This window comes from Sycon ciliatum, chromosome 4 (genome assembly GCF_964019385.1).
Source record: "Sycon ciliatum chromosome 4, ocSycCili1.1, whole genome shotgun sequence".
NCBI classification, from domain to species: Eukaryota; Metazoa; Porifera; class Calcarea; order Leucosolenida; family Sycettidae; genus Sycon; species Sycon ciliatum.
The window spans coordinates 26,640,036-26,712,124 of NC_088646.1; the positions used below are offsets into that span (position 1 = coordinate 26,640,036).

General features: G+C 47.6%; 3 protein-coding genes across 3 annotated transcripts in view; 2 read left to right on the forward strand and 1 right to left on the reverse strand.

Annotated features, from left to right (window-relative positions):
* Positions 1-17,434: 17,434 nt before the first annotated feature.
* LOC135813491 (uncharacterized) lies at positions 17,435-51,404 on the forward strand. The gene is made up of 30 exons (XM_065326583.1): positions 17,435-18,048; positions 19,361-19,575; positions 21,121-21,282; positions 23,060-23,308; positions 23,582-23,596; positions 23,779-23,857; positions 24,628-24,743; positions 25,064-25,225; positions 26,358-26,606; positions 27,810-27,824; positions 28,118-28,196; positions 34,454-34,569; positions 34,878-35,039; positions 35,655-35,906; positions 36,228-36,242; positions 36,668-36,749; positions 37,884-37,999; positions 38,309-38,470; positions 39,064-39,315; positions 39,625-39,639; positions 40,073-40,154; positions 41,091-41,281; positions 42,473-42,631; positions 43,843-44,097; positions 44,646-44,660; positions 45,015-45,093; positions 45,920-45,957; positions 46,409-46,606; positions 50,173-50,299; positions 51,049-51,404. Exons 1-29 carry the CDS (start codon positions 17,730-17,732, stop codon positions 50,290-50,292), a joined length of 3,969 nt encoding a protein of 1,322 aa, XP_065182655.1. The 5' UTR covers positions 17,435-17,729; the 3' UTR covers positions 50,293-50,299; positions 51,049-51,404.
* A 10,357-nt stretch (positions 51,405-61,761) lies between these two features.
* On the forward strand, positions 61,762-67,471 carry LOC135815342 (nucleoporin Nup43-like). Its single transcript, XM_065328623.1, has 7 exons — positions 61,762-61,970; positions 63,268-63,405; positions 64,368-64,445; positions 64,607-64,775; positions 65,072-65,207; positions 65,541-65,692; positions 66,333-67,471. The coding sequence occupies exons 1-7, from the start codon at positions 61,839-61,841 to the stop codon at positions 66,674-66,676; spliced, it is 1,149 nt and encodes a 382-aa protein (XP_065184695.1). The 5' UTR covers positions 61,762-61,838; the 3' UTR covers positions 66,677-67,471.
* Positions 67,472-68,049: 578 nt separating this feature from the next.
* LOC135815341 (mastermind-like domain-containing protein 1) overlaps positions 68,050-72,089 on the reverse strand; it is a 6,216-nt gene continuing 2,176 nt past the window's right edge. Inside the window, exons 2-3 of the mRNA XM_065328622.1 lie at positions 71,569-71,795; positions 68,050-71,187 (exon numbers count right to left, since the gene is read on the reverse strand). Of these exons, the coding sequence (XP_065184694.1) occupies positions 68,664-71,187; positions 71,569-71,795 (2,751 nt within the window). The 3' untranslated portion in view covers positions 68,050-68,663. The remainder of the gene's footprint in view (positions 71,188-71,568; positions 71,796-72,089) is intronic.

Sequence of the window (72,089 nt, forward strand, 5' to 3'; positions counted from 1 at the left end):
ATACAGGAAGCGACACATCTTTCATCTTCTACGATCAACAAGTGCTTCAAATACATCTCCCATCTATTTTTCCCTGTCCCGAAATGAATGAACCCGTCCCTAAACGTTTTGCTTCCGTGACCGATGCCGATGTAGACTCCGTGGTAGCGGGTCGTACGCCGAAGAGTACAAAGAACAGTACGAAAATCTGGGTGTTTGTGTTAGAAACATTCTGTTTTCTGATGATCGCTTAGTGCGTGAAACTCTGAGTAAAAACACTTCCTCTGTCCCCCTATTGTTTGTTAGAAACATTCATGAAGAAATCTAGTTTGGCGCTGGACCTAAAAAGATGCTCCAAAGATGACCTCTGCCATGTGCTTTGTAAGTGTTACGTCAGAATGAGGACGAACAAGGGTGACCTATCATAATTTCCAGTTCATGGTGAAATAAATATAACCAGCCACTTTGAACTTGATCTTTCCTGGACCGAGCGCTGTTGTTCGTCGGTTGTGCCGTAGGTGAATTGCCGAGTGAAGTAACAAAAAGTTAGTTGTTCGGGAGGTGGGCCATGTACATGATGTATGAACCACGATCCTACACAGTTGCGTCGGGCATGCCGCTCTGATCTTGACCTCGGTCTTGCGAGTGATCTTGCCCGAGGTCGAGACACCCAAGTGGCGCCCAAGCTCAAGGGGCGCAGCCCCAGCATCTCAGCTGACCGAGTCGGTTGCGCATGGTGAAAGTAAAGTAAGTTACCGTATTTCCTCGAGTAATAGAACCGGTCTTTTGTTTTTTGAAGAGGGTTGGACCCCCGGTCTCTTATTTGGGCATGGTCCATTATTTGAGCACGGTCCACTATATTTTCATCGGCACATTGCTGGAAATGGTGGGTATAATATATAAATTCTATATTATGACGTGTTAAAAACCCACCATTTCCAGCGATGTGCCGATGAAAATATAGTGGACCGTGCTCAAATAATGAAAGAAAGCACTCTGTCTGTACTAGCCACTACAAAAATTACAGTTGCGCAACCTAAAATCGCGTCCTTTTTGATCCACCACGTGCTTTCTTTTATGTGGATGCGCAAAGCGATGAACTCAAATAAGAGACCGGGTCTCTTATTCGGGCATGGTCTACTATTTTTCCGTGAGGCCTCTAGGAGGGTCTACTATTTGAGCATGGTCTATGATTCGAGCATGGTCCATTAATCGAGGAAATACGGTAGTTTGTTGGTCTTTGTAAATAATTGTTCATGCCCGGACGCCATTACGAACTGAATTACAGCATGTACTGTTGTAGGTGAGAGGGTCTTTCGCTAACTAGCAGTAGCACCATACATACCAGGAGAAAATAAGGTCCCAGGAGCTTTTTTTCTCTTGGTAGCATACGCGTGCACGCGTCGCTAGGCTCAGCCGGTAGATCTACTGAGTAGTCTGTACATGTCGTAGACCTAGCTAAGCCTAAGGTCCGATACACGTATCGATCAAACATCTACAGACTGTCTGACATGACAGTCAACATACTTTAAAAGTACACGCGACAGTCAGTGATTTACAAGCAAGAAAGAAAGAAAAACCCCAGACGTAGACCTACCTAGCCCGACTACGAGATTAGAACTCGTCCACAATCGATTAGATTCAAGAAGGGAAAAAAGGTCGGTTTGCGTCAGAGTGAACGGGGTTGCGCACCGTGTGGCGTTCATGCCACACAGCACACACGTGCTTTGTCGGAAAACTGAAATCGAAGTACACTCTCAACTGAGCCGACCCACGTTTGGCTGTGCAGACGGCGATTTTATCCTGCACTACATGTATCCAGACTACACTGATTATGACAGGTACTTCTTTTCAGACATGGACCTACGAGTCTTAGTGAGTCTTACGAGGCCGAGGCTACGTTAGTACGTAGATCTATGTAGATCTGCGCTGCTACAAGTTTGTAGAAATGTAGATTGTAGTGCAAGTAGACAGTGCCGACCGACCGGTCGACCCCAGTTCTTTTTTTCCGAAAACGACAAACATTGTGTAGATCTACACCTCCCATACAAATCAATAATTAAATATCCATGATTGTAAGAGTTTGTGCTTTCCTGGCCATAGCACGCAAGTGGTGCTCGCAGTTTTTCATTTCTTGTCTGTCTATCACATAGTCATTTTTTTGATCCCAAGTAGATCTACTAGTAGCTAAGTGAGCGATACGTTTTCAAGCGGTTACCGAAGAGATTGTGATGTATCGAGACTGGATTCCGGCGAATGCTCGTAAAGATCACACCACACTCGGATCATTATGTATAACAACGAGGTGAAGGCGCTGAATTATCTGCGAGGATGGCTGAAAGAGCGATTACACAATTGTGTAGATGATCTGCTGGATAGACTTATCAGCAATGGAGTTTTCACTGGCGGAGATGCGGCCGTGTCCGAAATCAGAAGTGAGAAAGATGGACACAAGCAAGTGGACATATTGTTACGTCGGTTAGTCGCTATCCGTGGCAAGAAGGGTGTCGGTGTTTTCCCCAAACTCTGTGAAGTGCTTCGAGATATAGGGCGAAAAAACACTGCTGACAGAGTGGAGACTGAAGCCAGGACATATGAGAAAGTTGGAGGGAAATTTGCAGATCTGGGAAATTGCCAGCTTTACCTGGAAGGGTTAAGTTTGTCGGAGCAAGTCCATCAAGTGGTGGTGGAATATGAGAGACGACTGGGTACGAAACAGAAGAAGCTGGAACAGTGCCTGAACCGCTTGGATGAACAATTGCACAGTACATGTGTACGAGTTAGCGAGAGAGCAGACAATGTGTCTCTGCAAAACCTTGTCACTGACACCAGGACGTGCTTCATACCCATGCAAGCTGTGAGCCAACAAGAAGCTCTACGTTCACCAATTCACAGACACCATCGCATTGACAGCAACACCAAGGTGCTTCAAGGACGAGAAGTGGAGAAACGCGGGAAGACATTTTGTCTAGAGCACCCGATGCAACTGCTAATGAAAAGCTACAGTGGTGCTATCAGCAAAGAAAGTGCAAATAGTGGAGACACTGCCTCCGCAGCAACTAGCACGGATAGTGCAGAAGACGTGCTGGTAAAGAGATGTATGCTGATTGGTGGAGCAGGCCAAGGCAAAACCACAGTCTGCCGTAAAATACTCTCTGAGTTTCTGGAGAAAGAGAGGACAGAGCTACGGCAGTTCAAGTATGTGTTCTACATCCCATGTCGCAGTGTGGAGCGAGTGACAACTGAAGACTGGATTGTCCTGTTGGGATTAAAAAGCTTCGCAGCGGATGAGAGTCATCTGGTGATGGAATACCTGGCCACTCATTCAGCAGAGGTGCTGGTTATCTTTGATGGCGTTGATGAAGCAGGTCCTGGATTTCATGCATCTTCAGCCGCACTGGCACTGATTAAAAACAACAGCGATGATGATAGCAGCAACGCAATGCCGAGTCGCCTCCCTGATGCTACCGTCATAGTAACAAGTCGGCCATGCCAGCTAGCTTACGACCTTGTCCCATTGTGTACGTTATACTTCCGACTCACCGGTTTCAGCCAAACACAACTGAAAGAGTTCTGCTTCAAGCACCTCGACCGAGACCAGGCAAAGAACTGTGTTCAGCAGCTGGCAGAAACATCCAGCCTGGCTTTGAAGAAAGCAATCCAAAGCACTCCTCTCCTGGCAGCACTACTCTGTCAGCAGTTCTCCGACACATTGTCTCTTCCACGCAGTGTTACGTCGTTCTACACTGAGTTCCTTTCCTCTTCAGTTGTCAAGCTAGAGGAGAGAAGGAAGAAGAAATTTGGCAACGTATCTCTAGCTGAAGATGTCTACAGCCAGTTACATGGTGGCAGGCCTTTCCGTCGTGGGGAGAAAGTCAGCATCAGGAGCGTCTTGAAGTATCAGCTGGAAAAGCATGTAGCCGATGTGGCAGTTGATGGCTGTGATCCACATGCTGTCCGGTTGATCCAAATATTGCAGGAGCTATATGACCTCTGCCTCGATGGCCTGTGTGCGAATGAGCTGTCGTTTGCACATTCATCTCTATCTGATCATGCACTGTCGGTGTGTGTGGAGCTAGGTCTTGTGACAAGCGCTAGCATCGAGCCTGTATGCGCCGAACTCATCGACCGCTTCTCCTTGATCCATGCTACCGTACAAGAATGGTGTGCAGCTCGATCAGCCAGCGTCAATCTTGAGTTTGTCAGTGTCGTTGCCGGGTGTGTGGAATGTATCGGTGTTGATGAAGACTCCTGGCCCTTCTGGAAGTTCCTGTGTGGCTCGGTGAGGTATGAACATTTGTACACGATTTTGAGAATGGTTTGGTCAGCAACACCACGCACCAACACCCACCAACGCCAAAAGAAACTTCATCTGTTCCTGATGCAGTGTTTGCTGGAGAATGAACTCACTCTTCTAGAAGGCGAAACAATCACAACCAGTGACAACTGCTTATCTGCCGATGATCTGCGTACAGCTTGTTACGTGGCGGCGGCATCTTGCCTGACTTCGGATGGCATTGACTTGGATGGTGAACACCTCGACTCAGTGGATGTGATGGCAATCTGTGTTACAATGCAGCTTGTCCATGATGTGAAGAATCTTGTGCTGTCACATTGCAATCTCTCTCACGATCACTTTGTCAAGCTGGCTCAAATCCTAGACCGTGCGGTGGAAGTGAACATCACTGGGAATGATGTGGGAGGCTCATCACTTGAGGTCATTGCCTCAGAACTATCTCAATCAACACGGAACAACCCAGTGCTGCTGGATATGCGGAACGCCAGGCTGACTCACGGTCGACGTGATGGCGCCTCTTTGTCACGATGCCTGCAGCACGCCAGCATCAAGCGACTGTACATACATGGCTGCGACCTGGGTAACGCCGGCCTTGCTGCTTTCGCAAGCACGCTGAAGACATGCGAACACCTCCATGGGCTGAGTATCAGCCAATGCAGTTTGGCAGCAGGGTCTGGAGAAGACCTAGTGTCTCTCGTTGCACAGCTGCCGAATTTGGTCAACTTCTGGGTCAATGACAATTTGTTACCGAACAACGAAGTAGAGATGCTTCTCTCTGCACTGCGTGGCTGCCATAAAATGGAGTTTCTGAGCTTGCTAAACAACCAACTGGACCCAGATATTGCCAGTGGCTTCCAACAGTTATTCCGAGGACGACGGGAGTATGGAAACCAGTGTTCAGCCGACCCTAACAGCTCGGCATGTCAGTCTTTATACATCTCGTTGAGCGGAAAGGACATTGGCCGGCAATTTCTCATCGATCTCGAGAAATCAGTACCAATGGGAAAGGACGTCATAGACATCTGCAGTTATCATGTGTACGCGGGCAACGTGCGAGAAGGGCGCATTTCAAGTGCGATAGAACAGACCGGAGGATTTCTACTTGGCTATGCGCACGAGGAGGTATTACCACAACTAGCCGAGTATCTTGCCAGTGGCCAGGATCTTCCCTATCTCAACGTGACGCAAAACAGAATGACTGATGTTGGAGTGACATTGCTTTCCAGAGAGGGTCTTGCCCGCAACTCCAGCCTTCAGTACATCAATCTGTCCCGCAATCTAATTAAGATTGCCGGTGTCACTGCAGTGTTGCAGGCAATGGCCATGCCCCAGTCTGCTGTGCGGGCGTTAATCATCGAAGTCAACCCTGTCTTTACAGATATCGACCGTCACAGCCCTGAATTCCAGGAGTTCTGCAGGCTCTTGCCAAAGTGCCGCAATCTGCGCTTCCTCTCGTTCGCCAACACCGGCATGACAGATGAGATTGGCTCGGATGTGCTGGAGTCGCTGCGTCATCACACAAGCCTGAAGTGGATCAACCTAGCTGGTAATCGGATAGCAGATGGCACTGTTGCTACTTTCGTTGATGTGCTGAAGGACATCCCCACACTGAAGCGCATCACACTGGCAAACAATCAGATTACGGATCACGGTGTAAGGCTGCTGCTGGCATCACCAGATGTATCTGACATGGAAGCTTTGTGGCTGAAATTCAACGAGTGTAATGACAGCTTGTTTGAACCGCCCCTGTTTAATCTGTCATCTCGCTACTCTGACGACTACAGCGGTGCTGGACACAACAACATCATACTGGACTACATTCGCTCTGATTGAGCTCTGCCGTGGACTGCTGTGGACTGCCGTGGACTACTGTGGACTGCATTGGATTGCCGTGGACTGCTGTGGATTGCTGTGGACTGCTGTGGATTACTGTGGATTGCCATGGACTGCTGTGGACTGCATTGGATTGCCGTGGATTACTGTGGATTGCTGTGGATTGCTGTGGACTGCTGTGGATTGCTGTGGACTGCCGTGGATTGCTGTGGATTACTGTGGACTGCATTGGATTGCCATGCGGACTACTGTGGATTGCTGTGGAGCCTACGGTGCTCTGGTCTGCCGTGGACTGCTAGAAGTTCTTGTGTAACTATGGTAATGCATTGGCATTGCGGTGGTAGCAGAGTGCCAGGCTTTCTCTCTCTCTTTCGTGTTTTATCAGAAATTTTCTTCTTTTCGTCTTTCTTTCAGATATAGCCACATGTATGTTTACTATACTATGTAACATGCTACCATTCAGTGCCATTTTCATTATCCATTACATACTTAGCAGCCTTTCTTGATCACTCACAAAGTAGGAATTAGAAATCTCAACTATTTTCTTCCACTGTAGTACTAGTAGTGAAAGATGCTTTCAAGTCGGTGGGGTATACTCTATAATAGTTTTGACTGCCGGAGGTAAAGTCTTCCGTTTGTAGTTTCCCTGAGTATGAAACGCAACTGCCATCCCGATGGCCGGGTTGGAACCATGCAGGCTACAGAAGTCGCAGTGTGGTGTGGCATCTTCACAAAATAACTCCTAGATGCAGCGTGTGTGGAGAGCTGCAGTTCGATGGTCATACAAGTACTTGTACAGGTACACAAACAATTGTGATTCTGATCATCGTGCTCAACAACTATAGCGTGCCATGTTTGTACTCTCCTTGATGTGTTTCTGGCGCGACTTCATTTTGAGGTTGTATTTTGCTCTTCAAAATGTATTGTTGCTGCGCAGGTGGGAGCCGCATTGTGAGATGATCTTATTTGGTTGAGAATTTGAGCTGTATTTGAGCTGCATTTCTGTCTATTAGTGTAATACCACGATATTTTACTCATTTTAGTCACTCAGCTATGCTACGGTAATGCATTGCCAATGCCCGAAACTGTTTTTCTCCAGATTTGCTGGAAATGTAATATAAACGTACTACGATATGCTGTAGTATATCTAACACAGCCATGGTCCAGCGTCCATTACTGCATATGTGTCTGAAGTGTGCATATGTGTGTGCTTGCACGTGTGTACTTGTACATGTGTGTGTGTATGCGTGTGTGTGTGTGTGTGTGTGTGTGTCGCTATCATTGCTACGGCAATGGGCGTTCAAGGTTCAAGGTGTGTGTGTGTGTGTGTGAAAAAAAAATGGAAAAATGAAAAATAGGGATTCACTGGCCAGAAAAAGTCACTTCAATCAGCTGTGTGGTGGATACCAGGCTAAAAATAGTGGCGGTCAATTCATCAGCCTTGCAAGCTGTTGAATGGTGTAATCCCAGCACAAGTTGCTATGTCTAACATAGCTGTTCGCTATCATCGCTTCCGCGATGGGCAAGTCTGAGGTCTGAGGTCTGAGGTGTGTGTGTGTGTGTGTGTGTGTGTGTGTGTGCCTTCAGTGTGCCTTCAGTGTGCCTTCAGCCTTGCAAGCTGTTGAATGGTGTAATCCCAGCACAAGTTGCTATGGCTTCTGCCGTAGCATTGCTATCATCGCCTCCGGCGATGGGCGTCAAAGGTCAAAGGTCAAAGGTGTGTGTGTGTGTGTGTGTGTGTGTGTGTGTGTGTGTGTGTGTGTGGGTGCGCGTGTGCGTGTGAATGGTGAGGGAGGGGGGGGGGGGGAGGGGGATTGTTTGCCTTTACCACATGACCAAGTGATAAAGCGTGAGCTGCCACAGATGTTGTGTATACAGCCTACTATACACAGTGAGGCGTTCACTGTATGTATAGCATGCATGCACTATAATTGTTGGCGATACGTATAGATTATAGACCGGTTAGGAGGTCTATACAGGATATATAGACCGAGTAAAAGACCGAGGTCCCCCGAGTTCTTTTACGAGGTCTATATACAGTATCCTATATAGACCAACTATGAGGTCCATAATCTATTTCATTGTATTCTCCCTGCAATATTATCTCTTCATATACGACATATCCTTGTATTTTTAGTATTATACTAGAGCCTATACCGCATTGCAGGATCAAGGTCATTGTTTAAACTAGGTTCAGCATCAGTAGCACAGTAGCTGGGTGGTAAGGAAGAGTACATGGTTGTGGTGTCGAACTGGAGTCCCCTCTTATGTGATTCTGCTTTGTTCAAATTTTTCTTTTTCTAAGTTGGAGAGAAAATGTCTAAGTCCAAGAGGTTCTAAGGAGTCAAAATAAGCAGTCACATATATCGTGTGTTTGACTAAGCAGTCAAAGACGCGATATATTTGACCGTTTTTAGGCCTCGGTCACACTACGACAAGTTTGAAGCTGAACACAGCTTAAAACCCCAGCACTTGACACTGACGTGGAGTCACACCGCATTTTTGATTTTGCCGTTGCGGCCTGACGCACTTCACAAAACCACTGTATGGCGAACCAAACTCCCAGTGATAGAGTACGGTACAGTACGCTATTTTCAAAAAGACACTGTTTTTCATGCAAGTGCATGCAGCGTCAGCGTCAACGCTGCTGATTTGCTTGCGTCAGACGCTGCTGTGGCTGACGCTGCTGCATCTGTCGCTCAAATTTGCCGCGTTTTGTCAGTTGCCATGGAAACTCATGATTCTGACGCTGACGCAGCATTTTTGCCGTAGTGTGACCGAGGCCTAAGGTATCAGGGAAATCAGTGGGGTCAAATACTAAGAAGGCGATAAATACATTTATATGTTGTGATAACTCAATCACGTCCTGGTGGATCGATGCCCGGCTATAGTATCAGCATCTTTTTCGCCTTCTCTCTCTCTTTCCCCGGCCTTGCGTCCCGTTACTTGAAACATACATGTACAAACTTGTGGGAATACAACCCAGGAATTGAACTGGTATGAAGGGTTAGCCGGGGTACATGATCTTTGGCTTGAGGCAAATAGTCACGTATCAGCAAAACCTTAGGTTTCCCACTCCGAGTGCACTTATACTGCATGCACAGAGTGCATGCTCCGTAGGCTAGTGTCAGGTGCACCAGTATACATAGTGACAAGGAGCGAGAGAGCTGCAGCGCAGGGCCCTCGCTATGCTTGCCCTTCACTTAGGCCGCCATACGAGTTACTCACGCTGATGGAAATGTCATTGGAATACAATATACAAATAACCTGACGGCCAGTGGGTACATGTACAGCACACATGATTCTAACAGCTAGAGCAGCTCGCATGATGACCTAGGTAAAGGGCAAGACTAGCCTAGTATTGTGCAGGGCCCGATCTTCCAGTGGTAGGTTGCGATGGTCGGCAAGAATGTTAGATTACAAGACGTGCATCATCGCTCTCATCATGTCTCATGTTCTCAAGACACCACCAGTGTTGTTCACTCACTTGCAAGGGGCCAATCTTCAGGATGTGCCGCCCACTGTTCATAGATGGACGGTCAAGTTTTCCAGCGGTTTGCACTGCCGAGTTGACTGCCACGGAACCCGCCCGCTGGAAGCAGGAGGAGAGAACAGCTCGGTCTATGTCAGTTCGTAGCTCTAACAATGGATACATGCCGGTGTTGATCCTCACGGTGGGGTATCTTGTTCTCCCCACGGGCGGCATGTGCCTTTGCCAACAAGTCTGACTCACTATACTGCGGGGTGCATTCGAAGAGGACTATGCTTGGAAAACAGAATCACACTCCGCTTTCAGCCAGAGATATGGCCCATTATCACTGGCCCGATGAGCCGGACATGTCACAGGGTGTGTGCGCAATGGAGCTGTGGCATCCTGCAGTGACTGTGTCTTCCGTGTAGTCTCCGAACATCTGGAATAATCTGCTCCTCCTCTGCTCCTTGCACGGGGATCTTCTCGGAATTGCATAGTTTGGAATCCACATTGATATCCGATTATGCTTACAAGGACAATCGCCCCGCCATCACAGATCCAGAGGTTCATAATTATTATAATTATGAGTGGACTTCAAGGCTTGCTGTGTGGACAATTGCCAAACTGAAAGAGGGAGACGTCGAGATGATGAATCCCCTCCCGCCGGGTTCACCATCGAAATGAACATCGCGATGGTTGGCCTCCACGACGAACGACTGTAGTTTTCCAGAATCCTTCACAGCGGATCGCCTCTTCGATCTTTGCACACGGCGAAGCAGGGTTTGCACCACGATGAAGATCATTTGGAGAGGTACCACTCCAGGTAAAATGTTTAGGGCGGGCGTCGCCCAACCAGCAACCATCCTCGAAGAAGGGAACTTACTTGTAGGTAACTTTAGTTCGAGTGAAAAAGGAAAAAAGGAAGAAAAAAAGAAAGCCTTCCCGATCAATTAGCCGTTCCCTCACATATTCTTGACCGAGAAGACAAGACCAACGTGATTTTTGTGTAGACACCGGTTCAGGGAGGAGCTGGTCGGACCCTAATCCATTTATAACCAGACCTTATGTCGTCCACGAGAATCGAACCCACGACCTGCATGCAAGCCGGAGCTCGGCAATCCAAGGAAATAACCGAAGTAGCTATACCGGATCACCAGTTGGCGAGGTCTTATCCGTGTATATATGGTTGACCTTTGACCTTTGACCTATCCCGAGCGCGATCTCGCGAGGAACTTTCGAACTCGTGTTCGAAGTCGGCCTGGTCCACAACATGGAGGCCTGGAGCCGAAACAGGAAGATTTCACGAGTGTCCCAGATCTCCTTTTATTTGTAGGTAAAATGTTTGTAGGGAAATGACACAGCTACTTGTACAGTAGGTGTTGATATCCACTGAGGTTCCCAGGCCTGCCGCACCCGGCGATTGAGGAGAGCAGGCAGGAGAGAGCAGGCCTTCCGACAATGTACTATTGTAGTATTAAATGCAGCCCGTCACGCAGCCCATCACGCAACTATAAGACTTAGTGCTTCGTAAGTGCCACCAAAATCACTACACATTGTTTCTAGAGCGTCTGTCCCCCCACAACTAAAGTCAGAATACCGGTAGTACATGACTGTACTGGATAGAGAGGTTGGGCGATACTGCGGCGCCATCATTTGAAATGCTTTGTATGGAGTGGCCAAACTGTGGTCCAGCAAGCACTGACGCCGGTTTGCCATACCTTACACACTATACACTATAGCACCTCTACACTACAGCCTAGGTATGGGGTTGATGACAAACAGACCCCCACTGTGACAACACTACCTCATAGTGATACATGAGTTATGACTTTTTCTGGAAGTACTACATGTAGTATAACAACACAAGCCTTGGAAGCTGATTTGCAGTGCCCTCCCCAGAAGAAAGACGTTGAGCTATCATTGCCTATCAATGCACATGCACGCATGCACACATGCACACACACGCACGCGCGCACACACACACACACACACACACACACACACACACACACACATGCTTGCAAACACATACATACACACACACACACACACACACATACACATATACACACATGCACACACACACACACACACCTACACACACACACACACACACACACACACACACACACACACACACACACACACACACACACACACATACACAGTCACACAGACACAAACCGGCACACACACAGACACACAGACACACACACCGGCACACACACACACACACACACCGGCACACACACCTTGAGTATAGCCATTGGCGGACTATGCTCGGCCAATCGTCAAATTATGCTTTTGATTATGCCACAATTATGCCAACAAATATGCTGAATTATGCTGAATTATGCTCGGTTCCACTACATGTACATGTATGTATTCACGCTGTACATAGAGGATTGAGAAACCACGCATACACACACGGCCATGCCCTAAGCATAATTTTTGTCTAAACCGAAAGATTATGCCGACCTTACACGTTGGAATCCGTATATTATGCCGGAGTATGTTTTGACGAAATCCCAAGATTATGCCAAATATTATGCCGGCATAATCCGCCAAGGGCTATGACAAGCAGTCGTAACTGGGGTATTAAAAAAAACATCTGCAGGCTTTCTGACAAAGCTGTATTATGCCCTAAGCATAATTTTTTGTCTAAACCGAAAGATTATGCCGACCTTACACGTTGGAATCCGTATATTATGCCGGAGCATAATTTTTTGACGAAATCCCAAGATAATGCCAAATATTATGCCGGCATAATCCGCCAAGGGCTACTTGAGTATGTCCAGTGAACTGCAAGACTAAGAAAGCTCAATACTACAGAGGCAGAGCCGTGACTCGTGACTCGCTACAATTTTTGTAGTCAAAAGACTCAAAACAATTGCAGGGCTTTTCTAAGTCCTTGAAGTCTCCATTGCAGCCATTTACACACCGAATGTTCGGTTGGGTCTGGCCCTGCCCATCATCAGGGTTAAACAGAAAACTAAAACACACTGTAACACACAATGGAGATTGAGTACTAGTAGATATGCCGTGAGGTGCTGGGGGAAAAGTGATGAGCAGAGTACCAAGAAAAAGCAAAATGTGCACGAAATCTGTGTATGCGTGGAGCTTAGCAGCGCTGGTCAGTGGGAAGCCGGGTGTTGGGAGAAAGGGAGAGGTGGAGAGAAGTAGAGAGCTGAGTGTGAGCGCTCGTGTGTGTGTGTGTGTGTGTGTGTGTGTGCGTGCGTGTGTGTGTGTGTGGTGTGTGCGTGTGTGCGCATGTGTGTGTGTGTGCATTTGTGTGTGTGTGCATTTGTGTGTATGTGTGCGTGTATGTGCGTGTGTATGTGTGTGTGTGTGTGAATGTGTTAGGGCGACATAGAAATAGCTCGATCAGTTCCCAAGTTACTTTAGTTTCACGCCTTAGCAGGCACCTAACACGTCATGATGATCAGGTGGTATGAACATCAGCAGACAGCACCCACCCCTAGGCTTTAAAGCTCCACTATGATGCTGCGGAACACGTAGTAACAAAGGAGACGTCAGTACAACACCGGGTGCTAGCATTAGCCTAGCAACTCACACCCTGCCCATACACACTTATGCAGACACACATACAGACAGACAGACAGACACACACACACACACACACCTGGTCCTGGTCCTGGTATACACTGCCATGTAGGTCACGTGTTTCTCGTTGAGCGAGACTGGAGACGAGAGGAGACATGAGCGTTGGTGACGGGATAAGTCGTTTCGCGTCTTGAAACGCCTCTGGCAATTCTGACATTGCAATTGGAACTTGTCCCTTTCATCAGCAGTTGGACGCCTGGTGGATCGGTTGCAGTTGTGGATAGCAAAGCCCCGGATCGACTTACAGCAACGTTCACAAATGGGACAGTGAGTGGTACAGCACGGTTTCCGAATACATATGCGTACCGGTGAAGAGCTTGTGGCATTGGCAACATTCGGGGCAGAACTGGACTGGGTGCAGCGATGGCCCGGACTGCAATGCCACCCGCACTCCGAAACCATCGGTGACACTGGGAGCACTGGCACACACACACACACACACACACACACACACACACACACACACACACACACACACACACACACACACACACACACACACACTAGGCCTTGACGGATTATGCTAGCATAATTTTTCGCATAATTCCTACCAAAATCGAATAATCGCATAATTCGAGGCAAATTGCATACGAATCGCATAAATTGGAATAATCCGCCTGTTCGCATCAAATTCCATACAGTTGTACAATGTTCTACAAGTACAAGTACAAGTAGATGCACCAGGAAGTCGTAGGTTTACGACTCCCTTGGTAACATGTCCAGTCCACACTACAATCAGTGTAGGTCGTAGCTAGGTCGGACGGTGGGTTGACCCCGTTGAACTTTTGCTACTACATGTCCATGTACAGTACAACGCCCTCTACAAAAAATTCCCTGTTATTTTGCACAGAATCATCATAATATTAGCAGCATATGTGAGCATAATGCGGCATAATAATATGATAACTTTTAGCATAAAAGTAGCATAAATCTGCAATTTTTTCAGAAATGCGAAAAGCATAATTTCACGAAAATATTAGCATAATCCGTCAAGGCCTAACACACACACACACACACACACACACACACACACACACACACACACACACACACACACATATATACACACACACACACATACACACACACGCACACACACGCACACACACACACACACACACACACACACACACACACACACACACACACACACACAGTGACAATTGTACTTGTTGCTCACTGCCCAAACTGGTCACGTGGGCCTCCCCGTGAGAGGGGAGAGAGACTCAAAAGGAATATTGGAAAGACGACTGAATTGGCTACTGAACCGCCCAACAGCCGACACCCCCTGAAATACCCAAAACTCTGGGTGGACTTGTGATCCCACGTATGGGCTCACCACACCTCAGTAAGTGGGTAAGGACTAGGGGTGTGTGGATAATGCTCGAAAATGTGGCAGATTCTGCTCGAAAAGCAGTGAAATTGGCAGAACCGTAACAAACCTTATGGCGGGCAATTCCTCGAATTCTGCTCCATTTCTTTATCCACATACCAAGCATCCATGAAACTTACTAGAAAAAGTACCGAATTATGCCAATTTTTCTGCCGGCATTATCCGCATATGCCTAGTGAGGACAAGGTGCAGAAAAAGGATTGACGGCATCAGGATATCCGTCCCGGGATCCAACTGCAGCTACCCCTGCCCCCAGTGAAGGTAATACTTGCTACTAGTGTGGGTGGCTAAATCAGAGTGGATCTGATACAAGCTTCACTAGCACCATGATTACACAAGAGTTAATCTAGCCACAAGTAGTCCATTGTTAACTAGTTAACAGGTATGTATACTTCAAATAGAAAGTATATGAACCCTGAAACCAACAAAGGTGGTAGGTACAACATTACACCTTCAAGCAGCCGAGCCCGTTGGCAACAGACCCAACACTATCCGGCATACGTGTACCCACCAACCGAACTAGCTGGCACATTGATACACACACACACACACGCACGCACGCACGCACCATGTACCCTGTATACGCCCGTCACAAGAGAAGCAAAAGCACTGAATGTGCATACGAAGAGCTTGAGAACAAAACACGGTATATCCATTTTGGCACTTTTCGGGTAAAGTCAAAATTCGGTTCTGACATTGTCTTACATCCCATCCCAATGGAAATTTGGATTTAGTACCAGAAGGAATACTGGACCCCAAACACCATGTCATCAAAAATCCACACCTCTCAGATTTTGATATTTTTTGAATTTTTCACCTTCTTTTTGGCAAAACGCAGTATATCCGGGTGAGAATATAGGCACAAGACGCCCTCTCCCAGCAGGAGACAAAACAACTGGCTCACTCATACCATCTAATGTCACCTCCGCCACGCTGATGTCTAAGACAAGAGCTTTGACAGCGTCAGGAAGAAGAGAAAGCTAATTTGACAGCCATAAGTCGAGTCAAGCGCTCGTTCAAAAAAATAATTCGAACTAGTTTGAAAAATGACAAAAAGCAGTGTTCTGCGCGTTCTGAACACCACGCGCGCTGCCCACGACTGTATAACTATGACAACTGGCGTATACTGCGTTTTGAAAAAAAATCCTAGCCGGATATACAGCGTTTTGCTCTGAAAGCGACTGTTTGAATGGGGTTTTCTGTAGGATGTACTGCGTTTTCACCAAAAATGACCTCGCCATCAAATTCAGCTCGATGTGATCTTTCAGTTGGGTCAAAAATCTCGATTTTGAAGATTTGGCGCATACAGCGTTTTGTTCTCAAGCTCTTCATACACAGATTTTCTCTCTCTTATAGCAACTATAGCAGACCAAACAGATCAAGACTACAATGTCATGTAGGGCCAGATAACTGCCTAATCCACACAGCTGGCGAAGCCATGTGAATCTATCCCCAATGCTGCACACCTGGTCTAAACCACACTTGGCGGAGAACATCGGAATAGGACCGCGAAGACACAAACACACACACACACACACACACACACACACACACACACACACACACACACATACACACCCACACACACACACACGGGTACGCCTGTCGCAGCAGAAGCACGCAAATCTGCAAACGCACTGGATGTGCATCCACTGATTAAAATCCACACAACTGGGAAAACCATGTGAATCGACCCCCAATGCAAACCTGGTCTACTTTAGCCACTGCTGAGAAGGATTTCATTCCACTACTCGTCAATCTAGGCGCGTTGTAATCATGCATGTGGTCTAATTGTAGCACGGAGTCATCAGCAACTCACTACATGTATATATATGAACTTGTTTTCTGGCAGTGAAATATCACCTGGATGGTCTGGAAGTAATTAGTTGTGCTAGTCAGAGTGCTCGTGACCATGGTGACGAGGAAGCCCAAGCTAAGGCCTACAATGACATACATGTATTTCTCGGCTAGGTTGAGCACTCTTTCTGGTAAGCGTCAAAGTTATCTGCCCTCGTGCAAAGCTCGCAGTGTTGCTCACAGTTAGAGCACTCTGCCTTTGATGCTTGAGCCGGCTAATGCTTTGTTGTTCTTTAGGCTACACTGAGATCAGTTCGGCCAGTACCTCTGAGCTCCTCTGGCGAGCTCTAGAACAAGTCGAACCAGTTAGCTGTCCAGAGATTGAATATTATATCCTTGACAAGCAGACGGTCTGTTTGTGACGACATGCTTCTATCATTAGCTGCAATAACGACTGGGTCAGAGGGTATGATAGGCAAGTACCACCAGTCGTTAAAAAATTACTTCGGTCAGTATGACTAGTAATACAGTATTGACTTCGTCTTGGGATTAGACATGGGGAAGTAATAGTTGCCACACAGGGGCGGTGAGCCCGCCTTTCTCCACCGGGAATACAGCTCGCTCGACTCTGTTTCTACTGAGTGAAGAGGACCCATACTTTGATCTGGTGGTCAGTTGCGTCATATCGGGATTTGCGGTCAGATGTGCGATCGCGGGGCTCGAACCCGCGACCTCTCGGTTGTCATGCAGGCTTCAATAGCTCTCCCACTTCTCCTGTGTTTCGGAGGTCGAGTGCCGAATGATCGGTTCTCTGTGCGGGCGACCGTGGAACACATCCATCACAGGAGTGACCGAAACTGGTCACGAATCCTGCAACAGCACCTCAGCCCAGCATCGATGCAGGACGTGCAAGCTAAGCCACCGCTGGAACTCTCCCATCCTCCTACAATGCTACATAGAGTCCCTCCACCTCCGCACGACTCGATTTGATCTTTGTCATGAGCACGCACGCACACACACACACACATACACACACACACACACACACACACACGCACACACACCACACACAGACGCACGGTTAATTATTATAATAATACGTACTAGTGCAGTACATGTACGCGTATACGAGACCTTGTGATAGTGTTGGATGTTGACTTGGTCGCCAACATCCTTCAGGACGGATAGTTCCATGTGCAAACCGCCATAATATCATATCCTCAATCGTTAGCATCCCTTTGGTAACCTGATTGGCGGGAACTCGTCCCGGAAGTCCTCGACTCTGTAGCCTAGGTGTGACTGCAGTGCGGCTGCTGCCAGGACAAAGCTTTACAATGGAGAAGCATGAAATGGATCGGCTCGACAGCAATATTGCTTCTTTGGCTGTGTCATCCTACACACCGAGGCCGAGTGTACCTTCGTCTAACTACTCTAAGGACAGAGCGCCGTCGTCCGCGGCTAGAATACTCTGCCAGGTCAGCATAGGGGTTGTGCTGGGGTCGGCTGTCACTCTGTTTGCGCTCTTCTTGAGTCAGCCAGCGTTTTTGTCTTCTCCGAGTCCGTGCAATGGCAATGGAACTACCGGTGCGGACGTGCCAATGCTAGAGCAAGGTTCAAGATCGACCGCTGCTCCCAGAGCAGGTGCACAACGCGGTGAGCTAATAGCCAGGTTTGCCAGGGGTTACACTGTCATGCTTGTGCCATGTAGGGTCTACTAAGGCAGTACATTATCATGTTGGTCTGTACTGGTACGGAACCTCTGACTCCTCGCACACATCTGCCACGCCGCTTGATGGTTTACCATTATTTTAGTCTTCTCTGGTGTACCCCAATGCCATCGTAGAGTCTGTGGCTGCGTTGAAGCATGAAACTGACTTACTTGGTAGATTTAGTCTGTGATGTTCGGAAGAAAGTTCCTCTGACTTTTCAATGACCAACCTAGGTGCACTCTATGCTTACACGTACATGTAAAAATGATTGTTCTTGGACCACTTCGATCGTGTGACCCTTGCACGTCCGGGGTGCAAGCTGCAATCAATCTGTTTTCGACCCTGTGGCTGTGATAACAATCAGTTTGTTGGTGACTTCTAGTTCTACAGACAGTATAGACAGTACAGGACATGACTGAGATGAGAGGAGGGAGGGGGGGGGGGGGGGGGGTGGGGGGAGGGGGTGATATATATGGCCGTGCATGTGCGTTCATGGTCTGCAATGCTCAACAAGACCAGACACCATGGACACTCAGCGAATAATTATCAGATTTTTTCTGTGCGTCGCGCAGTACAACTACAAGTACAAGTATTTTGTTACTGTAAATATACAAATTTTCGGCAGCTATTTAATTTCGGCTATATTCGGCACCGACCCAAAACGCCTAAATTAAAACGCCGATGAAATTTTTCACAGCATCTGTCGCACTATCATGCCCTCTACCCCACGCCGAAAATAAATCGCGAAATTTGGTATATTTACAGTACGTGTTTTCTGAACTAAGAAGTAAGATGCTGCGACATCGGCTGTAATAATTGTTCTCACAACTGTTTCTCCATGTGCGACACTGACTCGCGTTGCTGCCTGGTGCTCACGAGGTGTTTGTCGCGCTGGATACGGAGCGTATCTGTAAGTAAGTTTGTATCCCTGGTGATGGTTTGGCCTGGAAAGCACAATAAGTGGTTCTCTTCAGACAGTCTTCCTCACTAGGACCTCAGCCTACTCAAGCTCAACTGAAGAGGGGCGAATTCCCCGAAACACTGTGTAGCGAGCAGGGAGTGGTGCTTTCTTGCAGGTTTGCCGAGTGGAAGGTTCGACGGGCTTCTCGCGTGCTCCTAGACGCAGTCGTGAGTCAGTCAAGTGTCAAGTCGGTCGGCAGGAAGCGCGAGCTCCGACTTTTGGAGCAACCACTTTCTTCGTTTTAACTTTTGTTGAACGTTGCATTACACCATGACATTGATGCTCTGCTAAACAGCTGCCGCCGTGGAAGAGGAATCGCCCTTAGTAGCTGGCGACGTGGCAGAGGAATCACGCTCTAGTCCGGCGCAGACTGCTGACCACCTGCACGAGCGTGACTCTGAAGGCAATGATGCACGCAACCGGAATGGATCACCATCAACAGCACCTCCCAGTGAGGACACAAACCCGCCCGGAGAGAAGAACATGCCTAGGCGCTGTGCCGTTGAAACCGTACGTACCGGCATAACAGTTATAATGGAGATGTTTTTGTTTTGTTGTTTTTTTTTACAAAAAAACACACACCATTAGATGGCACAAAGCAACATGGCAGCGATGAGGCATACATGTATTATGGAATGGCAGGGGTGGGGAGAGGCAGGGGTAGCTTTGCCGACCATAGGGTCTCGGCTTTATTGCGAACCAAGCGCTCCACAGAAACAAAAGATTACAGAAAATATGCGGGGGGGGGGGGTAGATTAATGGGGGTTACAGGGGAAAGTATGCACATTGAGAGTCAAGAAGTGAATGGAGGAGGGAACAGAGTTAGAGCTTTTTTCTTCTTCATTTTTCTTTAGTTCATAGCTTGTTCGTTGCACAATCTCAGCGGGTAAGGCGCAGGTGGGCGTTGACCTCCTCTTTGAAAGTCTGCAGTCCTTTCCTTGTTGGCGGGTTCAGCAGAACGCACAGCGGGAGATGGTTCCAGGCCTTCACAACAGCCTCAGGGAAGGACATCATTCTGCGCCGGGAGGAGTGGAAGTGAACTGAAACTGGTGTGAGGGATGCTGTTGCGTGCGTCGGCTATGGCATGGTGTGTTGGTAGCTGGGCCGGGTGGAAGAAGGGCGAGGAGCATGTCTGGGCCAGTTGTAAAGTGGAGTGATATGGCTAAATATGCACTTGTATAAGGTGTTGTCATCACCATAATTATACAGCAAGCTGAGCCTCAGCAGATAGGTGGTCCTCAGCATCACTCGTGTAAAGCAGGAATAGAGTCGGGCCCAAGATGCTACCTGGCGGAAAGCCGTCGCCCTCTCTTCCAGCACAGTCAGCTGTGGCCAGAAATAACCACGCCCGTCAATACCATCTTCAATTGTGACCGTCCTCAATTGGAATGCCGGTTCAGAGTAGCACCTCAGTCCTCCAGCATCTCATGACACACTTCTTGAAACTAGGGGTGAAATGATTACACTTTTTGACTACCTAAACCTTTATCGATCGGTTATCGGTTATTTTTCGATTATTTCTTCCACTGATAAAAGCAGTATTGGAAGCTGAAAAATGGGAAAAATTAGAATTTTAAGATCCTGTGGAGAAGAGGATTTTTTCTCACACATCGGTCGATCTACACTCATACGTGTATAATCATGTATACTATATGCATAATCGAGTAATCGACACTTTTCGAATGATCGATTCGTTAGCCTGTAACGATTTCTATTTCGAGTATTCGGTATAATCGTCTCACCCCTACTTGAAACATAGTCATGTGCTTGGACAGTGCGGAGGCTCAGGATTTGGGGGACATCCCACTGGGCAACAGCTTCAGCATCTGAATCAGTGAAAGAAGCTCCTGCCAATAGTACAATACTCACTTACCGGCACCCCAAACAGCACTGACCAGTGCTGCACATGGTAGTCGACTACGATGTATGCAGCATTGGCCGGATGGGGGGGGGGGGGGTGCAGGAGTGAGCGTCAAAACAAGGGTCTGCATGATTGTGCTTTTAGTGAGCATCAGGGCAAGTGTTTCTTCTCTCGCTGTATTCTGTCTCCTTCAGCCCATTCTCCAGGCACCAGTGAACCTATACAATTCATGTGACATCACGACATGCTTCACGGTAGCTATAGAGGTACATTTGATACCAGGTGATGAGCTGGACGGTCAGACACAGGTGGAGATTGCACTCCATGGCTGGTCGGTGCAAATTCGACGAAATGCAGTGAGTATTATAAAAGGGCGCTAAACCATTTATTATGATCAAACACTCCTGCTGTATATAATGTCGATGGGTGCATGGTCAAAGTTGTGTTCAAAGCAAAAGAGGGCGTTGAGTCCTCAACCTTACTCTCTGCTAGTAAAATGTAGTGAATAGTGCGGTGATGCGCCATTTCTGGTGTATAAGAATGATCATTCCTCCATTATCATCCTCTACTGATGAGCTCCGACAGGGAGCGAAACAGCTGTCTAGAGGCGTGGAGCAATATCATCTCTCAACGGAAGTGTCCTTGCTGGTGTCTGTATGGTTCGGCTGAAGAGCGCGTGGTTGTGATGAGTTGGGAATGCAATGAATTGAAAATATGGCCGAAAGCTCTGTCGCAATATTTAGTTCTGATGTTGGAACCATGCAAGCTAATTCCCTTTTACTAGTTATGAGGATACTGTGTAACATTTCAACATTCAATGTTAGATGTGTTGCCCCCCCCCCCCTGTAGGCGATGTAGGCGACAAGTAGCTACACCCGTCGTATGCAACATACTACTAATTTGCGTATTGTATTACAGCTACATTGTCTGTAGTCTAGGTTCTATGTATGTCTAACACGTCTGCTACAGTTGAACATCGATTATCCGCACATCGACTATCCGACCATTCGATTATCCGTAACAGTTTTTTTGGGCGCACGTGCCGTAGAGTACGCACTGTGCATGTAGTGAGCCATTCCAAAATACGAAAATTTTGAAAAGTAGCACTCTATTCTATTTACAATGTACATGTACATGTATTTACAGTGTGTTTTCTTATCCGGAACATTTGCCTTATCTGAACACCGCCTGACAGTTGTCTGCCCAGAGGTGGTCGGATAATCGATGTTCAACTGTATTGATATAGACTTTCAGTCATGGTACTGAAGATGCGGTTGCACACTACTTGGCTCCAGTTATCAGTTATAACTGTCGGTCCATGTACTGTCTGATCTTTCATGCACTCGTATGCGGCTGTCACCTTACACACGTTGTCATCTATCTATCATGTGCCGCTATAGGCTAGGACGTTTAGTCTGTGATCCGTAGATCTGTGCTCTGACATTGGCCGCAGTTGCCTGGTCCAATCCGGCACGAGCCGCGGTCTGCACGCACATGTACACATGTACACATGTACACATGTACACATGTATGGGTTTGTTTCCCTTTGTGTTTACTGTTTAGTTTTAGGTTCCTGCTTTGGTGGTGCTGGTTTGGTCTTGTTTTGGTTTGGTTAGCTGCTTGGCGTGAGGTGAAATGAAAGAGTAGTACAGTCTTGCTGTATGGTAGTGTTTGTGGAATTGTAAATCAAGAGGTAGAAACAAGGTGCATTAAAATGTCGGTGCGAGGAACTTGGCCTGACAGGATTCAGGTCTAATGTATAGAATTACAGGTGATTGACCAGCATTCCCTTCACATACAGTTCATACCCTACATGTAGTGCATTTGAGTTGAAACCTAAATTCAGGTGCCTGATTCAAGTTCTCCACCGAATTTTCAGAAAGTAGAGTTACAACGAAAATACACTGTATGCTTTACGGTGACCCAGTGGTTGGGTTTGTCCATGAGACCCTACCTTCTGGGAGGATGGCCTTCTTGACAACTACTGACTGGCCTGGTATCCACTTGGGCCTATCGTACTTTCACTTGCAGAGAAAAGCTGAGGCAAGATACCGTTTACCACCAAGCATACAGAAGTCAGTATGAATATCTGATGCTAAGTCAGTATGATATGATCTGATGCTATCCCTGCAGGTTATACTGACGTACACTGCCAACGGAACGAAAGAGAACATTTCATTGCCGTACGGTTTTCACGAGGACCGGTTTCAGAACATAGCTGTCGGATGGTGTCCCCTGGCTGGCCGTGTGGTAGTCTACTACAATTGCTATCGGCTGTGGGATGTCAAGGTCCAGAGCTCTGCTCATTGCATCACAGGACGTGATGTCAATGAAGCGCGAGTGTGCATTCCAAACTCTGCAGAAATCAGAGAGAACATTACGGTGAGCTTTGCCAATTCTCAAAAGAACTAGAAAATGTTGTTAAGCATTTGCCAGAGCTGCCGACATACTTTAGGGGACTTTATTAATCACTGCTTGGAAGTATTTGCCTGTTTTTGTCTGAACAAACTTATTTTAACATGATTATATTGCTCCTGTTGTGTGATATGGACATCTACTGTTCTGATGCCATACACACCTGAGCGGGGACTTGAATGTGAATGTGTGGATGATCAAACTTGGCATGTTTGTGTCTGTCCTGTGCTCCTTTTGCAGCATATATTCCAAAAGGTATGTACATGTATGCCTCTCCAGTGTTTTGATGCATTGTAAACCCTAACGTTGTGCTTGTAGATGTCTGGGCACACAATTATGTGCGACAATTATTCATGATGGGTCTTTTCGATAATCATGAGAACTCTTGGTTTCTGACTTCAAGTCTGTCTCTCACACCTGTTACACTGTTATCGCAGAGAGTATATGAGAATCTACAGTCATTCCCAGGTGACGAACCAGTGCGCTGTCCACTCTCGGCATCAGCCACCCCTAACGGTAAGAACCATTAACTAATAGTGCGGCACAACAGTGTCCCCGGCAATGTAGCAAAGATCACCGACTTGGTTCTCTTTTAGATTTAGGATGATTATCAGGTGTATTATTGTGATGGAGTGCTACAGATGATCCATCATGCAATGACTTGTATGCTGCACTTTCCTACCATCAAAGCACATGGCGCTGCATGCTTTTTCCCACATTACGAGTACATGTAGTTGCTTGCTTGCTTAGGATTTACTCACGCGGCTTTTTAAATATGTTGAGTCGAGTGATTGTGGGTCAGAGAATGAGTGCAGCGAGGGCGATGATGCAGACAAGTTATATGCAACACAGGTAGTGTTCCGTGCACAATACCGTTACATTCTGTTGGCATCATATTGCAGAGCTTTCCGGCGGAGCTCCGAGTTAGTTGTTGTTTGGAATGAAGCAAGAGAACAACATTACAGTCATGCACTGGCATCCATAATCAAAGGCATCATACTCTTGGCTATGGATCCTTGGAACTACTTGAGTACCTCTACCTTTGTAGAACCTAAGCATGCATTTCTTAGAAAACCTACAAGTATACTAATACTTGGACGAAATGTTCTATCACGGTTGGCTGTAAGCCGGTTCCATCTAGACGTGCAGCTTATGCAAGGGGGCAGCCTCGCTTTTATGGCTGTAGGAACTGATACGCTTTGTCTGTTTTGCCCTGCCCCCGGATAAATATCACTCCGTGAAGATTCGGTGCCAATTTTGTAATGTGTTTAATCGTGCTGTTACAGGCAACAACAGCTCCCAAGGCAATTCTCCTATTATTGTCTCCGCTGATCCTATCCCAGTAAAACCGAGTGTACCTGATCTGAGCAATGCAACAAGGCAGCAATGTGCACACTTCAAGGTGTGTTGACCAAGACAGTGTTCTTGTTCAAACCATTAATATTGTTATTTTGTTATTTCCGAGGATATTTGCTCTATTGAAGTTGATAACAGCTGCAAGCACCATGATATTTGCCTTTCCATAACATTCACATGTGCTGCTCTTTGAAATTCCAATTTGGGAGATAAAGCACAATTGGGGTTTTAAGGGTGAGGTGGGGGTGGGGAGAGAGAGAACATGCAACACGTCTTGTCTAAGTGCATAATATTATGCTGAAGTGAACTAACGTCTTGACATACTGTTCCACTGTTTCCTTTGCTCTTCTGATCTCTCTCCTTCAGCCCATTCTCCAGGCACCAGTGAACCTATACAATTCATGTGACATCACGACATGCTTCACGGTAGCTATAGAGGTACACTTGATACCAGGTGATGAGCTAGACGGTCAGACACAGGTGGAGATCACACTACATGGCTGGTCGGTGCAAATTCGACGAAATGCGGTGAGTATTATAAAAAAAGGCACTAAACAAATATCATCAAACACTCCTGCCACTGTGTGTACATGTATACATGTCTAGGGTTCTCTGAGCCAGGTCAAAAATAGTAGGGGGGGGGGGGGGACATGGGAAACAGTTACCCTGTAACCTATTTTCCATGTTCCCAAAATTGTCTTGCCATGCGAAATGCAACGCATGGGGCGTGCCCCCGACTTCACCCCAGACAAATGTGCTTTCATGAACCCTCTAGTAGTGACTATCGACTGCATTTTTCGTGGAATGGCATGAAAAAACACTAAAATCGGAAAATGTGTAGGAGGCGGCACTCTTTCACAGGGGCGCGCAAACAGAGTAGGGGGGAGGGGGGGGGGGGGGGGGCTGCGCCCCTCTACCCTCTTTGGCTAGAACGGCCTGATGTCAGTCGGTGGGTGCATGGTCAAAGTTGTGTTCAAACAAAAAGAGGGTGTTGAATCCTCAACCTTATTCTCTGCTACTGGTGAAATGTTGTATGTGTTGCTGTGATGTTGGAACCATGCAAGCTAATTCCCTTATAGTGTTGAGGATACTGTATAACATCATTAACATTCAATTTTAAAATGCATTAAAATGTCGATGTGAGGGACCGGCTTAGCCTGACAGATTTCAGGTGTAATGTATAGAATTAGGTGACCACCATTCAGATTTCTCTTCACATACAGTGCATACCCTTCACATACAGTGCATACCCTTCACATACAGTGCATACCCTTCACATACAGTGCATACCCTTCACATACAGTGCATACCCTTCACATACAGTGTATACCCTTCACATACAGTGCATACCTTAGTGCCTTTTAGGTGTAATAGGTGCCTGGTTTCTCTACCAAAATAACCGAAATTAAAGTTACACCGAGAATGTTGTGTTATACACTGTATGCTTTATGGTGCCCCAGTGGTGGGGTTGTCCATGAAACATTACCTTTTCGGGATTCTAGGAGGGCGACCGACCTTCTTTACTGACAAGTGCTCATCTGGTATCCGCTTTGGGAAACTTATCCTACCTTCACTTGAAGAGAAAAGCTGAGGCAGATACCGGTATACCAACAAGCATACTGAAGTCAGTGTGATATGATATCTGATGCTACCCCTGCAGGTTGTACTGACGTACACTGCCAACGGAACGAAGGAGAACATTTCATTGCCGTACGGTTTTCACGAGGACCGATTTCAAAACATAGCTGTCGGATGGTGTCCCCTGGCTGGCCGTGCGGTAGTCTACTACAATTGCTATCGGCTGTGGGATGTCAAGGTCCAGAGCTCTGCTCATTGCATCACAGGACGTGATGTCAATGAAGCGCGAGTGTGCATTCCAAACTCTGCAGAAATCAGAGAGAACATTACGGTGAGCTTTGCCAATTCGCAAAAGAACTGGAAAATGTTGCTAAGCATTTGCCCGAGCTGCAGACATGTTTCAGGGGGACTAAATCACTGCTTGGAAGTATTTTTCCTTTTTTCTGTCTGAATAAACTTATTTCAACATGATTATGTTGCCCCTGTTGTGTCTGTGATATGGACATCTACTGTTCTGATGCCATACAAACCTGAGCGGGGACTTGAATGTGAATACAGTCGACCTACAGTAAGATCGGGCGCCGAAGAACACCTCGCCGAAGAACACTCAGGCTGGAAAACCGGCAAAATTTAAGAACAGTCCAGGCTAGAATTATCAGATTTAAGAACACTTTTAAAATTTGGAACATTGTACATGTATGGGAGGTGAGTACATGTCATGTACACGTGTAAACAGTAACTGCTACATGTACAGTCATTCCCATTTACGACACCCACTAGTTTAGAAGTACTACATTGTACTACATGTACATGTACATGTACATGTACATGTACATGTAGTACATGTAGTACATGTACTACATGTACATGACAAACGTCATGACGTCACTCGACTCGCCGCGCGCGCGTGTGAATAAGAACGGTCTGGCTAGAATCAAAAATTTATGAACTTTCCTAGGCTGCGCTCGAGCCCCTGCGTTCTTCGGCGCCCGATCTTACTGTACCCTTATAACGATAACCTCTATAACGATATTACCCTTATAACGATATTTTTCTGGCAAACCAAATCACTCCATTGACTTGTGTATACAATGCCTTACCTCTATAACAATATTGCTATCACGATATTACCCCTATAACGATATAAAATGGGCTGACCAATCGACATTTTCCATTTTATAACAATATCTAGCAGGGGATATGTAGAGCCCACTATCCAGGTAGGGCAAGCTTCACTTGATAAGTCGCTGGGACATGACGAAATGCAATGGGGGCACCAGTAGGCACCTTGCTGTGTACACAATGGGCATGTACGTCAGTTTTATGCTATGAAGAGTGTAAAAAATGAACAAAATCCATGCATCATGACATATGTGTATGAAATGAACCAGTTACCCTTATAACAATATTACACTTATAACAATATTTCTTGGTTTGACGCAAATATCGTTATAAGGGTAGGTCGACTGTATGTGGATGATCAAGCTCATGTTAAACTTGGTGTGTTTGTGTCTGTCCTGTGCTCCTTTTGCAGCATATATTCCAAAAGGTATGTACATGTATGCCTCTCCAGTGTTTTGATGCGTTGTAACAAGTGTATATACCCCCCCCCCCCCCCCCAAGAGTGTGCAACTCCTGATAACCTTTCTATGGGGTACGCCGATGGCGAAAACTCGCATCACGTGGTGTGGTGTCGCTGTTGTACTCTTGGTTGTAAACCCTAACGTTGTGCTTGTAGTTGTCTGACCACACAATGTGCGACAATTATTCATGATGGGTCTCTTCACTAATCATGGGAACTCTTGGTTTCTGTCTCTCACACCTGTTACACTGTTATCTTAGAGAGTATATGAGAATCTACAGTCATTCCCAGGTGACGAACCAGTGCGCTGTCCACTCTCGGCATCAGCCACCCCTAACGGTAAGAACCAGTAACTAATAGTGCTGCACAACAGTGTCCCCGGCAATGTAGCAAAGATTACCGACTTGGTTCTCTTGTAGATTTAGGATGATTATCATGTGTATTATTGTGATGGAGTGCTACAGATGATCCATCATGCAATGACTTGTATGCTGCACTTTCCTGGCATCAACCCAGACGCCGCTGCATGCTCTCTTTTATGACTGCATGGACTGCTATGCTTTGTCTGTGTTTTTGCCATGCCCCACCCCCAGGGTGATTCTCACACTGAAGATTGAGTGCCTGCATTGTGATGTGTTTGATCATGCTGTTACAGGCAACAACAGCTCCCAAGGCAATTCTTCTATTATTGTCTCCGCTGATCCTATCCCAGTAAAACCGAGTGTACCTGACCTGAGCAATGCAACAAGGCAGCAGTGTGCACACTTCAAGGTGTGTTGACCAATACAGTGTTCTTGTGGATGATACTAGCAAACCATTAATATTGTTATTTTGTTATTTCCGAGGATATTTGCTCTATTGAAGTTGATAACAGCTGCAAACGCTATAATATTTGCCTTTCCATAACATTCACATGTGCAGCTCTTTGAAATTCCAGTTTAAGAGGCAAAGAGCGATTGAGTTTTTAAGTGAGGGGGGGGGGATGCAGCAAGCCTTGTCTAATTGCATCATTGCTGAAGTGAGCTAATGTCATGACATACTGCTCCACTGTTCCACTGTTTCTTGTATTCTTCTGACCTCTCTCCTTCAGTCCATTCTCCAGGCACCAGTAAACCTATACAATTCATGTGACATCACGACATGCTTCACGGTAGGTTTGAACGTACACTTCATACCAGGTGATGAACTGGGCGATAAGACACAGGTGGAAGTGGCACTGCGAGGCTGGTCGGTGCAAATTCAACGCAGAGCAGTGAGTATGCTGATGACATTATTACATGTACTTGAAGTAGAAGACAGACCTTGGACAAACTACGTAGTGGCTATGGAACATCTCTCAATGAACAGCTGGCACATTTTTCTTACGAGGTTTGCGTTATTTCTTCTATGACCACATGTAAAAAATAAATTAATTTAACGGTTCGCGTGAGACTCGGCTAGAGGCCAAGTTTTCCGCATCCATAGAAACGCCACCACCCAAGGTTCAAGTCGCGGATGCACCCCTTAAAGCGGTGGGAGGTGAGGACACCCGACCCACCACCAAGTGCTCGAAGACCTATAATCCCATTTACTGCATCCATGCTTCCCGCGTGCCAAGCCACGCGTTTCCAATTAACTGTGGGTCGCAGCACGCCTGGAAAAATCCTTCCGCTTCCAGCAGGACTTGAACCTGGTACCCTCTGTTTCTCAATCATGGCTTTAGACCATCCCACTGTGCCTGCTTGCCTAGCTGTATATCGGTTCCTAATCCGCTAACAGTAAGGGGATATAGGACACTGAGCTTCACAAATCTGCCCAGTTATCATGGAGAGTTAGGTGACATGATGATGTTGTGTATGTGATGGGTTCTTTCCTTGTAGATTATTATAACGTACACTGCGAATGGATCCAATGAAACTATTTCTTTTCCTTCTGATGACTTTGTGGAGAACCGGTGGGAGAATATTGCCGTGGGTTGGTGCCCCCTGGCTGGCCATATACTAGTGTACTATGATTGTAATCTGGCATATGATGCCAAGATCAACAACTCAACTCATTGCATCACAGGATATGATGCCGACGAAGCGCGGGTCTGCATTCCGAACTCTGTGGTAATCAGAGCCAACATCACGGTGAGCTTTGCAATAAGAACTGGAAGAGCTTTGTTGAGAAATCCCTAGAGCTGTCAACAGACCGGTATTCTAATTTTGAGAGAGTGCATGACGTAGGCTACTGATTGCCGATTCCTGTGTTTATTACTAGTAGCTTCATACCGGTATGTCAAACGTATTTGATGTGTTGCTAGTCTTGTTGTGTGGTTTGGCTATCTATTGTTGCATTATGGCCACCATGTACTGAGCTGGGTCTTCGCGGCATGGTAATGTGGGAATGATCCAGCTAACGTCAAACTTGGTATGTTTGTGTCTGTCCAATGCTCTTTTTGCAGCACATCTTTGATAAGGTATGTATGCTTTGGTTACGATGTTGTAAATTGTAATAGCCGTTCCCTGAATCGAAGCCTAAAGTTGTATATGCCAGGAAAATTTCTTTTGGAACATTGCAGTCTACCATGAATTGCTAACTGTACATTGTGCCCGATGTGTACCGTAATTCCGCGCATATAAGCCCACGGGCCTATATCCGGATATAAGCCCACCTCCGTTTATAAGCCCATGGGCTAATAAACAGACACAAATGCAACTCACGTGTCAAGTAGAATTTTTCACAATATGGACTCTTCCTACCATGGTACAGCAGGTCAGTGCAGTTTACCAGTAGAGTATGGTAGACCCACTATGAGCACGGAATTGTACTTTTTCGTGAACCTTCAATATTCGAATATTGGCCCATGTGCTAAAAAACGAACATGTTTTACTGGATTTTTATCCCCAAACTGCATTATTTCACATAATAAAGCCCATGGGCTAATATGCGCGGAATTACGGTATGGGACTAAGTCAACCTTGCCATGGTGCAAACAGGCGTGCTATAACCTATCCTCCCCCACTGGCCGCAGTGTCAATGATGGTATTTCCCGGGAGTCATTCAGCTTGGAGTATGACACTGTCGATTCGGCTATCTCCTATATCATGAAGTTCGGCCGTGGTTGCTACCTGACCAAAGTGGACATTCGAAACGCCTTCCGATTATGCCCTGTTGCCCCCTCTGACTGGCACTTGTTGGGTATCTCTTGGGATGGTCGTTACTATTTCGAAAAAGTCCTCCCGTTCGGCCTTCGGTCAGCTCCGTACATATTTGACAAGTTTGCATCTGCCCTTCATTGGGTTCTGGAGGACACATGCCGCCTTCCCCATCTCATTCATTATCTGGATGACTTCCTGAATGTATCGCCTCCCAGTCTTCCTCTTGCCCAGCACCAGAAGTCACTACTGCTCGACCTGTTTGCATATTTACAGGTCCCAGTTGCACCTGAGAAGGTTGACGGCCCCTCTACGGTTCTCACCTTCCTGGGCTTAGAGCTGGACACAATGGCTCTGGAGATCCGCCTTCCACCCTCAAAGCTGACTAAGCTATCTACCACCGTGTCGGCCCTCGTCCAATCCGGCCGGGTTCAGAAACGCGACCTCGCCTCCGTATTGGGCAAACTCTCGTTCGCGTCCAGAGCTGTACCAGCTGGTCGCACATTCCTGAGACGCCTGTACGACCTGGACAGAGCAACTCGATCAACACCATTGCACCAATGGCTACGCATTTCGGCATCGGCAATGGCAGACCTGTTGTGGTGGGCAGAGGCCCTGACCATATGGAATGGGAAGTCATTCTTCCTGGTGGATGAGTGGACGCCAGCCCCCGACATGCAACTACAGACTGATGCCAGCGGCACTCACGGTTATGGTGCCTTCTACAACGGCCGGTGGCTGAGAGGAGAGTGGACAGCCCAGAACGAGAACGAGAACATTGAGTTCAAAGAAATGTATGCTATCATAGTTGCCTGCGCGACCTGGGGTTCGGAGTGGAGCAGGCGACGCATTCAGTTTCAGTGTGACAACAAGGCCGTGGTGGACTGTATACGCTCCGGTACCTGCCGTTCACCGCCAGTCATGACACTTATCCGGGCATTGTATCTGCTGTGTATTGAACATGACTTCTTGGTGTCAGCTGTCCACATTCCTGGTGTCACTAACACTGTCGCCGATGCATTGTCTCGCAATTTGCTGCAGGTATTCAGGCACCAGGCCCCGGAAGCAGCAGCCGAGCCAGATCAGCCAGTCTTGCCAACTCTCCGTTGACAGACTCCGTGCTACAGCTAGCAGCACTGGCAATAGCACCATCCTCCCGCCGGACGTATTCTACCGCCGAGACCCGCTACTTCCAGTTCTGCCAAGTGCATGCCTGCAACCCATTGCCGGGCGACGACTTTACTTTGTGCTATTTTGCTGCCGAGTTGTTCAGGACTCTTCAGCCTCGATCTGTCCGTGTCTACATGTCGGCAATCCGCAACCTTCATGTGGAACTTGGCTTTGCTTACCCGTCGGGCCCAACAACTCTCCTCGCTAGGGTCCTGCGGGGCATCGACAGGTCGTCATCGACACAGCGTCATCGTCTGCCGATAACCACTCCACTTCTCAGGGAGATCTGCCGGCATGTTGCCGTTCCACGCATGCGGCACCCTCACGACAAGGCCATGCTAAGGGCAGCTTTTTCCTTGGCGTTTCATGGGTTCTTCCGTTGTGGAGAACTGACTGCTGGCCTGAGGCGATGTGATGTGACGATCAGTACTGACCAGCGGTCGTTATCGGTAAACGTGCGCTCATCTAAGACGGACCCCGACAGCACGGGCCACACAGTATTGGTTGGAGCCAGCACGGACGCACTGATCTGCCCAGTGCAGGCCATGGCAAATTACCTGGCGTTTCGCCCCGGCGGCGACCATCTGTTCACTTATGCTAATGGCCAGCCGCTTACAAGAAATGCAGTGTCCTCTGAACTGCGCAACCTGCTGCCACTCTGTGGGGTCACGGACCCGAGTGCATATGCCAGTCACTCTTTCCGGATTGGCGCCGCAACATCAGCGGCCATGGCAGGTGTCCCCGAACACATCATCCGTATCATGGGTAGATGGCGCAGTGATGCGGTCCACCGCTACATCCGGGCTGCTACAGCTGACACCCTGCGAGTGTCACGTCAATTAGCTGCAGTTCAAAATCATCAATGGTAGCTGCGGGTTAGTGACCACATCATGCCTGAACTGCTTAGCTTTAGCTTTACATTGCTGCTGTCAGTACAGCACAATACACCAGTCGTATTTCATTATTACTCTCATGCCATATTGGGGATATTGGGAACGGGCAGTCTATCTCCGCAGCTGGCTCATTTCAATCACTACCGGTCGCAGCTCCTGCCCACGGCAGGCCGACCGTCTCTCGTTCACACTCTGTGTGCTCCAGGTCACAGCTCCTGCGCAGAGCAGGCCGACCTGTCTGTCTCTCTCTCACACACACTATGTGTGCACCGGGTCACAGCTCCTGCGCAGAGCAGGCCGACCTGTCTTTCTCATGCACGCCAGCTGCTCCGCCCAATATCCCTGATATGCCAACCAGAAAACAATGTGTTCTGAGCCGGGTGCATGCCTGTATGTGGAGAGTGCGTTAATGGTGGTTTAGCGTGTGCGCTAAGCCCTGTTAACGAACGTGGAACATCTACCACTCATACTTGTCTGATGATCATGCATCTGATTATGATGTCATTGCTATACATGCGCATGCGCAGCGCGCGCCACTCTCCCACGCATGCATTCCAAATCTTGCTTTAGAGAGAGACAAGGAGAAAAGAGAGACTCCTTTGTCACTTTTGCTTTCTGACGACTTGACTGTTCACTGGTTTGTCCGTCAGTGTCAATTTCCCCTTCCCTCCCAACCCCATTCGACTGGGGATCACTATCTCTCCGTCACTGTCACCATAATTTCCTCAATAACAGTGTCAGTACAACTCTTGTCAATATACTTATATCGGGTGAGGGCAGTCTATCTCCGCAGCTGGCTCATTTCAATCACTACCGGTCGCAGCTCCTGCCCACGGCAGGCCGACCGTCTCTCGTTCACACTCTGTGTGCTCCAGGTCACAGCTCCTGCGCAGAGCAGGCCGACCTGTCTGTCTCTCTCTCACACACACTATGTGTGCACCGGGTCACAGCTCCTGCGCAGAGCAGGCCGACCTGTCTTTCTCATGCACGCCAGCTGCTCCGCCCAATATCCCTGATATGCCAACCAGAAAACAATGTGTTCTGAGCCGGGTGCATGCCTGTATGTGGAGAGTGCGTTAACTGAACTCATCTGTTTTACAATTTCGATGCGACATTTATTCATGAAGGCTCTTTTCCCTTCTCATGAGAACTGTTGGTTTCTGTTATCTTAGAGGGTGTATGATCATCTACGGTCGTTCCCAGGTGACGAGCCAGTACAATGTCGATTCTTGGACTCAGCCGCCCCCAAGCCTAGTAAGAACCAATAGCTGACATTACACAGCTGTGTACTTGTACTGCAAATATAGCTTATTCTGATTGCATTCTGTTGGAGATTTGGAATACTGATTGGGTGCATCAGCGCGATTAAGATTGAGTGCCTATACTGTGATGTGTGTTGATCATGCTGTTACAGGCAACAACAGCTCCCAAGGCAATTCTCCTATTATCGTTTCTGCTGATCCTATCCCAGTAAAACCAAGTGTACCTGACCTGAGCAATGCAACAAGGCAGCAATGTGCACACTTCAAGGTGTGTTGACCACTACAGTGTCCTTTTGGACGATACTATTGTTATTTTGTTATTTCCGAGGATATTTGCTCTATTAAAGTTGATAACTGCTGCAAGCACCATAATATTTGCCTTTCCATAACATTCACATGTGCAGCTCTTTGAAATTCCTATTTTAGAGGCGAAGAGTGATTGAGTTTTTAAGTGGGAGTGGGGGGGGGGGGGGGAGAAAATGCAACAAGCCTTGTGTAAATGCTTTGCTGAAGTGAACTAACGTCATGACATACTGTTCCACTGTTTCCTGTATTCTTCTGACCCCTCTCCTTCAGTCCATTCTCCAGGCACCAGTAAACCTATACAATTCATGTGACATCACAACATGCTTCACGGTAGGTTTGAACGTACACTTCATACCAGGTGATGAACTGGGCGATAAGACACAGGTGGAAGTGGCACTGCGAGGCTGGTCGGTGCAAATTCAACGTAGAGCAGTGAGTATGCTGATGACATTATTACATGTACTTGAAGTAGAAGATTGCTTGCCGGGCCTTGGACAAACTGCATAGTGGCTATGGAACTTCTCTCAATGAACAGCTGGCACATTTCTCTTACGAGGTTTGCGGTATTTCTTCTATGACTACATGTAAAACAAAATTAATTCCACGGTTCGCGTGAGACTCGGCTAGAGGCCAAGTTTTCCGCATCCGTAGAAACGCCACCACCCAAGGATCAAGTCGCGGATGCACCCCTTAAAGCGGTGGGAGGTGAGGACATCCGACCCACCACCAAGTGCTCGAAGACCTATAATCCCATTTACTGCATCCATGCCTCCCTCGTGCCAAGCCACGAGTTCCCAATTAACTGTGGGTCGCAGCACGCCTGGAAAAATCCTTCCGCTTCCAAGCAGGACTTGAACCTGGTATTCTCTGTTTCTCAATCATGGTTTTAGACCATCCCACTGTGCCTGCTTGCCTAGCTGTATATCGGTTCCTAATCCGCTAACAGTAAGGGGATATAGGACACTGAGCTGCACAAATCTGCCCAGTTATCATGGAGAGTTAGGTGACATGATGATGTTGTGTATGTGATGGGTTCTTTCCTTGTAGATTATTATAACGTACACTGCGAATGGATCCAATGAAACTATTTCTTTTCCTTCTGATGACTTTGTGGAGAACCGGTGGGAGAATATTGCCGTGGGTTGGTGCCCCCTGGCTGGCCATATACTAGTGTACTATGATTGTAATCTGGCATATGATGCCAAGATCAACAACTCAACTCATTGCATCACAGGCTATGATGCCGACGAAGCGCGGGTCTGCATTCCGAACTCTGTGGAACCGAGAGCCAACATCACGGTGAGCTTTGCAATAAGAACTGGAAGAGCTTTGTTGAAATCCCTGGAGCTGTCAACAGACCAGTATTCTAATTTTGAGGGAGTAGATGTAGGCTACTGATTGCCTATTCTTATGTTCATTACTAGTAGCTTCATACCCGGGTATGTCAACTGTTTTTGATTTGTTGCTAGTCTTGTTGTCTGGTTTGGCTATCTATTGTTGCATTATGGCCAGCATATACTGAGCTGGGTCTTCGCGGCATTGTAATGTGGGAATGATCCATGAGATCCAGCTAACGTCAAACTTGGTATGTTTGTGTCTGTCCTATGCTCTTTTTTGCAGCACATCTTTGATAAGGTATGTATGCTTTGGTTACGATGTTGTAAATTGTAAAAACCGTTTCCTGAATTGGAGCCTAAAGTTGTATATGCCAGCAACCTTTCAATTGGAAAAAATTGCAGTCTACCATGAATTACTAAGTGTACATTGTGCCCGATGTGTATGGGACTAAGTCAATCCTGCCATGGTGCAAACAGGCGTGCTATAACCGAGTCCATGGCTTTTTATAATGAGGTCCTGTAGACGGCTTAACCTACTGGACCTGCTCGCAGAGAGTGAAACGAGGTCTGCACTGCACATCGTACACATCGTTCGAAATGCAGTGTCCGACTACAATGCCATTGGCACTATCTGAACTCATCTGTTTTACAATTTCGATGCGACATTTATTCCTGATGGCTCTTTTCACTTCTCATGAGAACTGTTGGTTTCTGTTATCTTAGAGGGTGTATGATCATCTACGGTCGTTCCCAGGTGATGAGCCAGTACAATGTCGATTCTTGGACTCAGCCGCCCCCAAGCCTAGTAAGAACCAATAGCTGACATTACACAGCTGTGTCCTTGTACTGTTAAAGGGGAAGTGCATCGATTTTTTCGAGTATGGTCCAGAAGAAAGACAATTTGATATCAGTTCGAATGGCATATCTCTCGCTCCCATACTATTAACCAAACTTGCCAAATCGCCAATTGTATACTCACGTTGCCATAGCGACCAGCGCAGTGATTACGTACGAAAGGCTTAGCTCCACCACAGAGAAGGTCGATCACTGCAGAATTTGGTCATTTTCAATTGGTTTATTGTATTCACGAAGTGAAAGAAGGGCTGTGTTCAATGCTGTTAGTGCAGTGAACTGTTTGTTAGTAGTCCTCTCGGTTGTGTACTGGGACGTGACACCGACAGGAGAAAGCTGGAGTGCGGAGACACCAGCAGACAAGCGAAAATAGTGACGAACAAAATGCTGAAATCTTGGTTGGGACAAATCAGACGTTCAGCATTTCCCCCAACCAAGGACCCTGCCGTTTGCTCTTTCCACTTCCTGAAGATGAATGTGATGCTTCCTGGCGACTCTCCTATCACTCGTAACATCTTCTGAAGCCAGGTGAGACGACGGGTGGTGGAGATTGACGAATGAAATAATGTCGTAGGTTTGAAAGTTTGCTGAAAATGTCTCATGAGAGATGGCGAATTCCAAGCATCTTGTCCTATAGGAAACCATTTCCTAGGCACAGTCAGCCTAGGGAAATGCATGAGAAGGGCGATAAATAGTTCACGGCACTAACAGCATCGAACACAGCACTTCTTTCACATCGTGAATACAATAAGACCATTATAAATGACCAATTTATGCAGTGATCGACCTTCTCTGTGGAGGAGCTAAGCCTTTCATACGTCATCACTGCGCTGGTCGCTATGGCAACGTGAGCATACAATTGGCGATTTGGCAAGTTTGGCTTATCGTATGGAAGCGAGAGATATGCCATTCGAACCGATATCAAAGTGTCTTTCTTCTGGACCCTACTCGAAAAATTGATGCACTTCCCCTTTAATATAGCTTATTCTGATTGCATTTTCTTGGAGATTTGGAATACTGATTGGATGCATCACCACGATTAAGATTGAGTGCCAATATTGTGATGTGTTTGACCATGCGGTTACAGGCAACACAAGCTCCCAAGGCAATTCTCCTATTATTGTCTCTGCTGATCCTATCCCAGTAAAACCAAGTGTACCTGACCTGAGCAATGCAACAAGGCAGCAATGTGCACACTTCAAGGTGTGTTGACCACTACAGTGTCCTTTTGGACGATACTATTGTTATTTTGTTATTTCCGAGGATATTTGCTCTATTAAAGTTGATAACTGCTGCAAGCACCACAATATTTGCCTTTCCATAACATTCACATGTGCTGCTCTTTGAGATTCCTATTTTAGAGGCAAAACATGATTGAGTTTTTAAGTGGGGGGGGGGGGGGGGTGGGAGAGAAAATGCAACAAGCCTTATCCAAATGCTTTGCTGAAGTGAACTAACGTCATGACATACTGTTCCACTGTTTCCTGTATTCTTCTGACCCCTCTCCTTCAGTCCATTCTCCAGGCACCAGTAAACCTATACAATTCATGTGACATCACGACATGCTTCACGGTAGGTTTGAACGTACACTTCATACCAGGTGACGAACTGGGTGATAAGACACAGGTGGAAGTGGCACTGCGAGGCTGGTCGGTGCAAATTCAACGCAGAGCAGTGAGTATGCTGATGACATTATTACATGTACTTGAAGTAGAAGACAGACCTTGGACAAACTACGTAGTGGCTATGGAACATCTCTCAATGAACAGCTGGCACATTTTTCTTACGAGGTTTGCGTTATTTCTTCTATGACCACATGTAAAAAATAAATTAATTTAACGGTTCGCGTGAGACTCGGCTAGAGGCCAAGTTTTCCGCATCCATAGAAACGCCACCACCCAAGGTTCAAGTCGCGGATGCACCCCTTAAAGCGGTGGGAGGTGAGGACATCCTACCCACCACCAAGTGCTCGAAGACCTATAACCCCATTTACTGCATCCATGCTTCCCGCGTGCCAAGCCACGCGTTCCCAATTAACTGTGGGTCGCAGCACGGCTGGAAAAACCAGGACTTGAACCTGGTATTCTCTGTTTCTCAATCATAGTTTTAGACCATCCCACTGTGCCTGCTTGCCTAGCTGTAGATTTGCTCCTAATCCGCTAACAGTAAGGGGATATAGGACACTGAGCTTCACAAATCTGCCCAGTTATCATGGAGAGTTAGGTGACATGATGATGTTGTGTATGTGATGGGTTCTTTCCTTGTAGATTATTATAACGTACACTGCGAATGGATCCAATGAAACTATTTCTTTTCCTTCTGATGACTTTGTGGAGAACCGGTGGGAGAATATTGCCGTGGGTTGGTGCCCCCTGGCTGGCCATATACTAGTGTACTATGATTGTAATCTGGCATATGATGCCAAGATCAACAACTCAACTCATTGCATCACAGGATATGATGCCGACGAAGCGCGGGTCTGCATTCCGAACTCTGTGGTAACCAGAGCCAACATCACGGTGAGCTTTGCAATAAGAACTGGAAGAGCTTTGTTGAAATCCCTAGAGCTGTCAACAGACCGGTATTCTAATTTTGAGGGAGTAGATGTAGGCTACCGATTGCCTATTCTTGTGTTTATTACTAGTAGCTTAATACCGGTATGTCAACTGTTTTTGATTTGTTGCTAGTCTTGTTGTCTGGTTTGGCTATCTATTGTTGCATTATGGCCACCATGTACTGAGCTGGGTCTTCGCGGCATGGTAATGTGGGAATGATCCAGCTAACGTCAAACTTGGTATGTTTGCGTCTGTCCTATGCTCTTTTTGCAGCACATCTTTGATAAGGTATGTATGCTTTGGTTACGATGTTGTAAATTGTAATAGCCGTTTCCTGAATCAAAGCGTAAAGGTGTATATGCCAATGACCTTTCAATTGGAAAATTGCAGCCTACCATGAGTTGCTAAGTGTACATTGTGCCTGTTGTGTATGGGACTATAAGTCAATCTTGCCATGGTGCAAATAGGCGTCCTACAACGCTGCCCCTGAGTCCATGGCTTTTTGTAATGAGGTCCTGTAGACAGCGTAACCTACTGGACCTGCTCCCAGAGAGTGAATTGGGGTCTGCACTGCACATCGTAAACATCGTTCTAAATGCAGTGCCCGGCCGCAATGCCATTGGCACTATCTGAACTCATCTGTTTTACAATTTCGATGTGACATTTATTCCTGATGGCTCCTTTCCCTTCTCATGAGAACTGTTGGTTTCTGTTATCTTAGAGGGTGTATGATCATCTACGGTCATTCCCAGGTGACGAGCCAGTACAATGTCGATTCTTGGACTCAGCCGCCCCCAAGCCTAGTAAGAACCAATAGCTGACATTACACAGCTGTGTCCTTGTACTGCAAAGATAGCTTATTCTGATTGCATTCTCTTGGAGATTTGGAATACTTATTTGGCACACCGCCGTACTCTGTGCTGTGCAGTGGTGCACCATACTGTAATGTTCACATGATTGCATGCTGCAATTTTCCACTGCTCAAAACTCAATGGCATTTTTGCTACTCCTAATACCAATAGGTGCTTGAGTTGCTAACCTTGGAAGAAAATCGAAGTGACTATGGATGGGACAGCCATAGCTGGTCCAAGTCTACTCTAGTTTGATAAGTACTGCTGTCGCATGCCCCAAACAGCTAGACCGGGGATGCCGTGGGCATGGAAGGAAGACTGACAACGTATAGTCAGATTTGACCGTGGGATGGACTGTAGCACGATCAAGGAAAGCTGGCATCCTTATTAAACTTTATGAGTGGGAACCATACTGGATATTTCTACATGTGCCACAATAATCCAATGAAGGCCTAAATGAATAATCCAATGAAGGCCTAAATGAATAATCCAATGAAGGCCTAAATGAATAATCCAATGAAGGCCTAAATGAATAATGCAATGAAGGCCTAAATGAATAATCCAATGAAGGCCTAAATGAATAATCCAATGAAGGCCTAAATGAATAATTCACTAGTTGAGGGAATGGAAAAGGGAAAAGTCTGAAGAAAAAATGGCTGTCACCACCAGGACTCAAACCGGGGACCTTTGCTCGAGGCCACCGATGCTCGGGACCTTTGCTTGAGGCCACCGATGCTCGGGACCTCAGTTCGCTTGAGGCCAAGCAGACTAGAGAGTACTAGAGTTCATGTATTTTGCTCGCCACTGATAGGAGGCTGCATGCCCAGATTTCACCATCGGCACCTGTAATAAGGTTCTGCAAATGTTTACGTCTTTCTTTTCGCACAGGTGACCCTAGTGCTCCGAACAATGTCAGTGCTGTTGCCCCGGGCACGGCGTCCACAGCAGCCCCGACCTCTAGCCCAGTGCACACAGTGTCGGATGTGGCTTCATCTTCTACTACAAGGAGCACTGGGTCAGGTCATGCAGATCTAGGAGGTGCTAATGGGCAAACAGCAGTGCACTGCACAAATGAAACGGTAGGTGTTTCTTCTGTTGAGTTGCGTAATTTCTACAGTTAATACTGTAAAAGCAGAAATTTCGGTGGTGTAATATTTTTGGTATTCTCCAAAACCGGCGGTTCGGTGGAGGGAATTTTTTTAGGTAAACCCATTTTCCAGGTAAGTGTACTAGTACAAGTACAGGTCGTCCCCCGTTAATACGAGTCCGGTTAGTACATAAACCCCGTTAGTACATAAGAAATCTCAAGTCCCGGACGAAACGTGGTCACTTCCATACAAATGTTGTCCGTTAGTACATAATCCGTTAGTACATAAACCCCGTTAGTACATAACATTTCTCCGTACCCGCATGTCACCTACCTCAATAGTACATAATTTACTGGTCTTTTGGCCTTCCAGTGGAGGCACATCGTGTTCTAGTTTCTACTTGTGGACGCAACTAGCATAGAAATCAGAGCGCACATCACAAACCGACAAAGCTCTTTTTTTTTTCGAGTGACTGTACAGGTGCGGCTGGGCATGTACCATGTCAACTGTAGAATCTTCGCTAAATGTGACCGTTATAACATAATTTTTATGTTTATCGAGGGAATCAAGAATATCTCGCTGCCTAATCATGGTAGCAAGAAACACTCAGAAAAGTTGAAAAAAGTGAAAAATTCTGGTATACAAGCAAGTTATGTACACTTTCGTTTAGTACATAAACCCCGTTAATACATAACATTTGTCAAGTCCCAGAGAATATGTATTAACGAGGGACGACCTGTACCGACATTTTCGGTGTGTTTTATTTTTGGTAAAAATTGTCGGCACCAAAGTTACCGAAAATAAGACATCACGGAAAATTTCTGCTTTTACAGTTAGAAGCACAATCGGGCCGCGGATGAGGTTCCTAGGTGTTTAGGACACACCATATTACCATGCATGTGACCAGCCGGCCAAGAGACTGCCCTCTTCCGTCTCATTCGCTGTGTTCTGTATGACATTTGAAGCAGTTGTATACAGAACTGTACACATCCTGTAACAGCCGGAGCAACGGTGCATGGCCAGCCTCAAACACCATCCATCTGTACAGCATCCACGTAGCCAGACATGCACCATGCAGGCTCATGCAGGTGCAGCAGCTGTGCGCACAGGAATGTATTTGGATGTTTTGCTAACCTGCAAATTTCCTGTGTTTGCCCCGTGGCTATTGAATCCACCCTGCAGGGAATTCTGCGGGCTCCTGCAAATTTGTTCAAGACATGTGACAACTCGACATGCTTCACTGTATCCCTTGATGTCCGCCTCATTCCGGGATATGCCACAAACAAGACGCAAGTGGCGGTAACCCTGGGAGGATTGTCGGTTGAGATTCGGCAGAGTGAGGTTAGTGCCTGCTTGTTGTTTGTTTTGTTTGTTTTTTATTATTTCAGTTCGTTGCCTCAACAGTACAAAGTACAAATATCAAGAGGGACGAACGAAAAGAGAAAATAAAACAGAGCGGAGAGGAAGATGCAACTGAAAGGAAAGGAAAACTGAGAGAAACGGAGAAGGCTGGCTGGTGCCAATGATTCATTGTAGAGGCGACGGTTCGATACCGGAATGGCTTGACAGCCAAATTTGTATAGACCCTAACCGATCATCAGCGTTGATTGTTCACTCGAAATATGTTTGTGGAAGGAAACTGGCCTGTTGAAGTTTGCTCTGAGGCCAGAGTCAATCGAACTGAGCCACTCCTTTGTGTTGACCCATTGCCTCCAAGTTGCCCAATTTTTCGCTTCAAATCAGAGGTGGCTCCAAACCGGACACGTTTTAGAGTGCACGTCAAGTTCACTCTGGGTCTGAAATTAGGTAATTGCTATCGCTCCACGACGGCCAGTACAGAGTAACAATAAGCCTTGTGTGTGCTTCCATTAGTTTTGATTGGTATGCGGTGCTTTATTGGCGAGAGGCAAGCCGCTGTTTACCTGCGACACAAAGTTGATTTTTCGAAAGTCGTAAAACTCAAGTCGCAGTGGGAAGCAACACGACAAAAACTCAAATGCTTGGTATGGCGCTTCTGGTCATCGCAGAGCCATGGAATTTTGGCGCTGAGTAAAACACATCGTAGTCTCACTGTGACATACGTTTTCTAATCAAAATACCAAGAGAGGAAGTGAATATTGGGACCATTCCGGTTTGCAACCTATGTCCTATTTGAAATCGTCGCCTCCAGAGATCTCTACAGGGAGGTTCCAGTTTGTCCGAAACAGAACAGCTGATTCATGCGTACATGTATGGTTTCCAGAAGAATATTTGCGAAATTTAGGGGGTTCCTCAGAACCTCCACCCCCCGATCCACCCCTGCCTCGACTGAGAACAGAACTTTGCAGCGTTGGTTGCACCTACTTGACACACCAAGTCAGTGTGCGGTATTGTGCTTCATGTGAATAAATTCAACTTGTTTGCGGGCCTCGCTGCCTGCTTTTGAAGGTGTAATGCAACGGTTGAGCTTGAAAATGTTCAGTGGTCAGATAAATCAAGTAAAAAGTAGCCCAGCACAGATCCGCAGTGGAAGTCAACAAGCATTGTGATGACGTGCTTTCCTCCTTTTTCAGATTGAACTTAGATACCTGCATAATGGTAGACCTGTTCAAAGTATTGTCGCCATACCGCATGGCCTGCGGAGCAACCGCTTTCAGAACGTCGCCATCGGTGTATGCCCCTACGCCGGTGTGGTGACGTTGTACTACAACTGCCTGCGCCTCGTCAAGGGGCAGCTTGCCTCTCCTGGTGATTGCATCACTGGACATGACATGGATGAAGCCAGGGTCTGCGTTCCCGACACGCCCGCCGTACGGGCCGTCGTTATGGTGAGTTAGAACAGCTACATGTACTCACCAAATACACATGGTGTCCTGTCTTGCTCAAGACTAATGGGCTAATCGTTAATGGGGTTTCTCGGCACTTGTGCCAGTGGTTGTGAGACGTATCTCCTCACCTCCACCGTTGGGCACTGCATCTTCCGCTAGGGTTTACCGGGTGTTAGCGGCCGTCGTGAGTTCCCTTTGGGAACGGACACGATAATTTACTTACTTCACTTTACTGTCTTGCTCAATCCCATTCTCTAACCCGGAAGTGGAGCGCCAGGATCAGCCACGGATCAGCTTACAGCTTATCCTCAGTTCTCTGCTGGGCTATGCATACTGTACATGCCGTCCACAATAGTCAACATTACTTCGAGAAAGTCGAATGACATCAGTGACAAAATGGTTTTACGAGCTTCATATTGCTGCATGATGATTAGAGCCGCAAAGCTCTACACTGTACACATGGAATAGTGCCGCTACTCTTGACCAACGATCACATTCCTGGCCGTATTTTCATTTTCTCATTTTGCGTCTTTTCTGTTCCCTTGCAGAAAACGCCCGAGAAGGTAAGTAATGTGTACTGGCATCTATTCTGTTTTTCACCCTTCTTTTAAGCCTCACGTGTGTACCATCGGCATAGCAGTGCTCTCTGGTGAACATCCATCTACTCTACCGTAGGCGCTGGATATACTTTTGAGCGCCCTGGCAAAGTACCCTTCAGGCTTATTTATAATTATCCAGTCTGGCTTCTGGCTCACGCGTACTAGTACATGTACCAGATTTTATCTTATTTCTGTGTTTCATTGAACATTTCTGTGTTTCATTGAAAAGTCCAGACGGCTAAAAAACAAAGAACACAAAAAGCAGAAAAAAACAGTACAACCGTGTGCGTTTTCCTTCTTCTGTTTTTGCTTTGGCAGAAGGTGTATGCAAACGTGCAATCCTTTCCGCATGCGTACCCAGTGAAGTGCCGTTTCCCCACTCTGTGTTCTGTAGAGAGTAAGTATCACTGTTTTAAGCTGACTGCAGTGTAGATCCAACCCTTTCCTGACACATCCCGGAACTCTGTGGTTGTTTTTAGAAAGTGTCCGCCCGGGCATGCACAGAAACTGATATTAAAAATAAATAAAAAGAGGCACATAATTATGTCTGCACCGGTGAGCTCGCCCGCCTGGGAAGCGGCCTATCTTTAAAGACCGCATCTAAAGAACTGGCATATGTATGTGGCCTGCAGGCACTTGAGTAAGGTTGGAAATCTAGGAATGGAGTGTAATGGAGTGTAGTGGGTATTTTTGCATCCAAGTACATGTACTGGGCTTTACCAGGCAGTACCAGGTAGGCACAGTGGGTTGGTCAAAGACCATGATTAAGATACGAGAGGTACCTGGCTCAAGTCCTGCCTGGGAGCGGTTTTTCCAGCCGTGCTGCTACCCACAGTCAACTGGGAATTTGTGGCCAGGCACAAGGAGTACATGGATGAGGCTAATGAGGTTTCTCGGCGCTTGTGCCAGTGGTTGTGATACTTATCCCCTCACCCCCACCGTTAGGCGCTGCATCTTCCGCTAGGGTTTGCCAGTGTTAGCGGCCGTTGTGAGTTCCCCTCAGGGCCGGACACAACAATGTACTTATTACTTACTGGGTGTTGGCATAGTTACATGCAGGCTCGATGTGCAATGACTATTCAACACTAGGTTTGCAGAAAGCACAGCACTGATTTCTCCCGACAGACAGTTCATCTGGCAGATCACAGGCTGTGACTTGATTGTAGCGTTTAAAAAATGTCATGATGAATAAGTGAAGGTGTGTTTCCTACTCTTCGTTGCAGAGAAAAGCATCAGTGACTTGTCAGCACTGGTAATGAATGTAAGTTCCCCGCTGGACCTCCCCTCCCCCCCCCCCCCCCTTCTCATGCCTGGGTGATATCAAGCATATAGGCACATGAAAGGATGCATGGCACTAATAATGCACACTCGTACCGTGCTAAAGTGAGAATGGCGAAATCTCAGCTTGTCATCTGGACCTTCCTACTTTTTACAGTGCAGTCATTTGACTCACACAATGTGCAACACCATAGGAACACCATAGGAACACCATAGGCATAGGTATTTTTTAAGCATTACCATCTGACATACATACATGTAGCGTCCTGTAGTTTCACGGCATCACCCCCGACACTTTTCTTTGGTTTCGTACTCAACTGTCCTTCCTCACCAAAGCTTCTATCCACTAATATGAGTTTCTTCATTCACACACTCTAACCCATTCCGTGACCTCGCCATTTCCTTCTTGGTGGCGTGTGAATTGTGGATTTCAGATGACCAGCCTCGTCACTAACCTCGTCCACGAGAGGAGTAAGTATGCTGCACAAGTACAGCAGCTGACATCGCAGGTAGCAAACATTACCCAACACTACGACAAGACCGTGAAGCAACTGGCATCAAGGTGCGCCTTTGGCAACAAGTTTGTTGCTCCCGGCAACTTCACGGACAACTGTCAAAACTGCCAGTGCCAGGTAAGGTGATCTAGGTTCCATGTTATTCACATGTGTTACCTCACCTACAGGGCTAGTCAGAGAAATCCAACCTCATGAATAAAGCAGCGTCGCGTTCGAGTGCACCGACCAGTATGTGTAGTCGTCAGGCGAAATAGCACGTCATAGTACATTTGAGATCAGCGGGAAGAAGATGACGACGTCCACTAATTTAGTATCTGTGCACACAAATCTGCTGTGTGTGTTACTCTGTGTGTCAGCTATGGCATCATCGCCTGTGGTTCCATGCCTAGCATGTACGTCTGAACCATCCTGCAAAGTTTGAATGACGTAGGTTGAGCGATCGCTCCGCGAAACATACTTTTTGAAATTCTCTTTATAGTATATCTTTCACCATTGAAATTTCGAATTTCTTCGAATTTTTTGCTGAGAGGGTTGGCTTGCAACCTCGATATGGCTTGTTCCAGGCATGCTTTGGAGCCATCGCCTGTTGAAGTAGTGGCGGGGATCTGCCCTGCAACTGCTACAACAAAAAATGATTCGATCTGAGAAAGGGTGAGACCGCGAATCTCGGTTGAATATTGAGTATTTCAAGCCTTTTCACGACAAAGATGGAGTTCTTTTTGGAGATGGACGTCGCGGCAAAGGACATGGTATCCGACTTCTGGCGTCTGGTGAAGCCAGGGATCATTTGTCCAGTCAGGTCGGCAGCCTAACCGTCGGTAAGCTTGTGTTTGGATCCCGTTCTGCTCGATGTGGTAGATCACAAACAATTTGATATCGCACAAATTGATCTCAGCATCGTGCGTACGGTATTTTATATTCAGAAAATCCCAAAGTGTCTCTGTGTGGCCGTCCCATGCCACGAGAAACTCCAATCAGGCTCCTATGTCCTCTGCCTTCATTATTGAATGTCCACTTCGTTTGAACAACGAACACAACAATCGAGGACGGCTTTGCCGCTGAATGAAAAATACAGCTATACTGGAGCTGAAAAAAAGAAGAAAAAAACGTGCTCAGGATGAGACTCGAGTACACGCATACTCTCCCAGCAGGTGAAACGCAATTTTTTGTGAAAAATGCGTGTCGCCGACTGACCAGTAATTTCGCCTGACGGCCAGGGCAGTGTAGTGCCAGGGCAGTGTAGTGCCCGGGCAGTGTAGTGCCAGGGCAGTGTAGTGCACAGACCAGTATGTGTAGTGCCAGGGCAGTGTAGTGCCAGGGCAGTGTAGTGCTAGGGCAGTGTAGTGCACAGACCAGTATGTGTAGTGCCAGGGCTGCGAAGCGCCCGGCAATGCTATATATTCATGAGGTTGGATTTCTTTGGCCAGTACAGTACTAGTACTGTAGTTCAGTACTAGTGCTGTAGTTCAGTACGGTAGTGTTACATTGTTGGTGGCAACCAGACCACAATTTGCATGCAGTGCTCCAACAAAACATCTCATTGTTGTTCAAGTTTGCTAACCACACACACACACACGTCTTGCAAACTTCAACCAGTAATGAGTAGCACAACGCTTGGAGGCCATCGTCGCTACTATTTGCGCCATCCTATGATGTTTGGCCAACCTCGCGATGTTTGTTTATGTTGAAGAAAAACATAGGAAAGGCTACCGTGTATTCACTAAGCACAATGATCAAGCTACTGTACTTCCTTACATCAGTGTAAGCGCATGTGCTTATAAGTGAACACTATTTGTGAAGCACTCTGGAGCTGAATATACCACTAAGCATTGTGATAACACCATTGTTTAAGACAAAGACAAGCCTTTTGGCTTTATTGCACATACAAGCGCATGTGCTTCTATCCGGACATGTTTACACTGCAAAAACAATTTTTGCAGCAAATGTTTGCTTGTATGCACATGCGCTTATATGTGGGGAAGTACGATAATTTGTACGTCCCAGAACCAGTAAATGTAGTCAGTGAATGATTAATTCCGTCTAACTCTGAAGAAAAACAAGTTTGTGAGGTCAATAACATCGTCCAAGAATGCTGAAATCTGTCGAACGGCTAAGCAAATTTCCTTTAGCCCCCGTCCCTCACACAAGCAAGTCAACAAAGAGGCATTTTTGGATTGAGGGGTGCTGGTTTCGAAACAACTGGTGTGAAGCTCAAAGTAGAGCTGCTGTTAGCCCAAAGTAGAGCTGCTGTTAGCTCAAAGTAGAGCTGCAATACTAAATGGATGTAATATAGCTAAATGCAGAGCCGCAGCAAATAGCTAAATAACACCAGTTGTGAGAGTGGACCCGATCAGTGGATACGATAATTATAATGATTGTGTGAATAAGTTGGATAGGGAGGGATGGTGGGAAAAGAAACACTGCGGAAGCACGATCTGCTGTCTGGAGGAACGCAACAGGGCAAGCAAGATTTGTTTTTCTTTTCAGCAAAACGGGCTGGGTGCCATTTGCGATTACGCAGTAAAGCGAAGCGCATGACGTCAGTCTTGAAGGCAGTACCAAGCAATGCAGCGCAGTGTGTGCGCTAGTTCGGATTGTTGCTGACGAGTACTAGCACCGCTAGTACCCCATTAGTTCGGAATTCAATTTGAGCTGTTTTTACATTAGATTTATCAATCCACCATGTACACAGATTGGGCAGGCAGGCATACTGTAAAACCGGAAATTTTCGGTGGAGATTTGTTTTTGGGAACTTCGGTCTTCGGTACAGGTAATCTTTACCTACCTAAAATAAAACGTGACCTAAAATTCGAAAAGCCATGCCACACAGTGTGCAAGATGGATTTTTGGATCTGGAAAACTGGTTGACCGAAATTTTCACGCTACCGAACTGTTGATTTTGGAAAACACCGAAAATATTACACCACCGGCTGAACATTCCCGGTTTTACAGTAGTGGAATGGTGTGAGGCAATCCCTAAGAAAAAGAGGGTACTAGGTTCAATTCCTGATTGGAAGCGGAAGGATTTTTCCGACCGTGTTGCAACAGCCGGCACTTTATTGATAGCTTGCATACCGTCCTACCGGTAGGACCCAAGAAATCGAGCTGCAAAAGTGCTTTTGGTTGAGAATTTTTTTGAAATAATTGTTGAGATGAGGTCTTTGTCAGGCAAAGTAATGGCGCAAAATGCAAGGCTATGTCCAGTGCATTGCGTATGCGCAATTTTATCGATTGCCAAAATGGCCGCACGTAATCCTGTCGGTGCGCTAGCAACTCTGTCCAAAGTGAATTTTGACCATGGCACATCAATTGTGGTGAGGTCCTAATGTTTTTATCAGCTTGCCAAGGCTGTGGAATGCATTATTCCATACTCCGTTTCCATGGTTACCATGGGTTGTTACCATGGAATTTTGTAGTATGCCTCGTGCGATCACGTCTAAAATTTGTGGACTCCTTCATTAGCCCCTTAGCAACAGTTTAGGGTCAAGTTTTAGGTCATGCAGCATGCCTGTGTATGATGGTCCCACCAGTAGGTCCTACCGGTAGGACCGAGGTCTATGCAAGCTATCATTATGTACTAATAATCCTGAAGAAAAGCCCCAGTTAACCCTGATTGTGCCCTCATCATCATCTTCATCATTATAACATTTGCGATCTTCACATGTTGTGTGTTCTGCGGCCAGAATGGGCATGTCCAGTGCACTCCAGTTGTGTGCAGTTGCACGGAGGGGCAATCACCTGCCGAGGTACACTCCGTTGTCCCGGCTGATCCGCTGCAAGGAATTTGCTGTCCTGCTTGCTGAGTTGCTGGTGAGTGTTCATCTTGCTTAAAAAAATAAACGTTACAAGAACACTATTCAGTTTTTGACCCTTTTCCGACTGAACTCAATGCATACAGAGAATTTTACACTCCATTTTTTACCTTGAATTGGACGTAGATTTGGTTTCCCTTGGACAATTGCCATCATCTTGGGCTTTGGAGTACTAAGAAAGTCAATTTCACAGGTGTACATGTACATGACATTGTACTAAGGTACACACACCTGAGAGGAATCAAAAGCGTTACTAAGGTATGGACATTGTCCTTTTCTGATAGAGCCGGGAAGATAGCAATAGTCACGGAGCATGGTTGTGGGAGGTGAAATCCAGATCCATGGAACGCTGGCCGTATCTCGGGCTTTACATACTGTGCCCTCTCTGTCCTTGTCTATCTATCTCTCTCTCTCTCTCTCTCTCTCTCTCTCTCTCTCTCTCTCTCTCTCTCTCTCTCTCTCTCTCTCTCTCTCTCTCTCTCTCTCTCTCTCTCTCTCTCTCTCTCTCTCTCTCTCTCTCTCTCTCTCTCTCTCTCTCTCTCGCTCTCTCTCTCTCTCTCTCTATTTATCTATCTATCTCTATCTATCTATCTTTCTCTCTTGGGTCAAGGTTCTGCATGTTTGTATTTGTGCAGTGCTTGAATGCTCTACAATCTCATCAATGATGCCTGTGTGTGTGTGTGTGTGTGTGTGTGTATGTGTGTGTGCATGCACGCGTGTGTGTATTATGTTTGTTACTTTCTATAGTTGTCGACAACATGCAGTCACGGTGGGGCACACGGTGGCAATATCAGTCCCAGCATCATGTTGTACTTGTGTCAGCATGTTGTTGCAAGGCCTGATGTTGCAAGGCCTGATTTCCCATCATCGGGCCTTGGAATGTCCCAGGCGCAATGCACATTCTCTCTTCCTTCTCTCACTTACACTGTCTCTATTTCCATAAACCCCTCCAGTCCCACGCACGCAGATTTTCCGCGGCACCCTATGCTTTTACACGTAGTACATACGCAGCTGAAGTGAATTCCTCCACCCACCTTTGCCCTTTTTTCCAGTGTATTATGGACACATCCTGGTTGGACATTTTTTGTCACCATATTGTCTGTTTTTGAACTGACGTGGCCAAAGGATTATGGTCCGGCCAATACACTAATATGGTGTAGCAGAATGCTGCTGCATATTGCCGGAGACCTCTGCCATTGCGATAATTTAGAGTTGCTGAGTAAATTCTTCATCTGGTTGGACTCTGTAGGACTTGGGCATGTAGGACTTGGGCAAGTAGGACTTGGACAAGTAGGACTTGGGCAAGTTGGGGTTTAAAGTACAAGTAATAGAATCACAATTCGCATGTGTTCTTTCGGGAGGGGGGGGGGGGGGGGGGGTTAATCATAACAAAATAATAATAAAGATCAAGGTGGTAGCCAAATGATAGAAATATTTGAAATAACGTTACAGTACTTGAATCATGTCGTCAAGCACATACGTAATTGTTACGTTGCATGGGCAATCAAGCACAAGTATCCTATGACAGGCTATGTGAGGCTCCAGAAATGGAAAACATTGCTGAGTTTTAGTTGCATCCGAAGTATTATAATGTGCATGGAGGCGACTCCACTGATGGGCTAATGCCTGAGTGTGAGGCTCAGAATGGGTATAGTGGTTGACTATTGAAAGGTAGAAGTTAAAAAATAGACACAAAAACATCCAGCGGAAGCTGAAACCGTTTTCACCCACTGAGCATCATAAAAAAAGTGAATTATCAGAAAAGCTATATTATGGATTCTTTGCAACTGCAAATGGTACCAGTCCCAAAAAGACAGAGTATCTGACACAATTCAGTCAGAGCTGATATAATCCATGATAATGTTGTTATGACCTGCACCGTCGTAGTCGTCAGAGTAGCGTGATGACAGGTCATATAGCGGGCGCTCAAACAAGCTAACATTACACTCGTTGAACTTCAGCCACACAGCTTCCATGTCGGATACATCTGGTGATGCCAGCAGCAGCCTTACACCAAGATCCGTAATCTGATTGTTTGCCAGTGTGATGCGCTTCAGTGTGGGGATGTCCTTCAGCACATCAACGAAGGTAGCAACCGTGCCATCTGCTATCCGATTACCAGCTAGGTTGATCCACTTCAGGCTTGTGTGATGACGCAGTGACTCCAGCACATCTGAGCCAATCTCATCTGTCATGCCGGTGTTGGCGAACGAGAGGAAGCGCAGATTTCGGCACTTTGGCAAGAGACTGCAGAACTCCTGGAATTCAGGACTGTGACGGTCGATATCTGTAAAGACAGGGTTGACTTCGATAATTAACGCGCGCACAGCAGACTGGGGCATGGCCAATGCCTGCAACACTGCAGTGACACCGGCCATCTTAATTAGATTGCGGGACAGGTTGATGTACTGAAGGCTTGAGTTGCGGGCAAGGCCCTCTCTTGAAAGCAATGTCACTCCAACATCAGTCATTCTGTTTTGCGTCACGTTGAGATAGGGAAGATCCTGGCCACTGGCAAGATACTCGGCTAGTTGTGGTAATACCTCCTCACGTGCATAGCCGAGTAGGAATCCTCCGTCCTGTTCTATCGCAGCTGAAATGCGCCCTTCTTGCACGTTGCCTGCGTACATATGATAGCTGCAGATGTCGATGACGTCTTGGCCCATCGGTACTGATTTCTCGAGATCGATCAGAAATTGCCGGCCAATGTCATTTCCGCTCAACGAGATGTATAAAGTCGGACATGCCGGGCTGTTAGGGTCGGCTGAACACTGGTTTTCATACTCCCGCCGTCCTCGGAATAACTGTTGGAAGCCACTGGCAATATCCGGGTCCAGTTGGTTGTTAAGCAAGCTCAGATACTCCATTTCATGACAGCCAGGCAGTGCAGAGAGAAGCATCTCTACTTCGTTGTTCGGTAACAAATTGTCATTGACCCAGAAGTTGACCAAATTCGGCAGCTGTGCAACGAGAGACACTAGGTCTTCTCCAGACCCTGCTGCCAAACTGCATTGGCTGATACTCAGCCCATGGAGGTGTTCGCATGTCTTCAGTGTGCTTGCGAAAGCAGCAAGGCCGGCGTTACCCAGGTCGCAGCCATGTATGTACAGTCGCTTGATGCTGGCGTGCTGCAGGCATCGTGACAAAGAGGCGCCGTCACGTCGACCGTGAGTCAGCCTGGCGTTCCGCATATCCAGCAGCACTGGGTTGTTCCGTGTTGATTGCGATAGTTCTGAGGCAATGACCTCAAGTGATGAGCCTCCCACATCATTCCCAGTGATGTTCACTTCCACCGCACGGTCTAGGATTTGAGCCAGCTGGACAAAGTGATCGTGAGAGAGATTGCAATGGGACAGCACAAGATTCTTCACATCATGGACAAGCTGCATTGTAACACAGATTGCCATCACATCCACCGAGTCCAGATGTTCACCGTCCAAGTCAATGCCATCCGACGTCAGGCAAGATGCCGCCGCCACGTAACAAGCTGTACGCAGATCATCGGCAGATAAGCAGTCGTCATTGGTTGTGATTGTCTCGCCTTCTAGAAGAGTGAGTTCATTCTCCAGCAAACACTGCATCAGGAACAGATGAAGTTTCTTTCGGCGTCGGTGGGTGTTGGTGCGTGGTGTTGCTGACCAAACCATTCTCAAAACCGTGGACAAATGCTCATACCTCACCGACCCACATAGGAACTTCCAGAAGGGCCAGGAGTCTTCATCAACACCGATACCTTCCACACACCCAGCAACGACACTGACAAACTCAAGATTGACGCTGGCTGATCGGGCTGCACACCATTCTTGTACGGTAGCATGGATCAAGGAGAAGCAGTCGATGAGTTCGGCGCAAACAGGCTCGATGCTAGCGCTTGTCACAAGACCCAGGTCAACACACACCGACAGAGCATTATCTGATAGAGATGAATGTGCAAACGACAGCTCATTCGCACACAGGCCATCAAGGCAGAGGTCATATAGCTCCTGCAGTGCTTGGATCAACCGGACAGCATGTGGATCACAGCCATCAGCTGTGACATCGGCTACATGTTTCTCCAGTTGATACTCCAAGACGCTCCTGATGCTGACTTTCTCTCCACGATGGAACGTTCTGCCACCGTGTAACTGGCTGTAGACATCTTCAGCTAGAGATACGTTGCCAAATTTGCCAAATTTCTTCTTCCTTCTCTCCTCTAGTTTGACAACTGTAGAGTAAAGGAACTGAGTGTAGAACGACGTAACACTGCGTGGAAGAGACAATGTGTCGGAGAACTGCTGACAAAGGAGTGCTGCCAGGAGAGGAGTGTTCTGGATTGCTTTCTTCAAAGCCAGGCTGGATGTTTCTGCCAGCTGCTGAACACAGTTCTTTGCCTGGTCTCGGTCGAGGTGCTTGAAGCAGAACTCTTTCAATTGTGTTTCGCTGAAACCGGTGAGTCGGAAGCATAACGTACACAATGGGACAAGGTCGTAAGCTAGCTGGCATGGCCGACTTGTTACTATGACGGTAGCATCAGGGAGGCGACTCGGCATTGCGTTGCTGTCATCATCATCGCTGTTGTTTTTAATCAGTGCCAGTGCGGCTGAAGATGCATGAAATCCAGGACCTGCTTCATCAACGCCATCAAAGATAACCAGCACCTCTGCTGAATGAGTGGCGAGGTATTCCATCACCAGATGACTCTCATCCGCTGTGAAGCTTTTTAATCCCAACAGGACAATCCAGTCTTCAGTTGTCACTCGCTCCACACTGCGACATGGGATGTAGAACACATACTTGAACTGCCGTAGCTCTGTCCTCTCCTTCTCCAGAAACTCAGAGAGTATTTTACGGCAGACTGTGGTTTTGCCTTGACCTGCTCCACCAATCAGCATACATCTCTTTACCAGCACGTCTTCTGCACTATCCGTGCTAGTTGCTGCGGAGGCAGCGTCTCCACTATTTGCACTTTCTCTGCTGATAGCACCACTGTAGCTTTTCATCAGCAGTTGCTTAGGGTGCTCTAGACAAAATGTCTTCCCGCGTTTCTCCACTTCTCGTCCTTGAAGCACCTTGGTATTGCTGTCACTTCGATGGTGTCTGTGAATTGGTGAGCGTAGAGCTTCTTGTTGGCTCACAGCTTGCATGGGTATGAAGCACGTCTTGGTGTCGGTGACAAGATTGTGCAGAGACACATTGTCAGCTCTCTCGCTAACTCGTACACATGTACGGCGTAGTTTTTCATCCAAGCGGTTCAGGCACTGTTCCAGCTTCTTCTGTTTCGTACCCAGTCGTCTCTCATACTCCACCACCACTTGATGGACTTGCTCCGACAAACTTAACCCTTCCAGGTAAAGCTGGCAATTTCCCAGATCTGCTAATTTCCCTCCAACTTTCTCATATATCCTGGCTTCAGTCTCCACTCTGTCAGCAGTGTTTTTTCGCCCTATATCTCGAAGCACTTCACAGAGTTTGGGGAAAACACCAACACCCTTCTTGCCACGGATAGCGACTAACCGACGTAACAATATATCCACTTGCTTGTGTCCATCTTTCTCACTTCTGATTTCGGACACGGCCGCATCTCCGCCAGTGAAAACTCCATCGCTGATAAGTCTATCCAGCAGATCATCTACACAATTGTGTAATCGCTCTTTCAGCCATCCTCGCAGATAATTCAGTGCCTTCACCTCGTTGCCGAACATAACAGGGATAGGTAATGGCTAACTACTAGACTGATAGCACTGAAGTAACTAGGTTTGACACTTCACCCTCCATCTAATTTCGCAGGAACGAAACATTGGAAATAGCGGTTACTAGCTGGAAAGGTCGCATACGCAAGCCACACTGTAGCGAATCATAATAGTGCGCATATCTCAGTGACCATGTCTAACTGGGGACTCTGTTTCATCCAAGCTACTCCGGGAAGGTGGCTCTATTCTGTTTTGGTTTTCTGAGTTTTGAACTCTTCGCTTTCACCGTTTGAAATTATTTGAATCCACACGGCGATTTCCTGGATGGAAAGTCCGGGACTGAAGTCTGAATCGTGAATAATAATGCTGTAGTACACATGTAGCATTGTAGGCATGTTGTAGATCTAGTACTAGTAGACTACTACTCGGCTGTTTCTTGCCTAGTACTGAGTAGTAGTAGTCTACTACACATACTTCACACCCGGTTCTGCGCAGCCTGCTGTCTCTGGCCTTGTCGTTGACCTAACTGTAGTCTGAGTGTAGACCATGCCTTGTGACGGTCGGTCGTTGTGTGTAGTAAATGACCGGTATTTTTCTACTCAGACCAGAGATTCATCCAGGCGCGTAGGACCGCCATTGGCGGTGGTCCGGGGGGTCCTCCCCCCGTATTTTTTTGATTATGGTGCAAAATCCTGCATTCTGGGCACATTTGCAGTTTTGGCATTGTTTTACTATGGTACATGGTGGTCGTGGTCGGGCGAAAAAATGGTCCGGCCAGAGCGGCTGCTACGCCCCTGTCATCTGGTTGGGCTCTCTATACTAGTCATGTAGCCATAGGACTTGGGCAAGTTAGTTGTGTAATAGAATCACAATTCGCATGATTGTGTTCTTTCGGAATGGGGGGGGGGGGGGGTTAATCATAACAAAATAATAATAAAGATCAAGGTGGTAGCCAAATGATAGAAATATTTGAAATAACGTTACAGTACTTGAATCATGTTCAAGCACATACGTAATTGTTACGTTGCATGGGCAATCAAGCGCAAGTATCCTATGACAGACTATGTGAGGCTCCAGAAATGGAAAACATTGCTGAGTTTTAGTTGCATCCGAAGTACTACGATTATGATGTGCATGGAGGCGACTCCACTGATGGGCTAATACCTGAGTGTGAGGCACAGAATGGGTATAGTGGTTGACTATTGATAGATAGAAGTTGAAAAATAGACACAAAAACACCCAGCGAAAGCTGAAACCGGTTTCGCCCATTGAGCATCATAAGTGAATTATCAGAAAGGTATGGGGGATTCTTTGCAACTGCAAATGATACCAGTGCTGAAAAGATGCACAGTAGCTGACAAAATTCAGTCAGAGCTGATATACTCCATGATAATGTTGTTAAGACCTGCACCGTCGTAGTCGTCAGAGTAGCGTGATGACAGGTCATATAGCGGGCGCTCAAACAAGCTGACATTACACTCGTTGAACTTCAGCCACACAGCTTCCATGTCGGATACATCTGGTGATGCCAGCAGCAGCTTCACTCCGTCATCCGTAATCTGATTGTTTGCCAGTGTGATGCGCTTCAGTGTGGGGATGTCCTTCAGCACATCAACGAAGGTAGCAACAGTGCCATCTGCTATCCGATTACCAGCTAGGTTGATCCACTTCAGGCTTGTGTGATGACGCAGCGACTCCAGCACATCCGAGCCAATCTCATCTGTCATGCCGGTGTTGGCGAACGAGAGGAAGCGCAGATTGCGGCACTGAAGCAGCAGAGACTGAAACGCCTGGTAATCACGACCGCTACGGTCAACGTTCTCAAAGACGGGATTGAAGTCGATGATGAGAGCTCTTACCGTGGACTGAGGCACCGATACCGCTCTAAGTACGGCAACTATTCCACCAAGCCGGATGGCATTCAGGGACAGGTTGAAATACTGGATGTGAGAGTTTCTTGCCAGGCCTTCTGTGGCCAACAGTGTGACTCCGCTGTCGGTCATTTGGCTCTGAGTGACGTTCAGATAGACAAGGTCATTGTCGCTGGCAACGTACGCGGCCAACGCAGGCAATATCTCCTCCCTGGCGTACCCCAGCAGGAATCCTTGAACGTGCGCGAGCAGGTCGTTAACACTTTGCTCCTTCACCTCTCCGTTCTCTATGCGGAAGCTGGAGATGTGAACGACGTCATCTCTCATCGTCGTGGACTGCACCAGATCTTCCAGCATCTGCCGGCCAATATCCTTCCCACAGAGCCACAGGTGTATACTGGGAAAGTGTGGGGCAGAATCAGTGGCAGACTTTGCCTTCTCGTTACGGCGTCGCTCTTGAAAAAGCCGTTGAATACTACTGAACACGTCCACATCTATTGGATTGTTGTCCAGTACCAAGTTTTCCATGGCATGACATTCCTGTACGGCTGAGAGCAATGAGTCAACCTCATCATTACCCAACATATTGTCATTAACCCACATGTTCACCATGCGAGGAGCTTGCTGGAGGATCATAATGAGATGCTCAGTACTTCCTTTGCCTAAACAACACTGACCTATGCTCAACTCCCGCAGGTGCGGGCATGGTTTCAGCGTGCTTGCGAAAGCAGCAAGGCCAGCGTTACCCAGGTCGCAGCCATGTATGTACAGTCGCTTGATGCTGGCGTGCTGCAGGCATCGTGACAAAGAGGCGCCGTCACGTCGACCGTGAGTCAGCCCGGCGTTCCGCATATCCAGCAGCACTGGGTTGTTCCGTGTTGATTGCGATAGTTCTGAGGCAATGACCTCAAGTGATGAGCCTCCCACATCATTCCCAGTGATGTTCACTTCCACCGCACGGTCTAGGATTTGAGCCAGCTTGACAAAGTGATCGTGAGAGAGATTGCAATGGGACAGCACAAGATTCTTCACATCATGGACAAGCTGCATTGTAACACAGATTGCCATCACATCCACCGAGTCGAGGTGTTCACCGTCCAAGTCAATGCCATCCGATGTCAGGCAAGATGCCGCCGCCACGTAACAAGCTGTACGCAGGTCATCGGCAGATAAGCAGTCGTCATTGGTTGTGATTGTCTCGCCTTCTAGAAGAGTGAGTTCATTCTCCAGCAAACACTGCATCAGGAACAGATGAAGTTTCTTTCGGCGTCGGTGGGTGTTGGTGCGTGGTGTTGCTGACCAAACCATTCTCAAAACCGTGGACAAATGCTCATACCTCACCGAGCCACACAGGAACTTCCAGAAAGGCCAGGAGTCTTCATCAACACCGATACCTTCCACACACCCAGCAACGACACTGACAAACTCAAGATTGACGCTGGCTGATCGAGCTGCACACCATTCTTGTACGGTAGCATGGATCAAGGAGAAGCGGTCGATGAGTTCGGCGCATACAGGCTCGATGCTAGCGCTTGTCACAAGACCTAGCTCCACACACACCGACAGTGCATGATCAGATAGAGATGAATGTGCAAACGACAGCTCATTCGCACACAGGCCATCGAGGCAGAGGTCATATAGCTCCTGCAATGCTTGGATCAACCGGATAGCATGCGGATCACAGCCATCAACTGTGACATCGGCTACATGTTTCTCCAGTTGATACTCCAAGACGCTCCTGATGCTGACTTTCTCTCCACGGCGGAAGGTTCTACCACCATGTAACTGGCTGTAGACATCTTCACCTAGAGATACGTTGCCAAATTTCTTCTTCCTTCTCTCCTCCAGCTTGACAACTGAAGAGTAAAGAAACTGAGTGTAGAATGACGTAACACTGCGTGGAAGAGACAGTGTGTCGGAGAACTGCTGACAGAGTAGTGCTGCCAGGAGAGGAGTGCTCTGGATTGCTTTCTTCAAAGCCAGGTTGGATGTTTCTGCCAGCTGCTGAACACAGGCCTTTGCCGCGGCCTGGTCTCGGTCAAGATGCTTGGAGCAGAACTCTTTCAGTTGTGTTTCGCTGAAACCGGTGAGTCGAAAGTATAACGTACACAATGGGACAAGGTCGTAAGCTAGCTGGCATGGCCGACTTGTTACTATGACGGTAGCATCAGGGAGGCGACTCGGCATTGCGTTGCTGTCATCGTCATCGCTGTTGTTTTTAATCAGTGCCAGTGCGGCTGAAGATGCATGAAATCCAGGACCTGCTTCATCAACACCATCAAAGATAACCAGCACCTCTGCTGAATGAGTGGCGAGGTATTCCATCACCAGATGACTCTCATCCGCTGTGAAGCTTTTTAATCCCAACAGGACAATCCAGTCTTCAGTTGTCACTCGCTCCACACTGCGACATGGGATGTAGAACACATACTTGAACTGCCGTAGCTCTGTCCTCTCCTTCTCCAGAAACTCAGAGAGTATTTTACGGCAGACTGTGGTTTTGCCTTGACCTGCTCCACCAATCAGCATACATCTCTTTACCAGCACGTCTTCTGCACTATCCGTGCTAGTTGCTGCGGAGGCAGTGTCTCCACTATTTGCACTCTCTCTGCTGATAGCACCACTGTAACTGTTCATCAGCAGTTGCTTAGGGTGCTCTAGACAAAATGTCTTCCCGCGTTTCTCCACTTCTCGTCCTTGAAGCACCTTGGTGTTGCTGTCACTTCGATGGTGTCTGTGAATTGGTGAGCGTAGAGCTTCTTGTTGGCTCACAGCTTGCATGGGTATGAAGCACGTCCTGGTGTCGGTGACAAGATTGTGCAGAGACACATTGTCTGCTCTCTCGCTAACTCGTACACATGTACGGCGTAGTTTTTCATCCAAGCGGTTCAGGCACTGTTCCAGCTTCTTCTGTTTCGTACCCAGCCGTCTCTCGTACTCCACCACCACTTGATGTACCTGCTCCGACAAACTTAACCCTTCCAGGTAAAGCTGGCAATTTCCCAGATCTGCTAATTTCCCTCCAACTTTCTCATATATCCTGGCTTCAGTCTCCACTCTGTCAGCAGTGTTTTTTCGCCCTATATCTCGAAGCACTTCACAGAGTTTGGGGAAAACACCAACACCCTTCTTGCCACGGATAGCGACTAACCGACGTAACAATATGTCCACTTGCTTGTGTCCATCTTTCTCACTTCTGATTTCGGACACGGCCGCATCTCCGCCAGTGAACACTCCATTGCTGATAAGTCTATCCAGCAGATCATCTACACAATTGTGTAATCGCTCTTTCAGCCATCCTCGCAGATAATTCAGTGCCTTCACCTCGTTGCCGAACATAACAGCCTCAGGGATAGGTAATACTAATATTATCTAACTTACTACTAGACTGATAGTGCTTGTACTCTGAAATAACTAGGTTTGGCACGGTTTCACCTCCCTCCGCAGGAACGAAACATTTAGAAATAGCGGTTTCTAGCTGGAAAGGTCGCTTGCGCAAGCCGCACTGTAGCGAATCATAATACTAGTGCGCATATTTCAGTGAGCATGTCTAACCGGGCACTGCACTCAGTTCCATCCAAACTACGTCTACTCCGGGAAGGACAGGTGGCTCTATTCTGTTTTGGTTTTTTGAGTTTTGAACTCTTTGCTTTCACCGCTGCCGCTTGACTTTGAATGATCCCCACTCATTTCCTGGATGGAAAATCCAGGCCTGCACGTGCAGCTAGCTGCAGAGTTGTTTCTCGCCGCGCCGGCGCCGCGCGCCAGTGCAGTGCAGTGTTGTGTATGCAAGTGTCCTGTTATCGCGAGGGAGTAGTATTTTTACTACTCTCCGAGACTGAACCCGGCGTTCCCGCGCTTTTACATTCGATTTTTCTTGTGCTGAGCATCCATTCACGTTCACAGATTTATAAATCGATTATAACTGATAAAAGATTATTGAGTACGAGTATTCACAGCCACTCTTGTACTCGGGAGTTTCGTCCCTTTGAGGAGGATGGCTGACGGCTCGGGCGAAGCCATTGCCAAATTTACTGGCCATAAAGTGTCCAGCGTGAAATGGAGGCCCGTCCAGCGAGGTAGTTTGGTACCATCCAGTATTTTCGTCAGTGGCAGCTGGGATCAAAAGGTAGGGCAAAGCACTCTTTAGAGAGTATTATCTGCAGCTGATGTTATGCGAATGCGTGTGGATCCCAACGAAAAGAAATTAATATCCGGCATGAACGAGAATATTATACTGCATTGCTGTTTAGGTTTTTTCTAAGTACAAAGCCTCTTTTTATAGGCAAAAAAACAAGGGCAGAAATAGGAAATCATTTTTAGAGGAGCAATCCAGAGATGCAATCTAGCAGCCTCCTAACTACTTTGTACATGCAAAATTATTACCATCAAGTTGTCAGGGGTCTCAAGTCTTAGTTAGGCGTGTTTCTGCGACGACAACTGCATTCTCGCTGGTCGGATCGAGACCTCGTCTATCTGGCACCCCACAAACACATAATGCTGGACCAAAATTTAAATTAGCACAAAGCAGAGCCTTGCACGAATCCACGCCATGATTATAGCGTACTGCTCATTTCTCTTTTCAGAGACAGGAGCAGCCAGGTGGTGTGAAGAGTACAGGAAACCGAGAGTGTGCAGCTTGTGACTTTTTCTGCATGGGTGTCTGTCACGGCGAAATTCCGGGGTTACATCATAATTGGTGCAGATAAGCGGCTGCAAGTGCCGTAGTGCGTACAACTGCGCTGCAGTTGTGCAGAAAGAGATCCGCCTGTACGTACTGTATCACTAAAGTGATGTCATCGCAGAATTTCGCCGTGACACTAGCCCATCCAAGCTGTACACTCTGGGTTTCATGTACTCTTGGTGGTACTTGTAGGGCTTGTTGCAGCCTTCCCAGCACCACCACTGACCCACGTTACAACTGGGACGGAAGAATCCCGCTCAACCTCACTGGTTCTCTCCTCGTGTCACCTCTTTCTCTTCTCTCTCTGTCTCTCTCTCTCTCTCTTCCCTCTCTCTCTCTATCTAATCTATCTATCTAGCTCCTCTCTCTCTCTCTCTCTATCTATCTATCTTTCTTTATATCTTACTTTGAAGTACATAGAAATAGAGTTCTCCTTTGTCAGAGAGACATATTGAAAATGATTGCACTTTGCACTGTGCAGAATTGCAAAAGGTCCTTGTGTTACACTTGCAACAACTGTTGATCGGACACAACGCTTGCGTGCCATGTTGATGGGCGGGTAGTGTACACTTGACTACAGTGTTGTGGAGCAGGAGAATGTAAGTGAGCAATGGGCGTTCCCACTCACTTGATCACACTGCAACAGATGTGTGTGTTTGTGTGTGTGTGTGTTTGTGTGTGTGTGTGTGCTTGTGTGTGTTTGTGTGTGTGGTGTGTGTGTGTGTGTGGTTTTCTATTGTAGGATAATGTCGTGAGTGTATGGTCGACCGCGCAGAGGAATGGCGTTGCAAGTAATGAAGGCGCTGATGACCTTCAGGCAGTTCAGCAGCCAGAGCTAGTGACTAGCTGTCGGCATGATGGTGATGTCACAGATATACAGGTAAGAGACTGCTAAGGGGCTGTCCGAGGTTACCAATAATATTTTCGAAACGAAATGTTTTCGTTTGTGGGTGGGTGGGTTTGATGGTGTTTCGTTTTGAAAATAATTATTGAATGCTGATTGAGAATGCCCAGTTACTTCTGGATGTCGAAAATTGACATCAATATTTTATTGGAATTCGTTTTACCTGCAGAAAAGGTGGGTGGGTGGGTGGGTGGGTGGGGGCTGAAAAATACAAAAACTTTTCGTTTTGTAAAAACAATCGGTAACCCCGGACGGCCCCTAAGGGTGTATTAACTCAGTTACTGTGCACTGAAACCTGTCTAAGACGACCACTCAAGGGACCTTCAAAACGTGGTCTCTGTTACCAGGTGGTCTCCTTGTCCAGGGTCATTTGACTGGAAATAGCATCCCTTGGTCCTGGTTTTAGTGGTCTTTTAGAACAGGTGGTCGCCGTATCCGAGTGGTCGCCTTGACAGGTTTTACTGTACGACCAATGCACGCATCACCAGGAAGGCGAATATGCTGAATGTGTCGTGTTCCAGCAAGCTCATTCACGTAGAGAACCTGGCGACCCTGGCTTCCTAAATCTGGGCCTACATTGGTTTTTTACAATGCAAAACGAGTACATGACAAGTTCATTTCGTTCATTATGAGTGTGAGTTGTGATGAACTCGTCATTGAGCTGTACCATCCCAGCCACCTTTTAAAGTATATATTGTGTAAAGGGTTCATTTGCGCATGGTAATTATTTTTCAGGATAATTGCTTCTGTATCCAGTTCTTGCATTGCAATGGATGTTGAGAGTTGTTGAAAAGTGTAATGAAGTCACGTGTAGTCGTCGTCTTGTCCTGTTCTCTTGACTTCCTGCCATTGTTCTCTTGTTCCTATCAGGGTATCTTGCATTTCTTTTGAATAACTGTGTCTGAAAACCTTTATCTCTGTGCTGTGTGATTTTCTAGTATTTCGATGAGGAGCGATTCCTTGTGGCATCCTCTCAAGGTTCAGTGTCGTTGATGGCTCACCTCCCGCGTGATCAGGTCAGTGACACTGAAAGTGCATACTCTGTTATTTGCTTTTGTTGTTTGTCTCCCTGTATTTTTCTTTCTTCTTCCTTCCACACGCCATTTCTTTTCTCTCCCCCCCCCCCCCCCCCCCTCACTCTATCACTCTCTCTAATTCTCTGTGTGTTGATACACAGACTGCAATACAGTGTGTTCACCGATGGGAAGGCCTTCATCACTTTCAGTCCGGCATGCACTGTCCGTGCACTTCAATAGCAGTGGGCATGGACACTGTGGCTACGGTGGGCGAGGATGGCACCATCAACGCGCTACGCATCAACCGCTCACAGCCCATTTGGACTGCCGGTAAGTGCGACCTTTGCAGCACCCACTGCAGTACATGGGTGTGTGTGTGTAGCTTAACTTCCCTTGAAGCACTGTATACCGGTAATCTCATGACACTCACACGCTCATGCTATTGGCCACGTGTGCGCTGTGTTGAGATAACTTAGCTTTCACTGAGGTTGATGTCAGCACATTGTCGCGCCTGCCGTGTCATGAGCGGCATCCTCGTGGTTGCAGTTGTTCTCGTGTCAGCTGCGTGTCTGTGCACGTGTAACTATGCTTGTCCGTGGTTGTGTTTGTGCGTGTTTGCTGTGCAGAGAATGCTGACAGCTGTTGTCTAAATGCGGTGCTTGTACTGCGCGCCTCGGAGCTGCTGACCATCAACTCTGGCCGTCACCTGAAAGTCTGGGACATGCGCTCGCCGGGGAAGAAACACTCCAAGCTCATGCTAATGTACGCCGAGATCAAACATCCTCTTTTGCTGTGCTTTGTGTTGACAGCGTTTGTTTCTATTGTGTGCGTGGATTATCGTTCAGATGGCATGTGTTGGGTTCTCCAACATGGTTAAAAAAAAGCCATGTGATGCTGATGACGAGCATCTTGTGAAGTCTAGTTGGTGGTGTTGATTACGATGACACTCGGGTTATTCATTAGTCTGAGGGAGTTGCACACTCATTTTGTCGTTGTTGTTGCTGTTGTGATCGTTTTCGATCTGCTCCATCTGGATACCCATCGTGCCGTTTGCTGTCTTTGACTCTTTGGCGTGTGCTTGCCACCGTGGTGCAGGTCCGGTGAGTCAGGCTCTCTGAACTGCGCTGCCAAGCATCCCACGCAGAGCCACGTGGTGGCGTGCGGCGATAGCAACGGCGTGCTGAGCGTGTGGGACATGCGACAGGAGCGCTACCCGGTCACGCTGATGGAGGCGCATCAAGACAGCAGTAAGACACCGTGCCACGATCGTTGGCCTTCTATCAGATTTTTTGAACACACCGTGGGTAATAATGAAGGGCAGAATCACCACAGAACACACCGCTGTCCTGTCGCATACATGTATGCCGTACTCAACAGGAAATGAGCCATAGGCACTGCAGACTCTTGTTGTACATGTAGTTGTCTCTTTGTCTGTCGTGTGTTTTTCTGGGCTATGGGTTCTGTTCAGTCTGTATGCAGAAGTTCACTTTGTGTCCTACATGTATCTATTGATTGCGGCCGCGGGTAGTATTAGTTTTTTACCGCCGCTCAGACTATCCCATGTATGGTAGTGGTCAAGCGTATGCTTTGTGTGTGATGTGAAACCCGGGTAAACTTTGCACCAATGTCGTGAATGAGTGGCATGCATACTTTTACTTCCAAATGCTTAGGTTTTTTTTGAGAATAGTAACTGTTGTTTGGTGGTGGGGTAAGGCGAAGTAAAAAGGACAGCAGATTTTGGCTTCTTGCTGCTTCAGATGCATCTTTTGCTGTTTGTGATGTTAAATAGAAAGTGGTGTATATTGTTAACTTCTAGGACATTGTGAATAGCGCACTCTAACTTTGTTTTTGGCCAATGCTCTGCTGTGTGCGGCATTTTCTTTTCAGTCTGGGACGTGCGTTTCCATCCGCTGAAGCCCAACCACATCTTCACGTGCTCGCAAGACGGTGCCGCATTCCACTGGGACGGCTCGGCGCAGCGCTCCATGCAGCTAGCGTCCAGCGGTGCTGTTCCCAGCCTGCTGGCGAGCAGGACGACTGGGGATAGCATCTCTGAGAGCAACCCGTGGCTCAGCGGCGATCTCGTGAGGTCGCGTGTCAGCGTCGCCAGCCTGTTGCCCAAGAACCCACTGCCTGTCAACAGCCTGGACGTCGATGCCCTCTCCAACTCGGTGGTCCTGGGCACGGACAGTCAGGCCGTGTGTCTCGTGTCCGGCATCACAGTGCAGTAACACATAGCAGTGAGCTACTGCCTTGTGTCCGGCATCACGTCACAGTAACCATGTGCTAACAGCAGTGGGCTACTGTCTCGTGCCAGGCCCCCACAGTACAGTAACAGCAGTCAGCTACTACTGATTTTGACCTTATGCCCCCATACTGAAGTGACTGCTGCCCTGCAAGAGTGCTGCTCCTCTGAGGATCCAGTCTCTTGCCAGTTGAGATTGCCCGCTTCCTGAGGCTGTGCTCCGAAGAAAGAAAACCGCCAATGCTAGCACGGCAGGCCAATGCAACTCGCACTATGTTTATATAACTTTATTGTGGAGCTGCGCTGGTATTCCCTCAACATGTGTGCCCCGCTTGGCTATGTTTGCTAGCCTGCTGTTGGCTGTAGTGTGGTCAAATGAAACATGCAGTCAAGTTGTGTTGCAATTCTCAGTGATGGCATCATTGTACACGTTCCGGTGTACTAGCTTATTTGTGTACAAAGCATCATACTTCAGGTTGCTGTTAGACGCAGCATGCTTGGTCCTCCTTGATTGTACTGTGCAGTGTGCAGTAGGATATTGGCCATGTGTCCAATCTTAAGTTTTATTTTTGAAATTCCAGAATGTAACACTGTAGCGATTTGTAGGTCCTCTTATCAACAAGCACAGTTCCTTCCATGTCAGACTTGTCATGATGAGCAGATTGTCCATAGCACTAGGATCATTTTCTAACCTTTCGCGTTCTCTCCTTTCTTGTCCTGCTTCACAACTGCTCATGACGACGAATCAAGCAATTCCCACGAAGATTCTTCAGACGATTGATGAATTGCTTTTACCGGTACTTGTAATTAGCCTCGCTTGATCGTGCAATTTTGCCTTCCACTGGGCAATGTGTGGTCGTCCGTGCTTTGGTCCTTGGACTGTTGTACATCGTACTACGTTTTACGCGGCGGCTGTGTACCTGAGAAGGCTGTGTGTAAGTTCGTATAGCAACTGCTTCGAGTACATGCAGTACATGTACTTGTAGTTCAATGGCTGGATGTCATCTTTGTGTGATGTGACAGTGTATTGCAGCCCATCATGACATGTGCAAATACATGTACTGATTATACAACTTCATTCCAGTTTGGTCACTGGTTGGGTTTCCTGCATTGCTCTACTGCGTGTTGCTCGCAAGTGGATTCGTTCACCGTGTTCACCGTGTTTGCTGGAATAGCATGCTGCAGATTAGAAGTCGTGATGGTGGGAATGCTGGCACTCGGCATTCCATCTTTCTCTGTCTCTCTCTCTCTCTCTCTCTCTCTCTCTCTCTCTCTCTCTCTCTCATACACACACACACACACACACGCTCTCCATGCAGTAATTATAGTACTGCTTGCTTGATATAAAGAGACTGCATGCTGGATTCATTATTCTTTTCTCTTCTAGTGCTCAACTTTGCTCAGGAACAAGCCATGGTGATGGGAATGAAGTAGAGTGACAGCATGTCGGACCACCAGGATGAAGAGTTCATTGTAACTCAAGCCATTAAAAAAAATCAAAATGCTATAACCCAGAGAGTCTGGGGGAGTGCACCAGCTAACATGAGCAGGACAGCACAAATTCGTCAAGTAGCTGCAATGACCTACTCATACAGGTATGGCTATGATCTTGATAGTGTTTGACAAACAAAACAAAGATCAATGGGAGCTCAACTGTTAGTTCTTGATTGTTGGACATCTGGTTAGTTCAATTGTAAAATAGACGATAGCGAATAGGTCTGATTTCTTTGGATTGTTCTTGTCTGGCGATGTGGGATTCAGCAGCTTCAGTGGATACTGGCGTCAAGCATAAACAACAATGGTGCCAATACCTTTGCAATAGTGTCCTGGCTAATACCGGTAATCGGGAGACTAGGTGCTGGACACAGGGGAGTTGTCATGCTCCAAGCTACAAGTAGATGTTTCCTGGCACTGAGTGGTAATGTGCTGCCTGGCCTGTGACTGCAGTGCTTGGGGACGGGTGTGCTGGACAGTTACAGGACACTAACGGCAGCTCCAGCGAGGTTGGCCCCGCGGCGTGCAGTCTCTGCGCTCACAACGCGACCCTTGTTGACAACCCTGGTCGTGATCTTTCTCTTCTTTTGCTGCTGCTGCTGTTGTTGTTGCTGCTGGTGATGTTGTTGCTGCTGGTGATGTTGTTGCTGTGGCTGTTGCTGCTGATGATGTTGCATTTCTTCCCAGTGATACTTCTGCTGCTGCTGTTGATGCTTCTGCGCCGAGTGGGCGATGTTGCTCTCGGATCCGGACGCGCCGTCAGCTGCCATTCTGGGTCCTAGCTTGGCGGTAATGTCGGCGGTGTTCTGCCATGAGCGTGGTGGTGGCTCAGTGGCCACCGCACCATTACTACCGCTAATACCGCTCACCACTCGCCTCCGGACCACACCGGCACTGCTTGAGGATGATGGACCCGGACTAGGCTGAACGACGCTGGCTCCGTTTAGATCTACGGCCGCTCGGTGTATCTCGGTGACCAGCTGCTCGCTTGTGCACGATGCTGGATAGCTGCTGTCAGGCAGCATCTGTGAGCCTGGTCGAGACGACATTCTACTGTGTGCTGCTGCTGAGGACGATGAGCTGGTGGTGGTTATAGCTGGTGATATCCTGGCCGCTAGTAGCTGGTGACCTGGTGCACTTTGCTGATGTTGATACTGCTGCTGTTGTCGCTGCTGTCGCTGTTGCTGGTGCTGCTGGGGCTGTTGTTGCTGTTGATAGGATTGCCTATTGACTTGAGGCTGAACAGCATTGGTGCCAGCACGCCCATGCTGCTGCTGTGCTGCAGTCACTGATGCTGCTGCTGCTGTACCACCGACAGGATAGTAGCTGTCCTGGCCCTGCTGCATGCTTTGTAGTGGATTGGTTGGTTCCGGTGACGGCGACGGTGATGGTGACGGCGAGTTTGCCTCCACGTCCTCCACCAGCGGTTGATTACGCCCTGGAACCTGGTCGGCGAACGTCACTCTCTGCCGGCTCCTCTGAGGAGCCAGCACCGCAACGGTTGGTCGATCTCGGCTGTCACGGAAACGGCTGCTAGGTGCAGCCATGCCTTGATTGCTCTGTTTCTTTGTGAGATCAACTTGTGCATAGCGTGGCCGCTTGTCAGACTTGTCACCCCTTGGCTCTGTTGGTGGCAGTGTTTCTGACTTTGGCTTTGCTGGAAGTGGTGGTGGTTTTTCTTGCGTTTGAAACGGTGCCAGAGATGACATTAATTGGTGCTTGGTCTCCGAACTCAGCAGGGACTTCCCCATCTTGGTGACCCGCTCATAGATCTCGCCGGATTCTTCGTTCGCGGCTGCCTCTGCGTTCTCGTGCGCTCTCATGAACGCTTCCACTTCGTCCGCGTCTCGTTCCAGTGTTGATCGCCGAGTGTCGCCGCCGCCATTGAACTGCTGCATTATGCTGTTCCGTGGTGCTGTACTGGCAGCAGGAGCCGCTCTGGTACGGAGCCTTGCCACAGGAGCATTCACCGGCATCATTGACGCTTGCCCTCCGGATATATCGCCAGCAATCATAAACTCGTACGCATCGTCATCCATTGCCTGCTCTGCTGCACTGGTGTTGGCGACAACAGCAGTGGGCCTGCTGCTGCTGCAGCTGGGTTTGTCGGGAACGTCGCAGCCGGCCGGTGGTAACCTTTGTGGTGTCGACGACGGTAGTATTGGAAGTGGCTTGTCGCGGAACGCCTTGGGTATTCTCGGCGTGTCTAGCGTCCTGGCCGTGGCTGCTGTGTGCATGCCCTCGTTGTCCGTATCCGCGCCGACGATCTCCACGTCGTCGTAAAGGTCCTCGTCCTGCACCATGATGGCCATCTCGGACTTCCAGCGGCGACTGATTGCAGATGATCGGTGCTCCAGCCCGACTTCATCCTCACTAAACGCATGTGTCGGTGCGCCCCGGTCACCATAGGATATTGTTTCGTAGTCGATGGCTGATGCCGGTCGGCGATAGGGTGCTGGTGCTGCCGGTGGCCTTGTCGTAGGCGCTGGTCCACTGTCGAAGCTGTCGTGTCGGGGCATTTTCTGTTGCTGAGATTGGCCTCCATTGCTGCTAGCACTTTGAGGTAGCAATGCATGCTCTGGGTAACGACTGCTGCGCTCACCGTTGCCTGTTGCTGGGTTGTTCTGCCATGCTCCTGCTCCTGCTCCTGCTGCTGCTGGACTTGCCGAGCCTGGGGGTTGACCTGTGACTTGCTGCTGCTGCTGTGCACCACCTTGTGTGTCCTGTTGCCACTGACTGCTTGCGTGCGCCTGGTGGTGGTGGTGGTGTAGCGCCGCGGGGTCTTCCTGGGGTTGCTCATCCGCGCTGTTTGGCTGAGGGTGTTTCGATTGGCTGCTCGGAGCACCTCTGCCCAGCGAGTCGGCGGCTGGTTTGTTCGCTGCCTCGCACGTCACATGCTCCGGGTGTGCCTTTGTGACCGCGGCTGGCAATGGCGGTAAAGACAGGGCCGGTGGTCGTGGCAAGTGCAGTCGGAAAACCTCCAGCCATTCCAGAAGTTCAGATCTGCACAAAGCACAGCACAAAGCAGCGAACAGCAGAACAGGACATCAAACACCCAACAGAGCAGTGGGCATTACGATGAAAAGTGAGTCTTCCTGACTTTTAGTGATCTGCCACGAGGGCTGCACATGCCAACAGGGCCAGCATATTGTTGTTACTATGGTGACCTACCACCAACCCCCACCCTGCACCCGTACCCCATAGTCCATACCCTTCTCTTACTATTAACGATCAATCCCCACAACTGGATCTAGGCACCTTCCCACATCTGTATTATGGTGGGTGGGCGGGGGTCATAGCCAGTCCATGTGCCAAGCTTCTGCTGAAAAGCATGCAGCAGTACATGTAAGTGTCCCCTTGTACTGGACGCTGTCGGATACTCACGGTGTTCCGGCTGCAAAGCGGAGTGTCTTGATGAGAAACTGGAATGCCAGGCAGAACGGATACTTGTCGCCGGATACTTTCAGGTGATACAGTGCCAAGTAGGACTCGATGAAGATGACGCCGCTGGCCCGGTTGCCCCTGGTGAAGTCGTCCTGGGTCTTGTAGTACCAGAGACTCAGGCGTTTGTTGGTGTCCTCCATGAACACAAAGTACCTCCGCCGCCATGGCTGCAGAGAGCCACATGTGCAGGTACACACACACACACACACACACACACACGTACACACACACACACGTACACGCACACACGCATTAGTACATACGAGTTTGAGAGACAGAGAGAACGTTCAGAGATACAGCCTTACAGGATTGTAAAGACTAAAAAGGGCCTGCTGGTCTCCTTCACACTGTCTCCGTCCAATGTTCTAGTAACCATGATTACCACTTAAATCTGGGGGCTAGCTGATCTGTCCATGCCCTCAAAAGTCATTACAGCCTTATAGAGTTTGTACGCTGAACAA

Bases quoted from the DNA above. Each gene is read 5' to 3' on its own strand.
- LOC135813491 (XM_065326583.1), top strand. From the start codon at position 17,730: ATGGAGAAGCATGAAATGGATCGGCTCGACAGCAATATTGCTTCTTTG. The intron at 36,750-37,883 runs GTAAGAACCAAT...ATGCGGTTACAG, and splicing joins CTCAGCCGCCCCCAAGCCTA to GCAACACAAGCTCCCAAGGC. The intron at 38,000-38,308 runs GTGTGTTGACCA...CCTCTCCTTCAG, and splicing joins AGCAATGTGCACACTTCAAG to TCCATTCTCCAGGCACCAGT.
- LOC135815342 (XM_065328623.1), top strand. From the start codon at position 61,839: ATGGCTGACGGCTCGGGCGAAGCCATTGCCAAATTTACTGGCCATAAA. The intron at 61,971-63,267 runs GTAGGGCAAAGC...TTTCTATTGTAG, and splicing joins GTGGCAGCTGGGATCAAAAG to GATAATGTCGTGAGTGTATG. The intron at 64,776-65,071 runs GTAAGTGCGACC...TTTGCTGTGCAG, and splicing joins ACAGCCCATTTGGACTGCCG to AGAATGCTGACAGCTGTTGT.